This window comes from Borostomias antarcticus (assembly GCF_949987555.1).
Source record: "Borostomias antarcticus genome assembly, chromosome: 7".
Classification (NCBI taxonomy): Eukaryota; Metazoa; Chordata; class Actinopteri; order Stomiiformes; family Stomiidae; genus Borostomias; species Borostomias antarcticus.
Genome location: NC_140240.1, coordinates 16,864,580 through 16,936,668, shown reverse-complemented (window position 1 = coordinate 16,936,668; position 72,089 = coordinate 16,864,580). Strand labels below are relative to the sequence as shown.

Below are 72,089 nucleotides of genomic sequence, written 5' to 3'. Positions count from 1 at the left end.
TGCGTCATACTTATAGCGCCACCTATTGGTGAAACAGGAAGTCCTCATAACTCCTACATACATTATCCAATTTGTCCGATATATCTCACGCTTCATGATGGTTCTGTCCTGAACACATCTATGTTTCAGTATTGCGTCATACTTATAGCGCCACCTATTGGTGAAACAGGAAGTCCTCATAACTCCTCCATACATTATCCGATTTGCACCAAATTGCTGACGATTCATGAAGGTCGCATTCTGAACACGTCTATGTGTCCGTATTGAGTCACACTTACAGTGCCACCTACTGGTGAAACAGGAAGTACTCATAACTCCTACATACGTTATCCGATTTACTCCTAATTGTTCATGCTTGATGAAGGTCGCGTCCTGAACACATCTGTACGTCAGTATTGAGTCATACTTATAGCGCCGCCTACAGGTCAAGCAGGAAGTCATCATAACTCCTACATACATTGTCCAATTTACTCAACATGTCTCACGCTTCATCAAGGTACCGTCCTGTACACATCTATGCGTCGGTATTGAGTCACGCTTAGAGCGCCACCTACTGGTGACAGGAAGTTTATCTCAGTACTGGACACCGAAATAGCACACCCTTTAACGGCGCCGCACCCCGACACGCGTGGGGTGCGAGGGCCCGCTCACTGCTGCTCGCAGCCCTAGTTATTATTATTATTATTATTATTCTTCTTCCGAAACAAATGCCTTTTTGTTGGCCTAAACATCGATGAAAACGGATGAAACTTTGCAGATACGTCAGTCCCGGTGAAAAATTTGATAATTCATGGGTGCCGGAAATAGGCGTGGCAAAACGGCTCAAGAGCGCCCCCTGGAAAATTTAAAATGGCGAGCCCCACCTTTCAGTTTGATGTAGGCGAACGAAATTCGGAGGGCATATGTATTTCATCGAGCCACACTTAAATGTCTCTTGGAGCTATACCCAACATGCAACAGGAAGTCCGCCATTTTGCTCTTAATGTGCCATTTTGTCCTTGTTTTGACCATTTCCATGCCTCGTACTTCGACGAACTCCTCCTACAGATTTCATCCGATCAACTTCATATCGGGTCAGCTTCATCTTAAGACCTTTGTGATCAAAAGTTATCAAAAAAATTGAGTTTTCACCAAACACCCTTGCCGTGGCGCCCCGCCAAAGTTTGACATTTCGCCATAAAACACGATGTCCTCATAACTCCTCCATACATTATCGGATTTGTCCGATATATCTCACGCTTCATGACAGTTCTGTCCTGAACACATCTATGTGTCAGTATTGCGTCATACTTATTGCGCCACCTATTGGTGAAACAGGAAGTCCTCATAACTCCTACATACATTATCCAATTCGTCCGATATATCTCACGCTTCATGACGGTTCTGTCCTGAACACATCTATGTGTCAGTATTGCATCATACTTATAGCGCCACCTATTGGTGAAACAGGAAGTCCCCATAACTCCTCCATACATTATCCGATTTGTCCGATATATCTCACGCTTCATGACGGTTCTGTCCTGAACACATCTATGTGTCAGTATTGCATCATACTTATAGCGCCACCTATTGGTGAAACAGGAAGTCCTCATAACTCCTCCATACATTATCCAATTTGTCCGATATTTCTCACGCTTCATGACGGTTCTGTCCTGAACACATCTATGTGTCAGTATTGCGTCATACTTATAGCGCCACCTATTGGTGAAACAGGAAGTCCTCATAACTCCTCCATACATTATCCAATTTGTCCGATATATCTCACGCTTCATGACGGTTCTGTCCTGAACACATCTATGTGTCAGTATTGCGTCATACTTATAGCGCAACCTATTGGTGAAACAGGAAGTCCTCATAACTCCTCCATACATTATCCAATTTGTCCGATATATCTCACGCTTCATGACGGTTCTGTCCTGAACACATCTATGTGTCAGTATTGCGTCATACTTATAGCGCCACCTATTGGTGAAACAGGAAGTCCTCATAACTCCTCCATACATTATCCAATTTGTCCGATATATCTCACGCTTCATGACGGTTTTGTCCTGAACACATCTATGTGTCAGTATTGCGTCATACTTATAGCGCCACCTATTGGTGAAACAGGAAGTCCTCATAACTCCTCCATACATTATCCGATTTGTCCGATTTATCTCACGCTTCATGACGGTTCTGTCCTGAACACATCTATGTGTCAGTATTGCGTCATACTTATAGCGCCACCTATTGGTGAAACAGGAAGTCCTCATAACTCCTACATACATTATCCGATTTGTCCGATATATCTCACGCTTCATGACGGTTCTGTCCTGAACACATATATGTGTCAGTATTGCGTCATACGTATAGCGCCACCTATTGGTGAAACAGGAAGTCCTCATAACTCCTGCATACATCATCCGATTTGCACCAAATTACTGACGCTTCGTGAAGGTCACCTTCTGAACACATCTATGCGTCGGTATTGAGTCACACTTACAGCGCCACCTACTGGTGAAACAGGAAGTACTCATAACTCCTACATACGTTATCCGATTTACTCCAAATTGATCATGCTTGATGAAGGTCGCATCTTGAACACATCTGTAGGTCAGTATTGCTTCATACCTACAGCGCCACCTACTGCTTACAGGAAGTCCTCATAACTCCTACATACTTTGTCCGATTTACACAACATTTCTCACGCTTCATCAAGGTACCGTCCTGAACACATCTATGCGTCGGTATTGAGTCACGCTTAGAGCGCCACCTACTGGTGACAGGGAGTTTCTGTCAGTACTGGACACCGAAATAGCACACCCTTTAACGGCGCCACACCCCGACCCGCGTGGGGTGCGAGGGCCCGCTCACTGCTGCTCGCAGCACTAGTTATTATTATTATTCTCCTTCTCCTTCTTTACTCCAAACAAATGCCTTTTAGGCGGCCTGAACATCGATGAAAACGGATGAAACTTTGCAGATACGTCAGTCCCGGTGAAAAATTTGATAATTCATGGGTGACGGAAATGGGTGTGGCAAAACGGCTCAAGAGCGCCCCCTGGAAAGTTTAAAATGGCGAGCCCCACCTTTCAGTTTGATGTAGGCGAACGAAATTCGGTGGGCATATGTATTTCATCGAGCCACACTTAAATGTCTCTTGGAGCTATACCCAACATGCAACAGGAAGTCCGCCATTTTGCTCTTAATGTGCCATTTTGTCCTTGTTTTGACCATTTCCATGCCTCGTACTTCGACGAACTCCTCCTACAGATTTCATCCGATCAACTTCATATCGGGTCAGCTTCATCTTAAGACCTTTGTGATCAAAAGTTATCAAAAAAATTTAGTTTTCACCAAACACCCTTGCCGTGGCGCCCCGCCAAAGTTTGACATTTCGCCATAAAACACGAAGTCCTCATAACTCCTCCATACATTATCCAATTTGTCCGATATATCTCACGCTTCATGACGGTTCTGTCCTGAACACATCTATGTGTCAGTATTGCGTCATACTTATAGCGCCACCTATTGGTGAAACAGGAAGTCCTCATAACTCCTCCATACATTATCCCATTTGTCCGATATAGCTCACGCTTCATGACGGTTCTGTCCTGAACACATCTATGTGTCAGTATTGCGTCATACGTATAGCGCCACCTATTGGTGAAACAGGAAGTCCTCATAACTCCTGCATACATCATCCGATTTGCACCAAATTGCTGATGCTTCATGAAGGTGGCCTTCTGAACCCATCTATGTGTCGGTATTGAGTCACACTTACAGCGCCACCTACTGGTGAAACAGGAAGTCCTCATAACTCCTCCATACATTATCCAATTTGTCCGATATATCTCACGCTTCATGACGGTTCTGTCCTGAACACATCTATGTGTCAGTATTGCGTCATACTTATAGCGCCACCTATTGGTGAAACAGGAAGTCCTCATAACTCCTGCATACATCATCCGATTTGCACCAAATTACTGACGCTTCGTGAAGGTCACCTTCTGAACACATCTATGCGTCGATATTGAGTCACACTTACAGCGCCACCTACTGGTGAAACAGGAAGTACTCATAACTCCTCCATACATTATCCAATTTGTCCGATATATCTCACGCTTCATGACGGTTCTGTCCTGAACACATCTATGTGTCAGTATTGCGTCATACTTATAGCGCCACCTATTGGTGAAACAGGAAGTCCTCATAACTCCTCCATACATTATCCAATTTGTCCGATATATCTCACGCTTCATGACGGTTCTGTCCTGAACACATCTATGTGTCAGTATTGCGTCATACTTATAGCGCCACCTATTGGTGAAACAGTACGTCCTCATAACTCCTCCATACATTATCCCATTTGTCCGATATGTCTCACGCTTCATGACAGTTCTGTCCTGAACACATCTATGTGTCAGTATTGCGTCATACTAATAGCGCCACCTATTGGTGAAACAGGAAGTCCTCATAACTCCTGCATACATCATCCGATTTGCACCAAATTGCTGACGCTTCATGAAGGTGGCCTTCTGAACCCATCTATGTGTCGGTATTGAGTCATACTTATAGCGCCACCTATTGGTGAAACAGGAAGTCCCCATAACTCCTCCATACATTATCGGATTTGTCCGATATATCTCACGCTTCATGACGGTTCTGTCCTGAACACATCTATGTGTCAGTATTGCGTCATACTTATAGCGCCACCTATTGGTGAAACAGGAAGTCCTCATAACTCCTCCATACATTATCCAATTTGTCCGATATATCTCACGCTTCATGACGGTTCTGTCCTGAACACATCTATGTGTCAGTATTGCGTCATACGTATAGCGCCACCTATTGGTGAAACAGGAAGTCCTCATAACTCCTGCATACATCATCCGATTTGCACCAAATTGCTGATGCTTCATGAAGGTGGCCTTCTGAACCCATCTATGTGTCGGTATTGAGTCACACTTACAGCGCCACCTACTGGTGAAACAGGAAGTCCTCATAACTCCTCCATACATTATCCAATTTGTCCGATATATCTCACGCTTCATGACGGTTCTGTCCTGAACACATCTATGTGTCAGTATTGCGTCATACTTATAGCGCCACCTATTGGTGAAACAGGAAGTCCTCATAACTCCTGCATACATCATCCGATTTGCACCAAATTACTGACGCTTCGTGAAGGTCACCTTCTGAACACATCTATGCGTCGATATTGAGTCACACTTACAGCGCCACCTACTGGTGAAACAGGAAGTACTCATAACTCCTCCATACATTATCCAATTTGTCCGATATATCTCACGCTTCATGACGGTTCTGTCCTGAACACATCTATGTGTCAGTATTGCGTCATACTTATAGCGCCACCTATTGGTGAAACAGGAAGTCCTCATAACTCCTCCATACATTATCCAATTTGTCCGATATATCTCACGCTTCATGACGGTTCTGTCCTGAACACATCTATGTGTCAGTATTGCGTCATACTTATAGCGCCACCTATTGGTGAAACAGGAAGTCCTCATAACTCCTGCATACATCATCCGATTTGCACCAAATTGCTTACGCTTCATGAAGGTCACCTTCTGAACACATCTATGCGTCGGTATTGAGTTACACTTACAGCGCCACCTACTGGTGAAACAGGAAGTACTCATAACTCCTACATACATTATCCGATTTACTCCAAATTGCTCATGCTTGATGAAGGTCGCATCTTGAACACATCTGTAGGTCAGTATTGCGTCATACCTACAGCGCCACCTACTGCTTACAGGAAGTCCTCATAACTCCTACATACTTTGTCCGATTTACACAACATTTATCACGCTTCATCAAGGTACTGTCCTGAACACATCTATGCGTCGGTATTGAGTCACGCTTAGAGCGCCACCTACTGGTGACAGGAAGTTTCTGTCAGTACTGGACACCGAAATAGCACACCCTTTAACGGCGCCACACCCCGACCCGCGTGGGGTGCGAGGGCCCGCTCACTGCTGCTCGCAGCACTAGTTATTATTATTCTCCTACCTTCTTCTTCTTCTCCCCAAACAAATGCCTTTTAGGCGGCCTGAACATCGATGAAAACGGATGAAACTTTGCAGATACGTCAGTCCCGGTGAAAAATTTGATAATTCATGGGTGACGGAAATGGGCGTGGCAAAACGGCTCAAGAGCGCCCCCTGGAAAATCTAAAATGGCGAGCCCCACCTTTCAGTTTGATGTAGGCGAACGAAATTCGGTGGGCATATGTATGTCATCGAGCCACACTTAAATGTCTCTTGGAGCTATACCCAACATGCAACAGGAAGTCCGCCACTTTGCTTTTAATGTGCCATTTTGTCCTTGTTTTGACCATTTCCATGCCTTGTACTTCGACGAACTCCTCCTACAGATTTCATCCGATCAACTTAATATCGGGTCAGCTTCATCTTAAGACCTTTGTGATCAAAAGTTATCAAAAAAATTGAGTTTTCACCAAACACCCTTGCCGTGGCGCCCCGCCAAAGTTTGACAATTCGCCATAAAACACGAAGTCCTCATAACTCCTCCATACATTATTCAATTCGTCCGATATATCTCACGCTTCATGACGGTTCTGTCCTGAACACATCTATGTGTCAGTATTGCGTCATACTTATAGCGCCACCTATTGGTGAAACAGGAAGTCCTCATAACTCCTCCATACATTATCCAATTCGTCCGATATATCTCACGCTTCATGAAGGTTCTGTCCTGAACACATCTATGTGTCAGTATTGCGTCATACTTATAGCGCCACCTATTGGTAAAACAGGAAGTCCTTATAACTCCTCCATACATTATCCGATTTGTCCGATATATCTCACGCTTCATGACGGTTCTGTCCTGAACACATCTATGTGTCAGTATTGCGTCATACTTATAGCGCCACCTATTGGTGAAACAGGAAGTCCTCATACCTCCTGCATACATCATCCGATTTGCACCAAATTGCTGACGCTTCATGAAGGTCACCTTCTGAACACATCTATGCGTCGGTATTGAGTTACACTTACAGCGCCACCTACTGGTGAAACAGGAAGTACTCATAACTCCTACATACATTATCCGATTTACTCCAAATTGCTCATGCTTGATGAAGGTCGCATCTTGAACACATATGTAGGTCAGTATTGCGTCATACCTACAGCGCCACCTACTGCTTACAGGAAGTCCTCATAACTCCTACATACTTTGTCCGATTTACACAACATTTCTCACGCTTCATCAAGGTACCGTCCTGAACACATCTATGCGTCGGTATTGAGTCACGCTTAGAGCGCCACCTACTGGTGACAGGAAGTTTCTGTCAGTACTGGACACCGAAATAGCACAGCCTTTAACGGCGCCACACCCCGACCCGCGTGGGGTGCGAGGGCCCGCTCACTGCTGCTCGCAGCACTAGTTCTCCTTATTAGGGCCCGAGCACTGGCGGTGCGAGGCCCTATTGAAACTCGAAGGATTATTATTCTTCTCCTTCTTCTCCTTCTTCTTCTCCTTTACTCCAAACAAATGCCTTTTAGGCGGCCTGAACATCGATGAAAACGGATGAAACTTTGCAGATACGTCAGTCCCGGTGAAAAATTTGATAATTCATGGGTGACGGAAATGGGCGTGGCAAAACGGCTCAAGAGCGCCCCCTGGAAAGTTTAAAATGGCGAGCCCCACCTTTCAGTTTGATGTAGGCTAACGAAATTCGGTGGGCATATGTATTTCATCGAGCCACACTTAAATGTCTCTTGGAGCTATACCCAACATGCAACAGGAAGTCCGCCATTTTGCTCTTAATGTGCCATTTTGTCCTTGTTTTGACCATTTCCATGCCTCGTACTTCGACGAACTCCTCCTACAGATTTCATCCGATCAACTTCATATCGGGTCAGCTTCATCTTAAGACCTTTGTGATCAAAAGTTATCAAAAAAATTGAGTTTTCACCAAACACCCTTGCCGTGGCGCCCTGCCAAAGTTTGACATTTCGCCATAAAACACGAAGTCCTCATAACTCCTCCATACATTATCCAATTTGTCCGATATATCTCACGCTTCATGACGGTTCTGTCCTGAACACATCTATGTGTCAGTATTGCGTCATACTTATAGCGCCACCTATTGGTGAAACAGGAAGTCCTCATAACTCCTCCATACATTATCCAATTTGTCCGATATATCTCACGCTTCATGACGGTTCTGTCCTGAACACATCTATGTGTCAGTATTGCGTCATACTTATAGCGCCACCTATTGGTGAAACAGGAAGTCCTCATAACTCCTCCATACATTATCCAATTTGTCCGATATATCTCACGCTTCATGACGGTTCTGTCCTGAACACATCTATGTGTCAGTATTGCGTCATACTTATAGCGCCACCTATTGGTGAAACAGGAAGTACTCATAACTCCTCCATACATTATCCAATTTGTCCGATATATCTCACGCTTCATGACGGTTCTGTCCTGAACACATCTATGTGTCAGTATTGCGTCATACTTATAGCGCCACCTATTGGTGAAACAGGAAGTCCTCATAACTCCTCCATACATTATCCAATTTGTCCGATATATCTCACGCTTCATGACGGTTCTGTCCTGAACACATCTATGTGTCAGTATTGCGTCATACTTATAGCGCCACCTATTGGTGAAACAGGAAGTCCTCATAACTCCTCCATACATTATCCAATTTGTCCGATATATCTCACGCTTCATGACGGTTCTGTCCTGAACACATCTATGTGTCAGTATTGCGTCATACTTATAGCGCCACCTATTGGTGAAACAGGAAGTCCTCATAACTCCTCCATACATTATCCAATTTGTCCGATATATCTCACGCTTCATGACGGTTCTGTCCTGAACACATCTATGTGTCAGTATTGCGTCATACTTATAGCGCCACCTATTGGTGAAACAGGAAGTCCTCATAACTCCTCCATACATTATCCAATTTGTCCGATATATCTCACGCTTCATGACGGTTCTGTCCTGAACACATCTATGTGTCAGTATTGCGTCATACTTATAGCGCCACCTATTGGTGAAACAGGAAGTCCTCATAACTCCTCCATACATTATCCAATTTGTCCGATATATCTCACGCTTCATGACGGTTCTGTCCTGAACACATCTATGTGTCAGTATTGCGTCATACTTATAGCGCCACCTATTGGTGAAACAGGAAGTCCTCATAACTCCTCCATACATTATCCAATTTGTCCGATATATCTCACGCTTCATGACGGTTCTGTCCTGAACACATCTATGTGTCAGTATTGCGTCATACTTATAGCGCCACCTATTGGTGAAACAGGAAGTCCTCATAACTCCTCCATACATTATCCAATTTGTCCGATATATCTCACGCTTCATGACGGTTCTGTCCTGAACACATCTATGTGTCAGTATTGCGTCATACTTATAGCGCCACCTATTGGTGAAACAGGAAGTCCTCATAACTCCTCCATACATTATCCAATTTGTCCGATATATCTCACGCTTCATGACGGTTCTGTCCTGAACACATCTATGTGTCAGTATTGCGTCATACTTATAGCGCCACCTATTGGTGAAACAGGAAGTACTCATAACTCCTCCATACATTATCCAATTTGTCCGATATATCTCACGCTTCATGACGGTTCTGTCCTGAACACATCTATGTGTCAGTATTGCGTCATACTTATAGCGCCACCTATTGGTGAAACAGGAAGTCCTCATAACTCCTCCATACATTATCCAATTTGTCCGATATATCTCACGCTTCATGACGGTTCTGTCCTGAACACATCTATGTGTCAGTATTGCGTCATACTTATAGCGCCACCTATTGGTGAAACAGGAAGTCCTCATAACTCCTCCATACATTATCCAATTTGTCCGATATATCTCACGCTTCATGACGGTTCTGTCCTGAACACATCTATGTGTCAGTATTGCGTCATACGTATAGCGCCACCTATTGGTGAAACAGGAAGTCCTCATAACTCCTGCATACATCATCCGATTTGCACCAAATTGCTGATGCTTCATGAAGGTGGCCTTCTGAACCCATCTATGTGTCGGTATTGAGTCACACTTACAGCGCCACCTACTGGTGAAACAGGAAGTCCTCATAACTCCTACATACTTTGTCCGATTTACACAACATTTCTCACGCTTCATCAAGGTACTGTCCTGAACACATCTATGCGTCGGTATTGAGTCACGCTTAGAGCGCTACCTACTGGTGACAGGAAGTTTCTGTCAGTACTGGACACCGAAATAGCACACCCTTTAACGGCGCCACACCCCGACCCGCGTGGGGTGCGAGGGCCCGCTCACTGCTGCTCGCAGCACTAGTTAGGGCCCGAGCACACTGGCGGTGCGAGGCCCTATTGTATTTCGAAGGATTATTCTCCTCCTTCTCCTTCTTCCAAAACAAATGCCTTTTTGGCGGCCTAAACATCGATGAAAACGGATGAAACTTTGCAGATACGTCAGTCCCGGTGAAAAATTTGATAATTCATGGGTGACGGAAATGGGCGTGGCAAAACGGCTCAAGAGCGCCCCCTGGAAAGTTTCAAATGGCGAGCCCCACCTTTCAGTTTGATGTAGGCGAACGAAATTCGGAGGGCATATGTATTTCATCGAGCCACACTAAAATGTCTCTTAGAGCTGTACCCAACATGCAACAGGAAGGCCGCCATTTTGCTTTTAATGTGCCATTTTGTCCTTGTTTTGACCATTTCCATGCCTCGTATTTCAACGAACTCCTCCTACAGATTTCATCCGATCAACTTCATACTCGGTCAGCTTCATCTTAAGCCCTTTGTGATCAAAAGTTATCAAGAAAATTGAGTTTTCACCAAACACCCTTGCCGTGGCGCCCCGCCAAAGTTTGACATTTCGCCATAAAACACGATGTCCTCATAACTTCTCCAGACATTATCCGATTTGTCCGATATATCTCACGCTTCATGACGGTTCTGTCCTGAACACATCTATGTGTCAGTATTGCGTCATACTTATAGCGCCACCTATTGGTGAAACAGGAAGTCCTCATAACTCCTCCATACATTATCCAATTTGTCCGATATAGCTCACGCTTCATGACGGTTCTGTCCTGAACACATCTATGTGTCAGTATTGCGTCATACGTATAGCGCCACCTATTGGTGAAACAGGAAGTCCCCATAACTCCTCCATACATTATCGGATTTGTCCGATATATCTCACGCTTCATGACGGTTCTGTCCTGAACACATCTATGTGTCAGTATTGCATCATACTTATAGCGCCACCTATTGGTGAAACAGGAAGTCCTCATAACTCCTCCATACATTATCCGATTTGTCCGATTTATCTCACGCTTCATGACGGTTCTGTCCTGAACACATCTATGTGTCAGTATTGCGTCATACTTATAGCGCCACCTATTGGTGAAACAGGAAGTCCTCATAACTCCTGCATACATCATCCGATTTGCACCAAATTGCTGACGCTTCATGTAGGTCACCTTCTGAACACATCTATGCGTCGGTATTGAGTAACACTTACAGCGCCACCTACTGGTGAAACAGGAAGTACTCATAACTCCTACATACATTATCCGATTTACTCCAAATTGCTCATGCTTGATGAAGGTCGCATCTTGAACACATCTGTAGGTCAGTATTGCGTCATACTTACAGCGCCACCTACTGCTTACAGGAAGTCCTCATAACTCCTACATACTTTGTCCAATTTACACAACATTTCTCACGCTTCATCAAGGTACTGTCCTGAACACATCTATGCGTCGGTATTGAGTCACGCTTAGAGCGCCACCTACTGGTGACAGGAAGTTTCTGTCAGTACTGGACACCGAAATAGCACACCCTTTAACGGCGCCACACCCCGACCCGCGTGGGGTGCGAGGGCCCGCTCACTGCTGCTCGCAGCACTAGTTATTATTATTATTCTCCTTCTCCTTCTTTACTCCAAACAAATGCCTTTTAGGCGGCCTGAACATCGATGAAAACGGATGAAACTTTGCAGATACGTCAGTCCCGGTGAAAAATTTGATAATTCATGGGTGACGGAAATGGGTGTGGCAAAACGGCTCAAGAGCGCCCCCTGGAAAGTTTAAAATGGCGAGCCCCACCTTTCAGTTTGATGTAGGCGAACGAAATTCGGTGGGCATATGTATTTCATCGAGCCACACTTAAATGTCTCTTGGAGCTATACCCAACATGCAACAGGAAGTCCGCCATTTTGCTCTTAATGTGCCATTTTGTCCTTGTTTTGACCATTTCCATGCCTCGTACTTCGACGAACTCCTCCTACAGATTTCATCCGATCAACTTCATATCGGGTCAGCTTCATCTTAAGACCTTTGTGATCAAAAGTTATCAAAAAAATTTAGTTTTCACCAAACACCCTTGCCGTGGCGCCCCGCCAAAGTTTGACATTTCGCCATAAAACACGAAGTCCTCATAACTCCTCCATACATTATCCAATTTGTCCGATATATCTCACGCTTCATGACGGTTCTGTCCTGAACACATCTATGTGTCAGTATTGCGTCATACTTATAGCGCCACCTATTGGTGAAACAGGAAGTCCTCATAACTCCTCCATACATTATCCCATTTGTCCGATATAGCTCACGCTTCATGACGGTTCTGTCCTGAACACATCTATGTGTCAGTATTGCGTCATACGTATAGCGCCACCTATTGGTGAAACAGGAAGTCCTCATAACTCCTGCATACATCATCCGATTTGCACCAAATTGCTGATGCTTCATGAAGGTGGCCTTCTGAACCCATCTATGTGTCGGTATTGAGTCACACTTACAGCGCCACCTACTGGTGAAACAGGAAGTCCTCATAACTCCTCCATACATTATCCAATTTGTCCGATATATCTCACGCTTCATGACGGTTCTGTCCTGAACACATCTATGTGTCAGTATTGCGTCATACTTATAGCGCCACCTATTGGTGAAACAGGAAGTCCTCATAACTCCTGCATACATCATCCGATTTGCACCAAATTACTGACGCTTCGTGAAGGTCACCTTCTGAACACATCTATGCGTCGATATTGAGTCACACTTACAGCGCCACCTACTGGTGAAACAGGAAGTACTCATAACTCCTCCATACATTATCCAATTTGTCCGATATATCTCACGCTTCATGACGGTTCTGTCCTGAACACATCTATGTGTCAGTATTGCGTCATACTTATAGCGCCACCTATTGGTGAAACAGGAAGTCCTCATAACTCCTCCATACATTATCCAATTTGTCCGATATATCTCACGCTTCATGACGGTTCTGTCCTGAACACATCTATGTGTCAGTATTGCGTCATACTTATAGCGCCACCTATTGGTGAAACAGGAAGTCCTCATAACTCCTGCATACATCATCCGATTTGCACCAAATTGCTTACGCTTCATGAAGGTCACCTTCTGAACACATCTATGCGTCGGTATTGAGTTACACTTACAGCGCCACCTACTGGTGAAACAGGAAGTACTCATAACTCCTACATACATTATCCGATTTACTCCAAATTGCTCATGCTTGATGAAGGTCGCATCTTGAACACATCTGTAGGTCAGTATTGCGTCATACCTACAGCGCCACCTACTGCTTACAGGAAGTCCTCATAACTCCTACATACTTTGTCCGATTTACACAACATTTATCACGCTTCATCAAGGTACTGTCCTGAACACATCTATGCGTCGGTATTGAGTCACGCTTAGAGCGCCACCTACTGGTGACAGGAAGTTTCTGTCAGTACTGGACACCGAAATAGCACACCCTTTAACGGCGCCACACCCCGACCCGCGTGGGGTGCGAGGGCCCGCTCACTGCTGCTCGCAGCACTAGTTATTATTATTCTCCTACCTTCTTCTTCTTCTCCCCAAACAAATGCCTTTTAGGCGGCCTGAACATCGATGAAAACGGATGAAACTTTGCAGATACGTCAGTCCCGGTAAAAAATTTGATAATTCATGGGTGACGGAAATGGGCGTGGCAAAACGGCTCAAGAGCGCCCCCTGGAAAATCTAAAATGGCGAGCCCCACCTTTCAGTTTGATGTAGGCGAACGAAATTCGGTGGGCATATGTATGTCATCGAGCCACACTTAAATGTCTCTTGGAGCTATACCCAACATGCAACAGGAAGTCCGCCACTTTGCTTTTAATGTGCCATTTTGTCCTTGTTTTGACCATTTCCATGCCTTGTACTTCGACGAACTCCTCCTACAGATTTCATCCGATCAACTTAATATCGGGTCAGCTTCATCTTAAGACCTTTGTGATCAAAAGTTATCAAAAAAATTGAGTTTTCACCAAACACCCTTGCCGTGGCGCCCCGCCAAAGTTTGACAATTCGCCATAAAACACGAAGTCCTCATAACTCCTCCATACATTATTCAATTCGTCCGATATATCTCACGCTTCATGACGGTTCTGTCCTGAACACATCTATGTGTCAGTATTGCGTCATACTTATAGCGCCACCTATTGGTGAAACAGGAAGTCCTCATAACTCCTCCATACATTATCCAATTCGTCCGATATATCTCACGCTTCATGAAGGTTCTGTCCTGAACACATCTATGTGTCAGTATTGCGTCATACTTATAGCGCCACCTATTGGTAAAACAGGAAGTCCTTATAACTCCTCCATACATTATCCGATTTGTCCGATATATCTCACGCTTCATGACGGTTCTGTCCTGAACACATCTATGTGTCAGTATTGCGTCATACTTATAGCGCCACCTATTGGTGAAACAGGAAGTCCTCATACCTCCTGCATACATCATCCGATTTGCACCAAATTGCTGACGCTTCATGAAGGTCACCTTCTGAACACATCTATGCGTCGGTATTGAGTTACACTTACAGCGCCACCTACTGGTGAAACAGGAAGTACTCATAACTCCTACATACATTATCCGATTTACTCCAAATTGCTCATGCTTGATGAAGGTCGCATCTTGAACACATATGTAGGTCAGTATTGCGTCATACCTACAGCGCCACCTACTGCTTACAGGAAGTCCTCATAACTCCTACATACTTTGTCCGATTTACACAACATTTCTCACGCTTCATCAAGGTACCGTCCTGAACACATCTATGCGTCGGTATTGAGTCACGCTTAGAGCGCCACCTACTGGTGACAGGAAGTTTCTGTCAGTACTGGACACCGAAATAGCACAGCCTTTAACGGCGCCACACCCCGACCCGCGTGGGGTGCGAGGGCCCGCTCACTGCTGCTCGCAGCACTAGTTCTCCTTATTAGGGCCCGAGCACTGGCGGTGCGAGGCCCTATTGAAACTCGAAGGATTATTATTCTTCTCCTTCTTCTCCTTCTTCTTCTCCTTTACTCCAAACAAATGCCTTTTAGGCGGCCTGAACATCGATGAAAACGGATGAAACTTTGCAGATACGTCAGTCCCGGTGAAAAATTTGATAATTCATGGGTGACGGAAATGGGCGTGGCAAAACGGCTCAAGAGCGCCCCCTGGAAAGTTTAAAATGGCGAGCCCCACCTTTCAGTTTGATGTAGGCTAACGAAATTCGGTGGGCATATGTATTTCATCGAGCCACACTTAAATGTCTCTTGGAGCTATACCCAACATGCAACAGGAAGTCCGCCATTTTGCTCTTAATGTGCCATTTTGTCCTTGTTTTGACCATTTCCATGCCTCGTACTTCGACGAACTCCTCCTACAGATTTCATCCGATCAACTTCATATCGGGTCAGCTTCATCTTAAGACCTTTGTGATCAAAAGTTATCAAAAAAATTGAGTTTTCACCAAACACCCTTGCCGTGGCGCCCTGCCAAAGTTTGACATTTCGCCATAAAACACGAAGTCCTCATAACTCCTCCATACATTATCCAATTTGTCCGATATATCTCACGCTTCATGACGGTTCTGTCCTGAACACATCTATGTGTCAGTATTGCGTCATACTTATAGCGCCACCTATTGGTGAAACAGGAAGTCCTCATAACTCCTCCATACATTATCCAATTTGTCCGATATATCTCACGCTTCATGACGGTTCTGTCCTGAACACATCTATGTGTCAGTATTGCGTCATACTTATAGCGCCACCTATTGGTGAAACAGGAAGTCCTCATAACTCCTCCATACATTATCCAATTTGTCCGATATATCTCACGCTTCATGACGGTTCTGTCCTGAACACATCTATGTGTCAGTATTGCGTCATACTTATAGCGCCACCTATTGGTGAAACAGGAAGTACTCATAACTCCTCCATACATTATCCAATTTGTCCGATATATCTCACGCTTCATGACGGTTCTGTCCTGAACACATCTATGTGTCAGTATTGCGTCATACTTATAGCGCCACCTATTGGTGAAACAGGAAGTCCTCATAACTCCTCCATACATTATCCAATTTGTCCGATATATCTCACGCTTCATGACGGTTCTGTCCTGAACACATCTATGTGTCAGTATTGCGTCATACTTATAGCGCCACCTATTGGTGAAACAGGAAGTCCTCATAACTCCTCCATACATTATCCAATTTGTCCGATATATCTCACGCTTCATGACGGTTCTGTCCTGAACACATCTATGTGTCAGTATTGCGTCATACTTATAGCGCCACCTATTGGTGAAACAGGAAGTCCTCATAACTCCTCCATACATTATCCAATTTGTCCGATATATCTCACGCTTCATGACGGTTCTGTCCTGAACACATCTATGTGTCAGTATTGCGTCATACTTATAGCGCCACCTATTGGTGAAACAGGAAGTCCTCATAACTCCTCCATACATTATCCAATTTGTCCGATATATCTCACGCTTCATGACGGTTCTGTCCTGAACACATCTATGTGTCAGTATTGCGTCATACTTATAGCGCCACCTATTGGTGAAACAGGAAGTCCTCATAACTCCTCCATACATTATCCAATTTGTCCGATATATCTCACGCTTCATGACGGTTCTGTCCTGAACACATCTATGTGTCAGTATTGCGTCATACTTATAGCGCCACCTATTGGTGAAACAGGAAGTCCTCATAACTCCTCCATACATTATCCAATTTGTCCGATATATCTCACGCTTCATGACGGTTCTGTCCTGAACACATCTATGTGTCAGTATTGCGTCATACTTATAGCGCCACCTATTGGTGAAACAGGAAGTACTCATAACTCCTCCATACATTATCCAATTTGTCCGATATATCTCACGCTTCATGACGGTTCTGTCCTGAACACATCTATGTGTCAGTATTGCGTCATACTTATAGCGCCACCTATTGGTGAAACAGGAAGTCCTCATAACTACTACATACATTATCCAATTTGTCCGATATATCTCACGCTTCATGACGGTTCTGTCCTGAACACATCTATGTGTCAGTATTGCGTCATACTTATAGCGCCACCTATTGGTGAAACAGGAAGTCCTCATAACTCCTCCATACATTATCCAATTTGTCCGATATATCTCACGCTTCATGACGGTTCTGTCCTGAACACATCTATGTGTCAGTATTGCGTCATACTTATAGCGCCACCTATTGGTGAAACAGGAAGTCCTCATAACTCCTCCATACATTATCCAATTTGTCCGATATATCTCACGCTTCATGACGGTTCTGTCCTGAACACATCTATGTGTCAGTATTGCGTCATACTTATAGCGCCACCTATTGGTGAAACAGGAAGTCCCCATAACTCCTCCATACATTATCCGATTTGTCCGATATATCTCACGCTTCATGACGGTTCTGTCCTGAACACATCTATGTGTCAGTATTGCGTCATACTTATAGCGCCACCTATTGGTGAAACAGGAAGTCCTCATAACTCCTCCATACATTATCCAATTTGTCCGATATATCTCACGCTTCATGACGGTTCTGTCCTGAACACATCTATGTGTCAGTATTGCGTCATACTTATAGCGCCACCTATTGGTGAAACAGGAAGTCCTCATAACTCCTGCATACATCATACGATTTGCACCAAATTGCTGACGCTTCATGAAGGTCACCTTCTGAACACATCTATGCGTCGGTATTGAGTTACACTTACAGCGCCACCTACTGGTGAAACAGGAAGTACTCATAACTCCTACATACATTATCCGATTTACTCCAAATTGCTCATGCTTGATGAAGGTCGCATCTTGAACACATCTGTAGGTCAGTATTGCGTCATACCTACAGCGCCACCTACTGCTTACAGGAAGTCCTCATAACTCCTACATACTTTGTCCGATTTACACAACATTTCTCACGCTTCATCAAGGTACTGTCCTGAACACATCTATGCGTCGGTATTGAGTCACGCTTAGAGCGCCACCTACTGGTGACAGGAAGTTTCTGTCAGTACTGGACACCGAAATAGCACACCCTTTAAGGGCGCCACACCCCGACCCGCGTGGGGTGCGAGGGCCCGCTCACTGCTGCTCGCAGCACTAGTTCTCCTTCTTCTTCCGAAACAAATGCCTTTTTGGCGGCCTAAACATCAATGAAAACGGATGAAACTTTGCAGATACATCAGTCCCGGTGAAAATCGGATATATCATTGGTGACGGAAATGGGCGTGGCAAAACGGCTCAAGAGCGCCCCCTGGAAAGTTTAAAATGGCGAGCCCCACCTTTCAGTTTGATGTAGGCGAACGAAATTCGGTGGGCATATGTATTTCATCGAGCCACACTTAAATGTCTCTTGGAGCTATACCCAACATGCAACAGGAAGTCCGCCATTTTGCTCTTAATGTGCCATTTTGTCCTTGTTTTGACCATTTCCATGCCTCGTACTTCGACGAACTCCTCCTACAGATTTCATCCGATCAACTTCATATCGGGTCAGTTTCATCTTAAGACCTTTGTGATCAAAAGTTATCAAAAAAATTGAGTTTTCACCAAACACCCTTGCCGTGGCGCCCCGCCAAAGTTTGACATTTCGCCATAAAACACGAAGTCCTCATAACTCCTCCATACATTATCCAATTTGTCCGATATATCTCACGCTTCATGACGGTTCTGTCCTGAACACATCTATGTGTCAGTATTGCATCATACTTATAGCGCCACCTATTGGTGAAACAGGAAGTCCTCATAACTCCTCCATACATTATCCAATTCGTCCGATATATCTCACGCTTCATGAAGGTTCTGTCCTGAACACATCTATGTGTCAGTATTGCGTCATACTTATAGGGCCACCTATTGGTAAAACAGGAAGTCCTCATAACTCCTCCATACATTATCCGATTTGTCCGATATATCTCACGCTTCATGACAGTTCTGTCCTGAACACATCTATGTGTCAGTATTGCGTCATACTTATAGCGCCACCTATTGGTGAAACAGGAAGTCCTCATAACTCCTCCATACATTATCCGATTTGTCCGATTTATCTCACGCTTCATGACGGTTCTGTCCTGAACACATCTATGTGTCAGTATTGCTTCATACTTATAGCGCCACCTATTGGTGAAACAGGAAGTCCTCATAACTCCTGCATACATCATCCGATTTGCACCAAATTGCTGACGCTTCATGAAGGTCACCTTCTGAACACATCTATGCGTCGGTATTGAGTTACACTAACAGCGCCAACTACTGGTGAAACAGGAAGTACTCATAACTCCTACATACATTATCCGATTTACTCCAAATTGCTCATGCTTGATGAAGGTCGCATCTTGAACACATCTGTAGGTCAGTATTGTGTCATACCTACAGCGCCACCTACTGCTTACAGGAAGTCCTCATAACTCTTACATACTTTGTCCGATTTACACAACATTTCTCACGCTTCATCAAGGTACTGTCCTGAACACATCTATGCATCGGTATTGAATCACGCTTAGAGCGCCACCTACTGGTGACAGGAAGTTTCTGTCAGTACTGGACACCGAAATAGCACACCCTTTAACGGCGCCACACCCCGACCCGCGTGGGGTGCGAGGGCCCGCTCACTGCTGCTCGCAGCACTAGTTAGGGCCCGAGCACACTGGCGGTGCGAGGCCCTATTGTATTTCGAAGGATTATTCTCCTTCTCCTTCTTCTCCTCCTTCTTCTTCCAAAACAAATGCCTTTTTGGCGGCCTAAACATCGATGAAAACGGATGAAACTTTGCAGATACGTCAGTCCCGGTGAAAAATTTGATAATTCATGGGTGACGGAAATGGGCGTGGCAAAACGGCTCAAGAGCGCCCCCTGGAAAATTTAAAATGGCGAGCCCCACCTTTCAGTTTGATGTAGGGGAACGAAATTCGGAGGGCACATGTATTTCATCGAGACACACTAAAATGTCTCTTGGAGCTATACCCAACATGCAACAGGAAGTCCGCCATTTTGCTCTTAATGTGCCATTTTGTCCTTGTTTTGACCATTTCCATGCCTCGTACTTCGACGAACTCCTCCTACAGATTTCATCCGATCAACTTCATATCGGGTCAGCTTCATCTTAAGACCTTTGTGATCAAAAGTTATCAAGAAAATTGAGTTTTCACCAAACACCCTTGCCGTGGCGCCCCGCCAAATTTAGACATTTCGCCATAAAACACGATGTCCTCATAACTCCTCCATACATTATCGGATTTGTCCGATATATCTCACGCTTCATGACGGTTCTGTCCTGAACACATCTATGTGTCAGTATTGCGTCATACTTATAGCGCCACCTATTGGTGAAACAGGAAGGACTCATAACTCCTCCATACATTATCCGATTTGTCCGATTTATCTCACGCTTCATGACGGTTCTGTCCCGAACACATCTATGTGTCAGTATTGCGTCATACTTATAGCGCCACCTATTGGTGAAACAGGAAGTCCTCATAACTCCTCCATTTATTATCCAATTTGTCCGATATGGCTCACGCTTCATGACGGTTCTGTCCTGAACACATCTATGTGTCAGTATTGCGTCATACGTATAGCGCCACCTATTGGTGAAACAGGAAGTCCTCATAACTCCTGCATACATCATCCGATTTGCACCAAATTCCTGACGCTTCATGAAGGTGGCCTTCTGAACCCATCTGTGTCGGTATTGAGTCACACTTACAGCGCCACCTACTGGTGAAACAGGAAGTCCTCATAACTCCTACATACTTTGTCCGATTTACACAACATTTCTCACGCTTCATCAAGGTACTGTCCTGAACACATCTATGCGTCGGTATTGAGTCACGCTTAGAGCGCCACCTACTGGTGACAGGAAGTTTCTGTCAGTACTGGACACCGAAATAGCACACCCTTTAACGGCGCCACACCCCGACCCGCGTGGGGTGCGAGGGCCCGCTCACTGCTGCTCGCAGCACTAGTTATTATTATTCTCCTACCTTCTCCTTCTACCTTCTTCTTCCAAAACAAATGCCTTTTTGGCGGCCTAAACATCGATGAAAATGGATGAAACTTTGCAGATACGTCAGTTTCGGTAAAAAATTTGATAATTCATGGGTGACGGAAATGGGCGTGGCAAAACGGCTCAAGAGCGCCCCCTGGAAAATTTAAAATGGCGAGCCCCACCTTTCAGTTTGATGTAGGGGAACGAAATTCGGAGGGCACATGTATTTTATCGAGACACACTAAAATGTCTCTTGGAGCTATACCCAACATGCAACAGGAAGTCCGCCATTTTGCTCTTAATGTGCCATTTTGTCCTTGTTTTGTACATTTCCATGCCTCGTACTTCGACGAACTCCTCCTACAGATTTCATCTGATCAACTTCATATCGGGTCAGCTTCATCTTAAGACCTTTGTGATCAAAAGTTATCAAAAAAATTGAGTTTTCACCAAACACCCTTGCCGTGGCGCCCCGCCAAAGTTTGACATTTCGCCATAAAACACGAAGTCCTCTAAACTCCTCCATACATTATCTAATTTGTCCGATATATCTCACGCTTCATGACGGTTCTGTCCTGAACACATCTATGTGTCAGTATTGCGTCATACTTATAGCGCCACCTATTGGTGAAACAGGAAGTCCTCATAACTCCTCCATACATTATCCAATTTGTCCGATATATCTCACGCTTCATGACGGTTCGGTCCTGAACAGATCTATGTGTCCGTATTGCGTCATACTTATAGCGCCACCTATTGGTGAAACAGGAAGTCCTCATAACTCCTCCATACATTATCCGATTTGTCCGATTTATCTCACGCTTCATGACGGTTCTGTCATGAACACATCTATGTGTCAGTATTGCGTCATACTTATAGCGCCACCTATTGGTGAAACAGGAAGTCCTCATAACTCCTCCATACATTATCCGATTTGTCCGATATATCTCACGCTTCATGACGGTTCTGTCCTGAACACATCTATGTGTCAGTATTGCGTCATACTTATAGCGCCACCTATTGGTGAAACAGGAAGTCCTCATAACTCCTCCATACATTATCCAATTCGTCCGATATATCTCACGCTTCATGAAGGTTCAGTCCTGAACACATCTATGTGTCAGTATTGCGTCATACTTATAGCGCCACCTATTGGTAAAACAGGAAGTCCTCATAACTCCTGCATACATCATCCGATTTGCACCAAATTGCTGACGCTTCATGAAGGTCACCTTCTGAACACATCTATGCGTCGGTATTGAGTTACACTTACAGCGCCACCTACTGGTGAAACAGGAAGTACTCATAACTCCTGCATACATCATCCGATTTGCACCAAATTGCTGACGCTTCATGAAGGTCACCTTCTGAACACATCTATGCGTCGGTATTGAGTTACACTTACAGCGCCACCTACTGGTGAAACAGGAAGTACTCATAACTCCTACATACATTATCCGATTTACTCCAAATTGCTCATGCTTGATGAAGGTCGCATCTTGAACACATCTGTAGGTCAGTATTGCGTCATACCTACAGCGCCACCTACTGCTTACAGGAAGTCCTCATAACTCCTGCATACTTTGTCCGATTTACACAACATTTCTCACGCTTCATCAAGGTACTGTCCTGAACACATCTATGCGTCGGTATTGAGTCACGCTTAGAGCGCCACCTACTGGTGACAGGAAGTTTCTGTCAGTACTGGACACCGAAATAGCACACCCTTTAACGGCGCCACACCCCGACCCACGTGGGGTGCGAGGGCCCGCTCACTGCTGCTCGCAGCACTAGTGTTGAATTGTGTGTGTTCATATTATCCTGATAATTGATTAGTATACTTCAATAAATATTCCATGCTTTGATCACGTTGTAGCGTCATTAACAGATCTCTAGGTCACTTAATTGAGTTAAAGACTTCCTTTCAGACTGAGATTGATATTGCATTAGATTATTGATGGGCTATCTGTTTTCCCTCTCATGAGGGTGGTGCCCCATACGAGTTGACTTAGCGTAGTTAAGTCCATTATCCTTCATAGTGTGATAGCCGCGGTATAACCATAAGTTATACCAAGTCATAGTCTCCTTTGTTTTTGATACATTTAGGTCAACGTAGTTGTCGTCACACCATTTAACAAAGAATGGTAGCGCATGGCCATGATCGTACTCCTCGCCCTGGAGAAGAGACAGTAGGGCGGTGTCATCAGAAAACTTAACAAAAAAGCTGCCCTCCTGGGGGCTCCTGCAGCTATCTGTATACAGCAGGGGGGACAGGACACAACCCTGCGGCGAGCCTGTACTTGAGACCACACTGGTGGACATGTGTCCATTTACTGACACCTGCTGGATCCTATCAGTCAGGAAGTCTAAAAACAACCTTAAAAGCTGATCAGGTAACTTAAAATGAGAAGCAAGTCGGTCAATCAAAATGTGAGGCTGCATTTTGTTGAATGCTGAGGAGAAATCAGTGAATAGAAGTCTAGCATGGGACGCAGTCTAAGATGAAGAGTTTTGCATCCTCTACTCCTTTGCCAGCTTGATAAGCAAACTGCAGGGGGTCTAGCTTGCCATCAATCAAGCACAGGCTCATGTCTTTAAGAATCCTTTCAAAGATTTTCATAACCAAGGATATGAGCGCTACAGGACTAAATTCCTGAAGTCTCCTACAGATTTCATCCGATCGACTTCACACTCGGTCAGGTTCATCTTAAGACCGTTGTGATCAAAAGTTATCAAGAAAATCGTACGTTTACTAAATACTCTTGGAGTGGCGCCGTGGCGAATTTTGACGTTTCGCCATAAAACAGTAAGTCCTCATAACTCCTCCATACATTATCCAATTTTGATATTTCTCACGCTTCATGAAGGTTCTGTCCTGAACAGATCTGTGTCAGTATTGCGTCATACTTATAGCGCCACCTATTGGTGAAACAGGAAGTCCTCAAAACTCCTACATACATTATCCGATTTACACAACATTTCTCACGCTTCATCAAGGTACTGTCCTGAACACATCTATGTGACGGTATTGAGTCACGCTTAGAGTGCCACCTACTGGTGACAGGAAGTTTCTCTCTGTACTGGACACCGAAATAGTACACCCTTTAACGGTGCCGCACCCCGACATGCGTGCAGTGCGAGGGCCCGCTCACTGCTGCTTGCAGCCCTAGTTAGGGCCCGAGCACTGGCGGTGCGAGGCCCTATTGAAATTCAAAGGATTATTATTAGGGCCCGAGCACTGGCGGTGAGAGGCCCTATTGAAATTTTAAGGATTATTATTCTCCTACCTTCTCCTTCCAAAACAGATGCCTTTTTGGCGGCCTAAACATCGATGAAAACGGATTAAACTTTGCAGATACGTCAGTCCCGGTGAAAAATGTGATAATTCATTGTTGACAGATATAGGCGTGGCAAAACGGCTCAAGAGCGCCCCCTGGAAAATTTTAAATGGCGAGCCCCACCTTTCAGTTTGATGTAGGCAAACGAAATTCGGTGGGCATATGTAGTTCATTGAGACACACTAAAATGTCTCTTGGAGCTATACCCAATATCCAACAGGAAGTCAGCCATTTTGCTCTTAATGTGCCATTTTCCCCTTGTTTTTACCATTTTCATGCCTCATACTTTAACAAACTCCTCCTACAGATTTCATCCGATCAACTTCCTATTCGGTCAGCTTCATCTTAAGACCTTTGAGATCAAAAGTTATCAAAAAAAATTAGTTTTCACCAAACACCCTTGCCGTGGTGCTCCGCCAAAGTTGGACATTTCGCCATAAAACAAAAAGTCCTCATAACTCCTATATACATAATGCAATTTGTCCGATATATCTCACGCTTCATGAAGGTTCTGTCCTGAACATATCTATGTGTCCGCATTGCGTCATACTTATAGCGCCACCTATTGGTGAAACAGGAAGAACTCATAACTCCTACATACATTATCCGATTTGCACCAAATTGCTGACGATTCATGACGGTCGCATTCTGAACACATCTATGCATCGGTATTGAGTCACACTTACAGCGCCACCTACTGGTGAAACAGGAAATCCTCATAACTCCTACATACGTCACTCCACATTGCTCAGGGTTGATGAAGGTTGCATCCTGAACACATATGTAGGTCAGTATCGAGTCATACTTATAGCGCCACCTACTGCTTACAGGAAGTCCTCATAACTCCTACATACATTATCTGATTTACACCAAATTGCTCACGCTTGATGAAAGTCGCGTCCTTAACACATCTGTAGGTCAGTATTGAGTCATACTTATAGCGCCGCCTACAGGTCAAGCAGGAAGTCATTATAACTCCTACATACATTGTCCGACTACATTTCTCACGCTTCATCAAGGTACCGTCCTGAACACATCTATGCGTCGGTATTGAGTCACGCTTAGAGCGCCACCTACTGGTAACAGGACGTTTCTCTCAGTACTTGACACCGAAATAGCACAGCCTTTAACGGCACCGCACCCCGACACGCGTGGGGTGCGAGGGCCCGCTCAATGCTGCTCGCAGCCCTAGTATTAATCCTTCGAATTTCAATAGGGCCTCGCACCGCCAGTGCTCGGGCCCTAATAACGAGCACCACTGGAGGCAAACTCTGACCATCTCCTGTGGAAGATAACAAGACAGCCAATTGGACAATTAAATGCACACATCCTCCCTTGCAAATTAATCTTGGGCATATATGAGTCTAATATTATTATAAAAATAACAAAAATAGACCCAACTAATCTATTCTGTGAAAAACAAGGACTTTAACTACAGTAAGTGCACCCTTAATGCACCTAGCCTCTACACTAACCAATGAGCATCCTAACATTTCAAACCAGTATTAAACAAGCTAGGATGCACATACATGTCTAAACAAACAAGTATTAAATAAAACTAGGACGCACCTACAGTACATGTCTAAACAAACAAGTATTAAACAAGCTAGGACGCACCTACATGTCTAAACAAACAAGTATTAAACAAGTTAGGACGCACCTACATGTCTAAACAAACAAGTATGAAACAAGCTAGGACGCACCTACATGTCTAAAGTGGATGTGGTTAGTAGAAGGGCCCCTGGGTAGAACTACATCTGTACTGAGACACAAAGTATAGTTGTTTGTGTACCAAGCAATATGTATTGTCAATGGAAAAATTAACTAACTGTGGTTAGCACTCCTAGTGGTGGGATCTGGTGCATCTCCTAGGACAAACAACCCTAACACTCCCACCGCATATTGTTGTTTATTTATATATTAATATTAGGATGACAAGAGAAGACTTGAATTCATAATGGCATTTCAGAAACACTGGTCTGCTTCTGGCGCTGCATGCAGTTTAAACGCAGCCAGCCAGCCAAACAGCTAGCCAGCCAACCATCCAACCAGTCATTAAGCCAGCCAGCCAATCAGTCAGCCAGCCAACCAGCCAGTCAGTCAGCCAGCCAACCAGCCAGTCAGTCAGCCAGGCACCCAGCCAACCAGCCAGCCAACCAACCAACCAACCAACCAGCCAGGTGCCCACGGTGGCATCTGAAAAGAAGAGGGTAGCATCGGAGGGCGTTGCGTTGGCATCATCGCATTGGTTGTCCATACCCTGAGTGCAATACAGTTGACCAATCAGGATCAACGTCTGTGCCCACCGGTCTTCGCTGTGTGGAATTAAAACATACTCCGGTCATCTGTAAAAAGTCTCACTCATTCTAGAGCACTAATGTTCTTCATCGCCTGCTCTCTGGTGTGTCCTTCTGATTTCACATTAAACAGCAGTTTATAATCATTACACAGCAGTTTGTAGTCATTATAAAGCAGTTTTTAACCATTAAACAGCCGTTTATAATCATCCAGTTTGTCTGAAAGACAGGACTCCCATAAACACGATTATAGTGTCCCTCTTCTGCACGTTCATAACGATGATGTTTTGGTAGGAATCTTCCTCCATTAATGTCCATTAGCCAGCAGAATACAGTGAATAACATCCACATGTTTTAAATGGGCAACAGTTTCAAATGTCCACAGGTACAGTTTTAAAGGTCAACAAGAACAGTTTTAAATGTCCATAGAAAGAGAACAGGGCACATTGGCTGCTTTTTAAAAAGCTGGAAACCCTGTTGTCCTCCAACAGTATAGTTATCCACACGAAATACCATCAATATAACAGTCAACACACATATTCACGATTGTATACCTCTTCAGTGGAGAAGAGATTGGTAAGATTGACAGTAATCTATCTTCCACTAATCTCAAATTAGTATTCCTACACAATATCCATTTAATTCTGTGTTATCCAAAAAGAAAACAAAAATTAAACAAATATTTTCAACCAAACCTGTGATTCACCTGTGTGTTCTTACACCTTTTTGTTACTACAATAGAATGCGTTTGTGGTGTGTGTGTGTGTGTGTGTGTGTGTGTGTGTGTGTGTGTGTGTGTGTGTGTGTGTGTGTGTGTGTGCGTGTGTGTGTGTGTGTGTGTGAGTGTGTGAGCAAGCAAATATAGACTTAACAAATAAACTACACATCATACACACCACCACTTTGCATCACTCCTTAACAGGACCAAAATTCACTCCATGATAAAACATTCCCAAACTTCACAGCACACGTCATCATTGAGAGGGGCTGAACAAGGAAGTTAAAACAGACAATTTAGCGTTTAGTCATTCGAATAGACAACTAAGCGATTAGTCTTTCGAATAGACAACTCAGCGATTAGTCGTTCCAATTGTAACCGTAATAAATGTGTGCAGCTCCTCCTCCTCCAGAGCGACAGGGGGCACTCATACAGAGGACTCGCGGGCAGTTTTAGAGTGCAGGGCCCGGGCTCGGCTGAGGAAGGGATATGTGGTGCAGACGCAGCCGGAGGCCACGGTCAGGCCCAGGCTGACCCAGGCGCAGTAGATGGACCATCCGAAGCCATGATCCACGTCGCCCGGGAGCCCATAGATGAAGGGGGGGTTCCTGGAGAGGTCATAGGACACGCTGGCCGCGTAGGTGCACAGGGAGATGGTGCAGAAAATGCCTGGGGAGAAGAGGTACGTATGTATATGAGTTGTTGTTGTTGTTTATTTGTAAAGTTGTTGTTGTTGTTGTTTGTGAAGCTTAATGTGTGCTGTGTGAAATGTACTTCCGAGAACCACTGAACTGATAACAACTACACACACTCTCTCTCTCTCTCACACACACACACACACACACACACACACACACACACACACACACACAGTTAGACACACACACACAGTTAGACACACACACACCTGCCATGAGGAAGAGCAGTCCAGAGACGTGCTGGGTGAGGCTCTCCTCCCAGAAGAAGCCCACCGTGGCCACGATGCTCCCACACAGCAGCACGGCCGCCGCCATGCCCAGGAACCCCGCTGTGATCCTCCGCAGATCTGACACATGCAGCCACACACACACACACGTTAGCACGCACACACACACACGTTAGCATACACACACACACTTGTTAGCATGCACACACATACATTAGCACACACACACACGTTAGCACACACACACAGACACGCACACGTTACTACACACACAGACACACACACATACAGACCGTTTCCATGACAACCACCCCCCAGTAACCCACCCCTGCTGTTCTCCTCAATCACCAACCCTCCCAGAAATCTGAATACTGTAGTTCAAGTGTTGTGTTTGGACTAAGTCATGTCACATTGGGTAGAATACTGTAAGTAATATGTTGTGTTTTGTTGGATATTATGTATGTATGTACGTACTTGGCTCAATTTAGGCATAATTTGGTCATTGTAGATTGCAATAGGAAAAGTCATGGCTATCCAATTATGTGTTGTGAAATTTGCTTATTGGTGTTTGTTTGTTTTTCAGGGTTAACTGACATAAGTTTTGTGACGGTGCACCGGTTAAAGTAAAGCTAGGGTCCAATGCAAATGCTCGTACACCAGTCTTCACCTTTGAACCTTAACTGTGCACTTGTCTGTGTGTGTGTGTGTGTGTGTGTGTGTGTGTGTGTGTGTGTGTGTGTGTGTGTGTGTGTGTGTGTGTGTGTGTGTGTGCGTGCGTGCGTGCGTGTGTGTGCTAAGGCTAACAATGCTATCTCATTCTCTGACACGTCCACTGTGTCCACTGATGTTTACCTTAACTTAAACAATATATGATATAAGGCTGCACTATGCTAACCTAAGTTCAAACTTGAGCAGTTACCAAATGGGAAAGTATTACATCAACTCACAGCCAGGAACGCAACCCAGTTCTGACTTTGATTAATATTCTTCCTGGACTGCTTGTGTAGTAATAATGGACTCAGGGGAGTTAATATGTTTCTCTTTTTGTAAGATGGCATTTACTTTTTCGCCGTGAACATTTCCTGTGCTTGTGTTGTAATGCACCCTCCAAGGCTCAGGCTCTGGAAGGTTAGCTTTACATATTCATTGGACTGTGAGAGAGTAGAACCTTATTTCTGATCCTGTAAGACGAATGCTGAATGTGGCTTGCTTAAAGGGTATCTACACACATGAGGATGTTGTTTTAAAAGATTGAAGTGTAGTTGAGCTATTACATTGTAATCTAAAAACACATTAAGAATATGACAGATGGTTCAATTGGCAAAGTATATTTGTTGACATGCCAACCCTGCTTTTGGAAAGCTATAAATGTCTCCAACACTACCCACGACACAATTATTCTTTTGGTTTCTGAGAAGTACTAGTTCTCTAAAGCTATCTATGATCAAGTAACAAATGATAATGGCCGGGTTTCCCGATAAAGAACCTTCTTAAGGAACCCTTCTTAAGCCACCCTTTGCATGGGAGTTAAGAAGTACTTTGGAGTTAAGAAGCTTAAATGAGAATTTGTTCCTGAAATATATGTTTCTGATTGGCTTAGAGACCGTTTGTGAGTCGGTGAGTCAGTTTCAGATTGGCTTAGAGACCGAAGGCCAGTTTCTGAGACACAGAGTGATCCCCCATCTCAAGCTTTGTCATCGAGCAGCCAGAATCGTTGTTGCCACAACTCAACAAACGACAACTTGTGCCACAACTCGACAAACAACAGACCAACAATTGTCCAACAATTTCTTTCTATCGATCTATCTGTCTGTCTGTCTGTCTGTCTGTCTGTCTGTCTGTCTGAATCCTGACCGCATGACACAGATGTGACCATACCAGCCATTCAAGCAGTTCAAACACAGATGCTGTGGTTTGTGGAGAATACTGAGCTGGAGATACGTACGTAAGAGATGCCATTCGTCTTGCTGAATGGTCCTCGTCAGGTTGAGGGGGATGTTCCGCAGCCGAATGGGCTGAGAGAAATGGTACTTGACAGTTGAGCATCGATCTGCGATACCTGTCAAAACATCAGTTTAGGGCGATATGAGAAAGTTTGATCTGCGATACCTATTAAAATATCAGTTAGGGACGATATGAGACAGTTTGAAATGTGATACCTGTTAAAAGATCAGTTTGGGGCGATATGAGACTGTTTGAAATGACAAACAATGTCAGGCAGGCCCTGTATGTCTTTGGCTGTCGTTGGAGCTACCGTAGGGCTTCTCGGGGCATGTAGCAACTCATAATGTAATAGAGGCTCATAATGTAATAACAGCTCATAATGTAATAACTTATTACATTATAAACTAACTAAAAAATGTATAATGTCATAATCAGCTCATAATGTAATAAAACCATGCGCTCATAACGTAATAACTGATTTGTGCATAATGTAATAACTTATTACATTATGAGCCTTACTGGGGCCGCTCATAATGTAATAACAGCTCATAATGTAATAATGGCTCATATAGTTAGAAAAGTGTTAATTATCATCATGTTTACCTCTGCCATTCCTGTGGGGGAGAAAGGTAATGCTTTCACCTCTCTGTCTGTCTGTTTGTCTGTCTGTGTGTGTGTCTGTGTGTCAGCATGTAGAAGTCAGTAACACAATAACTTACACTCTATGATCACACAATAAGACCAATTTCTACAAAACATGGTGGAGGATTGACCACGGGGCTGACCAAGGCCATAGCATAAAGGCCATAACGGGTCCTACTAATCACCATAAAGAACCACAAAGTACCATAAACTACCCCAAAGTATACCCCAAAATACCACAAAGTACCCCAAAATACCCTACAGTACACCAAAATACCCCAAAGAGCCCCATAATACCCCAAAGTGCCCCAAAGTATACCCTCAAATACCACAAAGTACCACAAGGTACCTCAAAGTATAGTGGTACTTTGTGGTATTTGAGGGTATACTTAGGGGCACTTTGGGGTATATTTCCCAGCACTTTAGGGTATTTTATGATATTTTGTGGTATACTTTGAGGTACTTTGTGGTACTTTGTGGTATTTGAGGGTATACTTTGGGGCACTTTGGGGTATTAGAAATTAGAAATTGGTCTTATTGTGTGATCATAGAGTGTAGAAGTTATTATGTTATTGGCTTCCACATGCTGACAGACAGACAAACAGACAGACTAGACAGACAGACAGAAAGACAAGACAGAAAGAAAGACAGACAGACAGACAGACAGACAGACAGACAGACAGACAGACAGAGAGGTGAAAGCATTACCTTTCTCCCCCACAGGAATGGCAGAGGTAAACATGATGATAATTAACACTTTTCTAACTATATGAGCCATTATTACATTATGAGCTGTTATTACATTATGAGCGGCCCCAGTAAGGCTCATAATGTAATAAGTTATTACATTATTACATTATGTGCAAATCAGTTATTATGCTATGAGCGCATGGTTTTATTACATTATGAGCTGATTATTACAATATTAACTTTTTAGTTAGTTTATAATGTAATAAGTTATTACATTATAAGCCTTTATTACATTATGAGTTGCTACAGGGCATCGTCAGAAGCAGGTAATAAAAGCATGTTCCCATCCATGATGTGGTAGATTTGTCACATGTACTTAATTAGGTCAGCTGTCAATTGAAAAGCTGAATGTCATATCTGTATCATCTACGGTATGTTACAGCAGTGAGTGTGATATATCCACCAGCATCAAGTTGAGAGACATTCCAACATTTAGCTCTTTCTGAACTCACTTATTGTTCCATTTGTGGCATTTAAGAGACCATGTGCTTCTAGAGAGGCTAAATTGACATGAAGAGGGTAAAAATGTGGCATTTACTCGGCTTTCAAGCACCAAAGGCTTTTTCTGCATCAAAACACTGCTGGTTTCCTATCATGTCTTTCACCCGATCTATGAAGCAATGATCGATCAAGAGATTGAGATTACAATAATCTCCTCCAATGAAATGTAGGCCTACTATTCTATATCAATATTTTGTGATCTGAACTGCAGCCTTGCATTATACACAAAACACTTGACATAGCCTGCCTGCTTGCCATACTGTACTTTATGTTGTAATAATTTTTGTAAGCATCCCTTCATAATGTTGATGGATTTAAGTAAAGAACATGTTGATGGGTTTCATCTCATTAGCAGTATAGTCAGTATGTGCATGTGTGTCAATGTCATCAGATGTTTTTGGTCCATTGATTACATTTAGTGTTGTAGCTGCTTCATCGGCTGTTCTCTGCTGAATCAGCACTTAAGCTCTAATCTATCACCGCTACGTGAAAGACACATCCAAAGCCTCTATGCTATACTTTGCAGTTTCCTGGGCCTCTATGAGACAGACAGATGGATGACCTTGCTTGCCTATAGCGTGATTGTCATTTTAAGTCCTATGAGATTGTTTGTAAAGCCCTCTCTTTCCTCGTTCACATACATGAAAACACAGACAGCAGGAGTTCCGTGCTGCTGTTTCTAGAGAGTTCCAGCGATGACGTGTTCACACCTGCTCCCAGAGAAGGCCCACATGGGACATAGCCTTACTGGCTGCATCTGTGTACTGTATGTTATTATGTAGTCTATCAATTCAAAATTAGAACTATTTTGCGTCAAGACGGTGTCTATCCGTTGTGGGACCTTGTGAAATGACTAATGTCAAGTAGTTCTTGTCCTAAAGATAGCCTACACTCTAAAGTAAGCGTGCGGCGTGCGTAGGGTTGCCGCGTCGTATTTACTGTCGCTCTTCTGCATGTCTTCGCGTGAATGTCAGCGGTGTCTCTAATCATGAAGCCGAGAGTGCTTCTGTGTATGCATGCTGCCTCGACAACTAGGCTACGTTGTCTGTGTCCAAAGATCAGTCTGTCAGGTGTTGAGAAATTGAGGTAGAGCCTTGATATCAAATTAAATCAACGTTGGCAGAAACCAAAGGGCGTTGAAGGTCGAGGTAGACACATTTTAGTTGTTTAAAATTCAAGATGGCAGGTGTTACCTTGCCGTCAGCCCCAAGCCCCCAGGATTCGAAATCTAAAGTGAAGGCCTATTGAACCGCGCCATCTTGGCTAGATTTGTAGTCATTTGGCTATTTCCGGTGACTTTTGACTTGCGCAGTTGAGCTTTTCTGTCCGACGCGCGTCCACAAAAAAGTTCACCTTTATGTGAAATGTAGACGCACGTTCCCGGCTCTCTCGGCTCTCCCCGCTTTGATTTAGCAATGAAAACCGGCTTGCATATTAACCTGTTTTTGTAAAATATATCCATTGGAGAAATTATTTTTTCATCCAGGCATCTTAGTTTTAACAGGTTAAATATAACGGAACATGTTTTGTTTGCTAGTAGATGGTATTCATTCCGTTCGCGATAACGTTATTGCAGCCAGGCTAAATTCCTCCAGGGAGCCAGTGACCGGCGAGTTGAAGAGCTTCACTCCCCGCCAGCAGGAGCTTTGGCCGCGGCTACCGCATCTCGGATAACCCGCTGAGTTCCTGGCTGCTATTTCACATTCGCCCTTGATCAATCGAATCTTATCTCCGTATAAATACACATTAAGCCTATATCGCCTCATTCACCACAAAATATGTTTCAATCTGAGGTTATTTTCATAGATAGATTTTGCCTAATTTTTGATAATTTACTGCCATGCAGGCCGTCTGCGCTGTCCCCAGCACCACCTTAACAGAGGAAGTTTGAAATGTCTAAATATTCCCAAGCATGTATTTCCATTCGTAAATCACATTAGCTGACCTGCCCGGACAACTGCATCTCATCCGATAAACATAGCCTATGAACAATACATCCATGATGGCAAGCCAGAAACGCAGACACAAGTTCAAGTACCACAAATAAAGGTAGCCTATTAATTCTAACATCAACGGGGTCCCGGCTAAAGTCTTTTAATACCATCCATCGTCATCCGCTTATCCGGGGTCGGGTCGCGGAGGCAGCAGTTCCAGCAGGGAGCCCCAGACATCCCTTTCCCTAGCAGCATCAACCAGCTCTGCCTGGGGAATCTTTAGCCGTTCATAGGCCAGTGCGGATGTTTAATCAAATGTGTTAATGAAAATGACCACAAAAAAGGAGAGTAGTCAAAGCACACCGCTCAAAAAGGGCTTAATACATACAACAAACTGATCAGGCTAATCATTTTTTAATGAAAATGACCACAAGACAACCTCTTGTGCATAGTTGAAATGGTAGTGGGATACGGTGATAAACTGGAGTGATCATTTGACAGCAATTATTAGCCTTTTCCAGGAATGGACAGAAATGGGATATTTTTAGAATAACAGTGTGTATTTATACGGAGATAAGATTCGATTGATCAAGGGCGAATGTGAAATAGCAGCCAGGAACTCAGCGGGTTATCCGAGATGCGGTAGCCGCGGCCAAAGCTCCTGCTGGCGGGGAGTGAAGCTCTTCAACTCGCCGGTCACTGGCTCCCTGGAGGAATTTAGCCTGGCTGCAAGAACGTTATCGCGAACGGAATGAATACCATCTACTAGCAAACAAAACATGTTCAGTTATATTTAACCTGTTAAAACTAAGATGCCTGGATGAAAAAATAATTTCTCCAATGGATATATTTGACAAAAACAGGTTAATATGCAAGCCGGTTTTCATTGCTAAATCAAAGCGGGGAGAGCCGAGAGAGCCGGGAACGTGCGTCTACATTTCACATAAAGGTGAACTTTTTCGTGGACGCGCGTCGGACAGAAAAGCTCAACTGCGCAAGTCAAAAGTCACCGGAAATAGCCAAATGACTACAAATTTGCCAAGATGGCGCGGTTCAATAGGGCTTCATTGTTGTTAGCGGTCAGTGAATGGAGTGGCTGTATCCAGTTCTATTAATACATCCATGGTCAGCCCTGACTTAATCCTGTCGACATAAATCTTGATGGACTGGTGTGTCCACTACTGGATCCTGAACTCCTTCAATCCCCATCGACTTTCGTGTTTCAACCTTGAAAAAGACCTCACATGAGGCGCATCTTCATACACATGAGATACTGTAGCTGCATTTACACATCCAACAAGCAAGCCGTGAGGGCTTGACTGGACAGCGTGCGCGTGGCCTATTCAACAGGAATATTTAGGCTACGTGCGCCTATTATTGAAATATCGTAGGCTACTGTCAAACACAGGTCTTTCGATCCTGTGTTACATCCACGTTCACATCAAAAACAGCAACTGAGGAATTTGTTTTTGAACACGTTGCATAATTAGGCTACCAGATTATTTTGACGCAATGCACGGATAACAGCATCGCGTAGGCCTATTAACAGGGTTAGCCGATGATATGCAGAGCAATTCTTGCCCAGTCACAGGGGAGGGGGGGGGTTGACTATAAAACTGTCTTACCCTTTGATATGAGTTTATCAATATCCCGGTCCATGCCTTCAAAGTAACATTTTCTCCAGAGCCCAGAGTATGTGGAGAACAGGGGACGCCCGCACTCCGTCTCCAGGATCCCCATCCCCAGAATTGCCCTCCAGTTCTCAAGCAGCTCCTCCTCTCGGCTCCCGACATGAATGGGTTTCATGAGCGCTAGGTTCCGCTTGGAGTTGCCGTTCTCCACCAGTGGCAGGTGGTATATCGGCATGTCCCGGTTTTTCTGGTCGTTTGAATCCGACCCATACCGATCGCAGTTTTCCTTGTGCTTCCTGGTATCCGTTTCGTACCAGTGGTCAGTGAAGATAGCGGTGACCAGCAACAGTAACGACACAACACTCATAGACAAGCTCATCGCCGTTACAAAGGACTGTTTCTCCATGTTTCGGCCCTAGACCTCGGTTCTATGCATTAGTCTAGTCGTCTCGACGCCCTTTCCAGGACCCGCTTTTCCAGTTACTAAGCATTTTCATCTATCCTTAATCCCGCAAAAAATAGCCCGCCGTCGAGAGGACATTGCCATGCCTGGTCCAGAGCGCACTTCGGAGGTGTTGAGATCGAAGCGACAGAAACACGAAGGCGCGATGGGTGTGGACTCCCAACCCGCCGCTCTGCTCGGTCGGTGTTTACCTGAAGATGCTCCGCTTTCTCTCGCGCATCCCCACCTCTCTCATCCGCATCTTCACTCCAGTGTAGCTCTATACACCCTCAGTCTGCATCCTTTTCGCTCAGGCTGTCCCGTAAGATAAAAACCCAGAGAGAGGACCATCTCATGGCAGCATCACAGCGTGTCTGAGGAGGGTATGGAGCGGATGCCCTACAGTGTAGGCTACCATAATAGATGGGTGTGCCTACAGCAGACAGATGTTTTCCTGTGTGACACTCTCAACCTGGCTTTGATTGCAGGTGGACCAACCTGACGATTTAGAAAAACACTTAAGCCTTGAGAATATGTAACCCCTCTCCTTTTCATTTTGGTACGGCTGGGCGTCGTCTGTCATTATTCCCAATATACACTTTATGAATAATTTAACAGTTATCGTTCCACCATTTGCATGAGAAGTATCCTCTCTCTCTCCTTCCTCTCACTCTGCTCCCTACCCCCACCAACACACACACACACAGTCACGCACACACATGCACCCACGCACACAAACACATACACACACACACACACACACACACACACAGACACACACAGGATCAAATCATATCCTGGAGTAATTTTTAAGTGAATTTTTTTTAAATGATTTTTTAAATCCTTCTCCTTCCAGACCAAATAATTAACAGGTCTAAAAGTGAGTCTGGGCTGGGCTTGTCGTGACATAATTGCTACCAAGCAGTGTTGAACTGGATTTGTGGGTGTTTATAGGGTTTGTCTGTCACCTGTGCCTTTGCCAGCTTTAATACTGTCCCATTAAATCCACAAATGGAAATGAGAACTTAAGCGGTGATTACAATGACTGCAATATGACCCACAGCCTGGTGGGAACGTATTAACAACGCAGAGCAATCCAATTGGCATATTTTTGGTTTTCAGAATTGGTGCCATTTATTAATAAGATTATGTAATTTGACCAACTGGAGTGTCACACCCTGACCTGCTGCCTATTGACTTCACTAGCCAGACCTCCTGCAGCCTGCCTCCTGCTCGGAGGCCTGGTCTATGTTAAATGCAATTATTGTTAGTCGCTTTGGATAAAAGTGTCTGCTAAATGACTGTAATGTAATGTCTGTCTGTCCTCCACCCTGTCTGTCTGTCTGTCCTTCACCCTGTCTGTCTGCCCTCCACCCTGTCTGTCTGTCCTCCACCCTGCCTGTCTGTCTGTCTGCCCTCCACCCTGTCTGTCTGTCCTCCACCCTGCCTGTCTGTCTGTCTGTCCTTCACCCTGTCTGTCTGTCCTCCGTCCTGCCTGTCTGTCTGTCTGTCCTTCACCCTGTCTTTCTGTCCTCCACCCTGTCTGTCTGTCTGTCCTCCATCCTGTTAGTGCTCCATCCTGCCAGTCTATTCTGCACCCTGTCTGTCTGTCTGTCTGCCCTCCACCCTGTCTGTCTGTCCTCCACCCTGTCTGTCTGTCCTTCACCCTGTCTGTCTGTCCTCCACCCTGTCTGTCTGTCCTTCACCCTGTCTGTCTGCCCTCCACCCTGTCTGTGTGTCTGTCCTCCACCCTGTCTGTCTGTCTGTCCTCCACCCTGTCTGTCTGTCCTCCACCCTGCCTGTCTGTCTGTCCATCACCCTGCCTGTCTGTCCTCCGTCCTGTCTGTCTTCCACCCTGTCTGTCTTTCCACCACCCTGCCTATCTGTCCTCCACCCTGTCTGTCTGTCTGTCCTCCATCCTGTTTGTGCTCCATCCTGCCAGTCTATTCTGCACCCTGTCTGTCTGTCTTCCACCCTGTCTGTCTGTCCTTCACCCTGCCTGTCTGTTTTTCACCCTGTCTGTCCCCCACACTGCCAGTCTGTCCTCCACGCTGCCTGTCTCTGTCCTCCACCCTGCCTGTCTCTGTCCTCCACCCTGCCTGTCTGTCTGTCCTCCACCCTGCCTGTCTGTCCTCCACCCTGTCTGTCTGTCTGTCCTTCACCCTGTCTGTCTGCCCTCCACCCTGTCTGTCTGTCTGTCCTTCACCCTGTCTGTCTGTCCTCCACCCTGTCTGTCTGTCTGCCCTCCACCCTGCCTGTCTGTCTGTCTGCCCTCCACCCTGTCTGTCTGTCCTCCACCCTGCCTGTCTGTCTGTCTGTCTGTCCTTCACCCTGTCTGCCCTCCACCCTGTCTGTCTGTCTGTCCTCCACCCTGTCTGTCTGTCCTTCACCCTGTCTGTCTGTCCTCCACCCTGTCTGTCTGTCCTTCACCCTGTCTGTCTGCCCTCCACCCTGTCTGTGTGTCTGTCCTCCACCCTGTCTGTCTGTCTGTCCTCCACCCTGTCTGTCTGTCCTCCACCCTGCCTGTCTGTCTGTCCATCACCCTGCCTGTCTGTCCTCCGTCCTGTCTGTCTTCCACCCTGTCTGTCTTTCCACCACCCTGCCTATCTGTCCTCCACCCTGTCTGTCTGTCTGTCCTCCATCCTGTTTGTGCTCCATCCTGCCAGTCTATTCTGCACCCTGTCTGTCTGTCTTCCACCCTGTCTGTCTGTCCTTCACCCTGCCTGTCTGTTTTTCACCCTGTCTGTCCCCCACACTGCCAGTCTGTCCTCCACGCTGCCTGTCTCTGTCCTCCACCCTGCCTGTCTCTGTCCTCCACCCTGCCTGTCTGTCTGTCCTCCACCCTGCCTGTCTGTCCTTCACCCTGTCTATCCCCCAACCTGCCTACCTGTCCTCCACCCTGCCTGTCTGTCCTTCACCCTGCTGCCTGCCTGTCCTCCACCCTGTCTGTTTGTCTTTCTGTCCTCCATCCTGCCTGTCTATCCTCCACCCTGTCTGTCTGTCCTCCACCCTGTCTGTCTGTTTGTCCTCCACCCTGCCTGTCTGTCCTCCACCCTGCCTGTCCTCCACCCTGTCTGTCTGTCTTCCACCCTGTCTGTCTGTCCTCCACCCTGCCTGTCTGTCCTCCACCCTGTCTGTCTGTCCTCCACCCTGTCTGTCTGTTTGTCCTCCACCCTGCCTGTCTGTCTGTCCTCCACCCTGCCTGTCTGTCCTCCACCCTGTCTGTCTGTTTGTCCTCCACCCTGCCTGTCTGTCTGTCCTCCACCCTGCCTGTCTGTCCTCCACCCTGTCTGTCTGTCCTCCACCCTGCCTGTCTTTCCTCCACCCTGCCCGTTTGTCCTCCACCCTGCTTGTCTGTCCTCCATCCAGAGCTGCCCCCAGGCATTCCGCCCCAGCTCTGTGTTCTTGAGGTCCTTTTTCATTTGTATCCTGATCTCTGGACATTTCTCTGCAAGCCTCTCTCATCTGCGTTTGGGGCCTCTACCCCTGCTGCTATATCCAGCCCTACTTGACATGAAGGGGATGATTTCATTCATTCATAGTGTGTGGATGATAGTTGATCAGAAGGCCTGTATTCAGTAGGATGATGGTTTATCAGTAGGCCTGTATTCAGAGGGCTTTGTTTTTCATCTTCTCTGTGGACAATGAACATACAAAAAATGAAATGGTTAGATGTACTTTATCCGTCCCAAAATATTGGAATACATTTGTCAAATAGCTTTAGTGTTTTGGGGAGAGTTAGGGAACTCTTATAACAACTCCTGTGACAGCAAGTCAGAGGTAATTATGTTTGGACATCATGACTCAGTTGGTGTTCTGGGCCCCCTAGCCTCCAAAATGCTTCTGCTGTAAAAAGCCTTGGTTTTACTTTTGACAGTGCTTTCAAATCTGAGAAACAAATTAGCTCTGTAGTCAAAGCCGCCTTTTTTCAGTTAAGGCTTGTAGCACCCGATAATGTAATAATTAAGTGATAATGTAATAACGCCTGATAATGTAATAAAAGTTTGACTTAACTCAATCGAAAATGTAATAAAACCTGATAATGTAATAACTTAACCAATAATTTAATAAAATTTCCTGACTGATAATGTAATACCATTTTTCTGATAATGTAATACCTTATTACAATATTGGTCAAGTTATTACATTATCAGGTGGGTCTTTTTTTTTCAAAACTGGTAACGTAATACTTGACTGATAATGTAATAATCTCAAAAAGCGAATGAATAATACTGTTAGGGTCCTTTGTGGTATACGTTGGCGTACTTTGTGGTACTTGTGTATACTTTAGTGTGTCTTATGATACTTTGCAGTATACTTCGGGGTGCTTTGAGGTACTTTGTGGTATACTTTGGCCTACTCTGGTATACTTTGCAGTACTTTGTGGTATACTTTGGGGTACACAGCAATACTCTGTTTTTAAAGTATACTTTAGGGTACTTTGAGGTACTTTGATATTTTGCGGTAGTTTGCAGTAAACGTTGGGGTACTTTGCAGTACTTTGTGGAATACTTTGAGGTACTTTGTGGTGTGCTTTGGAGTACTTTGCGGTCCTTAGTGGTATACTTTGGGGTACTTTTTGGTACTCTGCAGTTCTTTGCAGTATACTTTGGGTACATTCCGTTATACTTTGGGGTACTTTGTAGTACTTTGTGGTATACATTGAGGTACTTACCCATACTTTGCAGTAATGTGTGGTAATTTGTGGTACTTTGTGGTATACAGAGATACTTTGCAGTATGCTTTGGAGTACTTTGCAGTACTTTGTGGTATACTTTGGGGTCCTTTGCAGTACTACATGGTATACTTTGGGATACTTTGTGGTATTTTGCAATACTTTGCGCTATTCTTGGAGTACTTTGTGGTATACTTTGGAGTATATTGAGGTACTTTGTGGTATACTTTAGAGTGAGGTACTAAGTGATTAGTAAGGCCCTTCAAAAAGGGGTTCAGTATTTTATCTTAGCCTGTATAGTAGGAGACAGGAACTGATTTAATTCTATGAAGTGTATGAGGCAAATTATGTGAGGCTGCTGTTCATCAACTATAGTTAAGAGCTGCTATCCATCGACTATATTTCAGATTGCAATACCATAACTCTGCCATATCCATCCATCATCCATCCATCCATCTTCATCCGCTTATCTGGGGTCAGGGTCGCGGAGGCAGCAGTTCCAGCAGGGGGCCCCAGACATCCCTTTCCCTAGCAGCATCAACCAGCTCTGCCTGGGGAATCTTTAGCCGCTCACAGGCCAGTGCGGAGATGTAGTCCCGCCACCTAGTCCTGGGTCTACCCCGTGCAGACCTGCAAACTTGTCACCTTTTGGCTACAACCACCTTTTTTATGTTAACCATGGTAGCGTCAGTGAATCTAGAGGGTTTTAGTTTTGTATGTCGTCACCTTTTTCACTACTCCAGAGTTTGCAGGTCTGCCCGTGGCCTCCTCCCAGCCGGACACGCCTGGAACACCTCCCAGGAGGCATCCAAACTAGGTGCCCGAACCACCTCAACTGGCTCCTTTCAACGCAAAGGAACAGTCGCTCTACTCTGAGTCTCTCCTGGATGACTGAACTTCTCACCCAATCTCTCAGGGAGACCCCAGCCACCCTCTGGAGAAAACTAATTTCGGTCACTTGTATCCGTGATCTCATTCTTTCGGTCATGACCCATCCTTCATGACCATAGGTGAGGGTGGGGACGAAGATAGACCAGTAGATCGAGAGCTTTGCCTTTTGGTTCAGCTCTCTTTTCGTCACAACAGTGCGGTAAAGCGACTGCAGAACCGCACCAGCTGCCCCGATTCTCCAGCCAAACTCCCTCTCCATGGTTCCCTCACTCGTGAACAAGACCCCCAGATACTTGAACTCCTTCACTTGGGGTAAGGACTCATTTCCTACTCGAAACGGACAGACCACCGGTTTCCTGCTGAGAACCATGGCCTCAGATTTAGAAGTGCTGATTCTCATCCCAGCCGCTTCACACTCAGTTGCGAACCTATCCAGAGAGTGCTGGAGGTCGCAGGCCAATGATGCCATCAGGACCACATCATCTGCAAACAGCAGCGACGCGATCCCCAGCTCACCAAACTGCAAACCCACCTCCCCACGGCTACGCCTCAATATCCTGTCCATGAAAATCTTGACTTACTGCCAAGAACACGGACACAGCTCTTGCTCTGGGTGTACAGGGATTGGATGGCTGGTGGTTCCGCGACCAGGATGAAATCCACATTGTTCCTCTTCAATCTGAGGTTTGATTATCGGCCGGACCCTCCTTTCCAGCACCTTGGAGTACACTTTCCCTGGGAGGCTGAGTAATGTGATGCCTCTGTAATTGGCACACACCCTCTGGTCCCCTTTTTTGAATATTGGGACCACCACCCCAGTCTGCCACTCCTTTGGCACTGACCCAGACTTCCACGCAATGTTAAAGAGGCGTGTCAACCAAGACAGCCCCTCAACACCCAGTGCCTTCAGCATTTCTGGACGGATCTCATCAGTCCCTGGGGCTTTGCCACTGTGGAGTTGTTTGACTACGTCAGTGACCTCCTCCAGGGAAATTGACGATGACACCCATCATCTTGCGGCTCTGCCTCAATCGTAGAGAGTGGATTAGTCGGGTTCAGGAGTTCCTCAAATTGCTCCTTCCAACGCTCAACAACCTCCTCAGTTGAGGTTAGCAGTGTCCCATCCTTGCTGTATACAGCTTGGATGGTCCCCCACTCTACCTTACTGAGGTGTCTGATGGTCTTCCAGAAACACCTTGGTGCCAACAGAAAGTCCTTCTCCATGGTTCCTCCGAACTGCTCCCACACCCGCTGCTTTGCCTTGGTCACGGCTGAAGCTGCAGCCCTCCGGGCCAGTCGATACCCTGCAACTGCTTTTGGGGTCCTCCGGGCTAACATATCCCAGAAGGCCTCCTCCTTCAGTCGGACGGCTTCCCTGACCCCCCGTGTCCACCACGGTGTCTGGGGGTTACCGCCCCTTGAAGTACCTATGGCCCTCAGGCCACAGCTCCCAGCCGCAGCTTCAGCAATGAAGGCTTTGAAAACTGACCACTCATGTTCGATGTCCCCAACCTCCACAGGGATGCCTGAGAAGCTCCGCTGGAGGTGGCAATTGAAATCTCTCCGGACATGCTTTTCCTCCAGACATTCCCAGTTAACCCTCACTACACACTTGGGTTTTCCAGGTCTGTCCAGAGGCTTCCTCTGCCATCGAAACCAGCTCACCACCAGATGGTGATCAGTGGACAGCTCTGCCCCTCTCTTCACCTGAGTGTCCAAAACACATGGCCTCAGATCAGATGATACAATAACGAAAACGATCATCGACCTTCGGCCTAAGGTTTTCTGATGCCAGGTGTTCTTGTGGGCATCCTTGTGTTCAAACATGGTGTTTGTTATGGAGAAACCGTGACTAGCACAGAAGTCCAACAACAAAACACCACTCGGGTTCAGATCGTGGTGGCCATGCCTCCCAATCACACCCCTTCAAGTTTCTTCATCATTGCCCATATGTGCATTGAAATCCCCCAATAGGACAGTGGAGTCCCCTGCAGGAGTCCCAAATAGGACTCCACTTAGGGTCTGCAGGAAGGCCGAGCACTCCGAACTGCTGTTCGGTGCATAAGCACAAACCACAGTCAGAGTCCCCTCCCCCCACAGTCTTAAGGCGCAGGGAGGCGACCCTCTCATCCACTGGGGTGAAATCCAGCACAGAGGCGCTCAGCTGGGGGCTAGCTAGTATAGCCACACCTGCCTTACGCCTCATACCGTGAGCAACTCCGGAGAAGAACAGGGTCCAACCCCTATCCAGGAGTTTGGTTCCGGCGCCGGTGCTGTGCGTGGAGGTTAGCCCCACCAGGTGTAATTGGTATCGCTCCACCTCCCTCACAAGCTCTGGCTCCTTCCCCCCCAGTGAGGTCACGTTCCATGTCCCCAGAGCCAGCCTTTGCCGCCTGGGTCCGGTCCGTCAGTGCCCTCCGCCTTCACTGCCACCTAGTTGGCAGCGCACCCGACCCCGACAGTTCCTCCCACGGGTGGTGGGTCCACGGGACGGATGAGACGGAGATGTTGTTTCCACGTTGCTCTTTCGGGCTGGGCCAGGCCGGGCTCCATGAAAAGCCCAGCCACCAGGCGCTCGCAGACGGGCCCTCCGTCCGGGCCTGGCTCCAGACGGGGGCCCCGGGCTTCCTCCGGGCTGGGTATCTCTTCAGTGTTCTTCCATCAGGGCTTTTTGCTGGTTAAGGACTGTGGGGCGCAACTCCTCACAGCCCTACTCTTGCCGTTTTGGGCTTAAAACCCTCATCCGCCCTTGCTCCACACCTCCAGATGGTATACGGTGCGGAGCCAGGCACAAGCAGCACCTGTGGTTTTTGTTCGGAGTGACCTTCTCCTAGATGGGTTGCCTACTATGGATGTGAGCCACATCTGCCCATGCTATTTGCCCATAGCTGGGACAGTGGTTGGCAGGAGCCAGTGCGTGTCCACACACCGAAATCCCCTACAGTTTAGCCTGGGACCGCGAGTTACACATTTACCATGTGTGGCCGCGGGGAGGCACTGTAGGAGTCTTGGCGGTGGATTGGCTTTGTACTGGCAGAAGACTTACGCACTCGGCTCCTCTTTTCACCCTCCATAAGGAGGGCTATCTGGCGGCGGTAGCTGAAAGCAGAGTGGCAAGCAGAAGCGGCATGCAGCATGCACTAACTACAAGCACTACTACCACAGATCTACTGCACTACACATCACACAACCCTGCACAGTAATGCCCACACAACTCCCCCATACTCATCTCCAAATGCAGGATGGAGATTGGAGATTAAACCCTTCCTGCACAGGTGGATCCTGGACTTCCTGACGGGCAGACCTCAGGTGGTGAGAGTGGGCAGCCACACCTCATCTTCTCTCACCCTAAACACTGGAGAAAGTCACCCTCTCACCCTCAACACTGGGCTGTTTCATATCCTCTGTACAAACACGACTGTATAGTTACTGTACCTACAATTCTAGCTCAATTATCAATTCACTGATGACACAGCTGCGGTAGGCCTGATCTCCAACAATAATGAGAAGGCCTTCGTGGAGGGGGTGGAGTGCCAAACTAAATGTTGTCAGGGCAACAACCTCCACCTGAACGTCAGTTAGATAATGAAGATGCTAGTGGACTACAGCAGGAAGCAGGAAGATGAAAGTGATTCTAGTGGACTAGCAGGAAGCAGGAGCGGCCAATTGCCTGAACAGCAGTGGGACCCCTGTGAAAACAGTGTATTTACAAGTACAGTATGTTGATGTACAGATCACCAAGGACCAGACATGGACAACAAACATCCCTGTATATGCATGATTCAGAGGGAGTCTGACTGAGAACATCAACACTACCAACATGCTATGGAAGCAACACCATGCAGGACAAGTCACTGTAGAGAGTGTTGGAGCCGCAGCTGTCATCAGTGAATTGATAATTGAGCTGGAATTGTAGGTAACTATGCAGTCGTGTTTGTACAGAGGATATGAAACAGCCCAGTGTTGAGGGTGAGAGGTTGACTGTCTCCAGTGTTGAGACATTTGCTGAGTTTGAAGATGAGTATCGGGGGAGTTATGGTATTGCAATCTGAAATATAGTCAATGGATAGCAGCTCTTAACTATAGTTTATGAACAGCAGCCTCACATAATTTGCCTCATACATTTTGCTTTCAATTCATATAGTTAAAACTATGTCTTTAATTAAATCCTGTCTCCTACTATATAGGCTAAGATAAAATACTGAACCCCTTTTTGAAGGGCCCTACTAATCACTATGTATCTCAAAGTACTCCAAAGTATACCACAAAGTACCTCAAAGTACTCCAAAGTATACCACAAAGTACTGCAAAGTACTCCAAAGTATAATGCAAAGTACTGCAAAATACTGCAAAATACCACAAAGTACCCCGAAGTATACAGCAAAGTACCCCAAAGTATACGGCAAAGTATACCCCAAATTATACCACAAAGTACCGCAAAGTACCCCAAAGCATACTGCAAAGTACCTCCGTATACCACAAAGTACCACAAATTACCACACATTACTGCAAAGTATGGGTAAGTACCTCAATGTATACCACAAAGTACTACAAAGTACCCCAAAGTATAACGCAAAGTACCCAAAGTATACTGCAAAGTACTGCAGAGTACCACAAAGTACCCCAAAGTATACCACTAAGTACCGCAAAGTACTCCAAAGCACACCACAAAGTACCTCAAAGTATTCTGCAAAGTACTGCAATGTTTACTGCAAACTATCGCAAAATATCAAAGTACCCCAAAATACCCCAAAGTATACTGCAGAGTACTGCAAAGTATTGCTGTGTACCCCAAAGTATACCACAAAGTACTGCACAAAGTATACCACAAAGTACAGCAAAGTACCCCAAAGCATAGTGCAAAGTACCTCCGTATACCACAAAGTACCACAAATGACCACACATTACTGCAAAGTATGGGTAAGTACCTCAATGTATATCACAAAGTACTACAAAGTACCCCAAAGTATAATGCAAAGTAGCCAAAGTATACTGCAAAGTACTGCAGAGTACCACAAAGTACCCCAAAGTATACCACTAAGGACCGCAAAGTACTCCAAAGCACACGACAAAGTACCTCAAAGTATTCCGCAAAGTACCGCAAAGTACTGCAAAGTACCCCAACGTTTACTGCAAACTACCGCAAAATATCAAAGTACCTCAAAGTACCCCAAAGTATACTGCAGAGTACTGCAAAGTATTGCTGTGTACCCCAAAGTATACCACAAAGTACTGCAAAGTATACCACAGAGTACCCCAAAGTATATCACAAAAGTACCTCAAAGCACCCAAAAGTATACTGCAAAGTATCATAAGACACATATATGTATACCACAAGTACCACAAAGTACGCCAAAGTATACCACAAAGTACCCTAACAGCAGTATTCATTCGCTTTTTTAGATTATTACATTATCAGTCAAGTATTACGTTACCAGTTTTGAAAAAAAATGACCCAACTGATAATGTAATAACTTGACCAATAATGTAATAAGGTATTACATTATCAGATAAATGGTATTACATTATCAGTCAGGAAATTGTATTACATTATTGGTTAAGTTACTACATTATCAGGTTTTATTACATTTTCGATTGAGTTAAGTCAAACTTTTATTACATTATCAGGCGTTATTACATTATCGGGTGCTACAAGGCTCATGGCCAAGGTCAAGGCCTATCTTCCTCCTAAAGACCTGGAGAGGGTTGTACATGCTTTTATACGCTTTAGGCTTGACTATTGCAACTCTGCATGTAGGTCTAGACCAGTCCTCACTCTGGCGTTTGCAGCTACAGTAGTGCAGAATGCTGCTGCTTGTTACTTGTTTATAAGGTTTTGAACGGCCTGGCCCCTCTGTATCTAGCTGAACTCCTTCATGTCCATACTTTGTATAGTTATATTGCTAGTAGCCCAGCTAGAACACTCCGGTCAAGCAATCAGCTGCTCCTGGATGTCCTTAAATCCAGGCTCAAAACCAGAGGTGACCGAGCTTTTGAGGTGGCTGGCCCCAAGCTGTGGAATAGCCTACCGCTGCATATTAGAACTGCCCAGATTTTGGATGCCTTTAAGTCTCTCATGAAAACTCACCTTTTCTCAGTGGCCTTCATTACACGATGAGCTTAGCACCCCAGTAATTTATGTATGTATTTTCTGTTCTTGTCTTATTTGCTATTTGTTATTGTATTTTTGTTATTGTTTTTTAGCCCAATGTACTGTACAGCACTTTGGTCAACCACGGTTGTTTTTAAATGTGCTTTTTTAATAAAGTTTGGCTTGACTTGATAACACATCTTATTTATATAGCAATACATGCAGTATGCCTAAGCACCCTTGCTTTACCGACTTTGCAGTGTGCTACTCTAGGCCTTTGTTATATTCTACATCAGGGGTGTCAAACTCTGGCCCGCGGGCCAAATTTGGCCCGCAGTGTAATTATATTTGGCCCGCGAGGCAATACCAAATGACTACTAGAGCTGGCCCGACAGTATTATACAGCGCATTCACCGCTAATACTACAAATTCCATAATGCTCTGCTGTTGTTTTTGCGCGTCAATCAAGACAGGACCCAGAAACAGACTCTCTTCTGTGACAGTAGTCATAGCAATCTCATACTACAACTGTAACGTGTTACCCCTTCTTAAAAATGGCGAAAAGAAAGGCAGAAAACAGAAGCTTTACGTTATGTAACGTCTCACTGTGATAGAGACACCTGTGTTGACCTAGCCGGCCGCTGTGTTTGCTCTGTTCCTGTTCATTCAATCCTGCCGGCCTGTCTGCCGGCCTGTCTGCCTGCCTGTCCGCCTGGCTGTCTGTCTGCATGCCGGCTGTCTGTCTGCCTGGCTGCAGGACAGTTCAGGGTTTTACAAGCTTCTCTACTGAGCAGATGGAGCACCAACACTTGTGTCTGAGGGCGTATTCACATATGTTAGTGCACACCATTGATGCGCACCAAAAGCGAAAGTGATGTGCATATTCAATGTTAAAGCAAAACTTGTTTGGGTCCATATTAAAATTTTCATTAGTTCAATGTTGGCCCGCGACTTTGTTCAAGTTTTAAATTTTGGCCCACTGTGTATTTGAGTTTGACACCCCTGTTCTACATGGAAAACTATGGAAAAGGGGCGCCTACAGTGTTTGCTTCTGAGGAAATGGTTTTATGCAGTTTCACAGGTGTTGCCAGGGATTTTGTAACCTGAGGCACCAGATAGTTTGTTTCACACAACCATCTGGGGAAGCTCAGTTGAACAATCTACCATCTATCACATACTAACAGTCCTGTCGCAAGCTGTCATCAGACCTAAACCACGCCAGTATACTAGACTAGTTGCCAGTAGTTCCTCATCATAGGATGCTGACTGGCTCGACCAAATTCTGTTCGGGCCCAAACGGATCTCTATGGAGCTTGTCCAGGATGATCTTTGGAGAGAAACAGAATGTGGGTCATGAGATCAGGCTGGCTGAAGAATATTACAGTTTTGAACACTGAGACGAGAGGGTCGCCTCCCTGCGCCTTAGGACTGTGGGGGGGGGGGGGGGGGGGGAGATTCTGACTGTGGTTTGTGCTTATGCACCGAACAGCAGTTCAGAGTACTCGGCCTTCCTGCAGACCCTAAGTGGAGTCCTATTTGGGGCTCCTGCAGGGGACTCCACTGTCCTACTGGGGGACTTAAATGCACACGTAGGCAATGATGGAGAAACTTGGAGGGGCGTGATTGGGAGGCATGGCCACCACGATCTGAACCCGAATGGTGTTTTGTTGTTGGACTTCTGTGCTAGTCACGGTTTGTCCATAACAAACACCATGTTCGAACACAAGGATGCCCACAAGTACACCTGGCATCAGAACACCTTAGGCCGAAGGTCGATGATCGATTTCGTTATTGTATCATCTGATCTGAGGCCATGTGTTTTGGACACTCGGGTAAAGAGAAGGGCAGAGCTGTCCACTGATCACCATCTGGTGGTGAGCTGGTTTCGATGGCGGGGGAAGCTTCTGGACAGACCTGGAAAACCCAAGCGTGTAGTGAGGGTGAACTGGGAACGTCTGGAGGAAGAGCCTGTCTGGAGAGATTTCAATTGCCACCTCCGGCGGAGCTTCTCAGGCATCCCTGTGGAGGTTGGGGACATCGAGCATGAGTGGTCGGTGTTCAGAGCCTCCATTGCTGAAGCTGCGGCTGGGAGCTGTGGCCTGAAGGCCATAGGTACCTCAAGGGGCGGTAACCCTCGGACACCGTGGTGGACAGCGGTGGTCAGGGAAGCCGTCCGACTGAAGAAGGTGGCCTTCCGGGATATGTTAGCCCGGGAGACCCCAGAAGCAGGTGCAGGGTATCGACTGGCCCGGAAGGCTGTGGCTTTGGCCGTGACCAAGGCAAAGCAGCGGGTGTGGGAGGAGTTAGGAGAAACCATGGAGAAGGACTTTCGGTCGGCACCAAAGTGTTTCTGGAAGACCATCAGACACCTCAGGAAGGGAAAGCGGGGGACCATCCAAGCTGTATACAGCAAGGAGGGGACACTGCTGACCTCAACTGAGGAGGTTGTTGAGCGTTGGAAGGAGCACTTTGAGGAACTCCTGAACCCGACTAATCCACCCTCTACGATCGAGGCAGGGCCGGAAGATGATGGGGGGTCGTCAATGTCCTTGGAGGAGGTCACTGAGGTAGTCAAACAACTCGTGAGCTGGGGATCACGTCGCTGCTATTTGCAGATGATGTGGTCCTGATGGCATCAACTGCCTGCGACCTCCAGCACTCTCTGGATAGGTTTCGCAACTGAGTGTGAAGCGGCTGGGATGAGAATCAGCACTTCTAAATCTGAGGCCATGGTTCTCAGCAGGAAACCGGTAGCCTGTCCGCTCCGAGTAGGAAATGAGTCCTTACCCCAAGTGAAGGAGTTCAAGTATCTCGGGGTCTTGTTCACGAGTGAGGGAACCATGGAGAGGGAGTTTGGCAGGAGAATCGGAGCAGTTGGTGCGGTTCTGCAGTCGCTTTACCGAACTGTTGTGACGAAAAGAGAGCTGAGCCAAAAGGCAAAGCTCTCGATTTACCGGTCTATCTTCGTCCCCACCCTCACCTATGGTCATGAATGATGGGTCATGACCGAAAGAACGAGATCACGGATACAAGCGGCCGAAATGAGTTTTCTCCGGAGGGTGGCTGGGGTTTCCCTGAGAGATCGGGTGAGAAGTTCAGTCATCCGGGAGAGACTCGGAGTAGAGCCGCTGCTCCTCTGCGTCGAAAGGAGCCAGTTGAGGTGGTTCGGGCATCTAGTGAGGATGCCTCCTGGGCGCCTCCCTAGGGAGGTGTTCCAGGCGTGTCCGGCTGGGAGGAGGCCGCGGGGTAGACCCAGGACTAGGTGGCTCTGCACTGGCCTGTGAGCGGCTAAAGATTCCCCAGGCAGAGGTGGTTGATGCTGCTAGGCAAAGGGATGTCTGGGGCCCCCTGCTGGAGCTGCTGCCTCCGCGACCCGACCCCGGATAAGCGGATGAAGATGGATGGATGAACACTGAGAAAATACTAACGTTTTTAGCACTTGAGGGTGTTAGATTACGGTGGCAGCTATAGATGTATGTTTAAATATAAAAATAACATCACTGTTGGAACAGGCGGTCACCAGGTACAGCCTGAAGATAATTGATATTTGAGTTAATTTTATTGATATTCGAGTTAAGAGAGAGGATACCGATATATTATCATTGACCTAGCTTGTCTATTAGTGTTGAGTGAAGTATTTTTCAGGCTTTTTGAGAAAAAAAAAAGTTTTGCTGGGTCTTTAAGATCACAGATTGATCACCATAGGCTATAATAGATCAAAGGATCAAGGATCAAGGATTGCATTTATTACTTGATTGATTGAATCATTTCATTTATTAAACGTGGCCTAATTATTTTGATTTGTTGAATCCATCATGAAGCAATAGATTAGCTGTCTATTAGCTTTATGTTCATATTGAGGGTTTTATAAGCTATAGCCTTGGGTCTATCTGGACAAGAATGTTGTGTTATAAATGTCTAATCTAGACTAGAGAATTAAACATGAGTAAACGTCGAGTGTTTTTGAATACTATAACCCTAACAGCAGGGCTGGACTGGGACAAAAAATAGGCCCTGGCATTTTTGGCCCAGACCGGCCCACCACAATCGGCCGGACACCACCCACCAGTACGAAATCCTTGCGACCCTTTTAAATATGCAATACCACCGTACTATTTCCCCAAACCACTACAAAGATGAGTAAGTTCCGTGGACAAGTGTACCAGTGCAAATGGACGAGTGTACTCACTCACTCTTGACTCCCTGGTGGTCAGACGTGGCCGTGGAGTACACAATCTCCATACTCAAGTAACAGTTACAGTACAAGAAATTGTCAAAGAAAAAGCTCTGATAGAAGTCAAAGTATAATTTCAAATTATTTATTAAATTATTATTATTATTATTCAAATGTAAGTATAGAAATATATGTACAAAGTATACAAGTAACTCAAAATGTTGCCTGTGAACTCCACTGGGCTGAAAAGATCTCCTCAAACAAGGCAACCTTTAAAAGAGTGAGAGGGAGAGACAAAGAGAGAAAGGTGAGAATGATAATTGATGGAGTTAAATGATCACAGTACTGGTCCAGTATCTTCAATTGAGAACAATGTAGAGAGATAGTTGCATGTATTTGATACTTACTTAGTAATAAAGGCTGCATGGCCCTCTGGATACCCTCAACAATAATGGCATCTCCTGAGAGAGAGAGAGAGAGAGAGAGAGAGAGAGAGAGAGAGAAAGAGAGAGATAGAGAGAGAGGGGGGGGGAGAGAGAGAGAGGGAGAGATGAGACATGATCAATGATAAGTCATACATGATTAAATGACAGATTCAGATGATCAGAGTTGCATGAATTGTATACTTACTTACTGGAAAAAGGCTGCATGGACCTCTGAATACCCTCATCAACAATTGCATCCTGAGTGAGAAAGAGGGAGGAAGAGAGATGAGGCACGATAAGTGAGATAAACTATAGATTCAGATAGTAACAATATCTTCTAGAAAATGTAAGCAGTTGCATAGATTGTAAACTCACTACTTACATAAAAAAGGATGCCTGTGAAGTCCACTCCAGTTAAAAGCAAAGTGCTTATTTTCAAACAAATGAGGGCAACCTTTGATAGAGAGAGAGGGAGAAAAGGGGAGACAGAGAGAAGGTGAGACTGAGACATTATAATTGATTGAGTTGATCACAGTACTGGTAATTACATGATCATAATACCTTTATTTTTACTGGAAAAGGCTGCATGACCCTCTGGATACCCTCAACAATAATATCCTGACAGAGAGAGAGGGGGGGGAGTGAGAGAGAGATGAGACATGATCAATGATCATTTTTAAATTATAAATGATTAAATGACAGATTCTAGAAAATATAAAAACATAGTTGCATGTATTGTATACTTACTTAGTGGAAAAGGCTGCATGGCCCTCTGAATACCCTCATCAACAATGGACAATGAACCACACAAGTTAGGGCCGGGCATCCTATGAGAGACAGGGGAGGGGGGGTAATAATGAGTCACATGATCACACTATCTTCAGTCTAAAAAGCTGCTACATTATTATGAATAATTTTATAATAATAACAACAATTTCATATCAACTTACTATAAGTTTCCTCAGTAGCTCACTCTTCTCTGACACTTTGTCAATGACAGTGTCTGTGTCCAAAGCAACAAGAACGTCTTTTTCAGTGGCCATCAACATGAAGGCTTCCAATTTGCTGGCAGACAGGCTGCTCCTCAGTCTGCTTTTGATATATTTCAGTGTTGAGAATGACTTTTTTAACCTAGCCCCTTAGTAACAGTCCTGAAAGGAGCTAGGCTTACCAGTCAACTGGCTGGTAAATTATCCATTACCAATATATTTTTAGCAGCTAGCCATTGGCTAGTAAATGGCTAGGGTTAATTTTGGACCATGGCCACACACAGCTAACGTTAGCCTGCTCCTCTTTTTCTTCGAAGATATAACGTTAAGTAGCCCAGCAGCAGCAACACTGCTAGGCTAGGCCAGAATAGATAACGTTAGTAATAGCGCTAGTGCTAATTGCCAAGCTAACGTGCTAATGTTAGCACTACTAGTACTGACGTTATCTGGCTGGCCTAGACAAATAGTGTTAACGCTAGCTAGCTCAAACGTAGCTAGCTACGACCCGGTTTGCTTGGCAGGGAGGTGGGTAGCTAGATAATGCTAGCTAGCTGTACCTAGCTAATGCTAGCTGGCGCTAGCCAGCAGATAGCCGTCACCCATATTCATATTTAGCTATAGCTTTTTTAGCTTTCAGCTATATTTCCTTACCGTTTCAACTACACACTCCTCCTGCTCACTCTGTCCTTCCTCGGCCCTGTCATGTCTCTGTCCCTCCTCGGCCCTGTCATGTCTCTGTCCCTCCTCGGCCCTGTCATGTCTCTGTCCCTCCAGGGCCCTGTCATGTCTCTGTCCCTCCTCTGCCCTGTCATGTCTCTGTCCCTCCTCGGCCCTGTCATGTCTCTGTCCCTCCTCGGCCCTGTCATGTCTCTGTCCCTCCTCGGCCCTGTCATGTCTCTGTCCCTCCTCGGCCCTGTCATGTCTCTGTCCCTCCTCGGCTTCCCTGTCCTGCTCTCGGCCACCATGGCTACCAGCCACCTCTCCTTCAAGTTCGTGTTCAACATGGTGTTGCTGCACAACGTCGGCTGAGGCTGTAGACGCTGAAGCAGCCCCTGGCGCAAACATATCAGTAATTTTTGCACATGTTGCAGCATCCGCCTCAATACTTTTAATCTTTTAAACTCGTAATTTCTCTGCGCCCCCCTTGCGCTTTGGTTTACTACACTTGTCCTTATCCATCTTTCTCCATCCACTGACTTTTGGCTCTCTAACGGCCCACGCAAATGACACCTGAAACTAACAGAGGGAGGGGTGGGGCCTACATATGATTGGGCCAGCCCAGTGTCAGTATAGAAAATGGACCAATGGGCCGCTGTCCCTGCTCTATGGGCCGTTCGTTAGCCCCCAAAGAAAAAAAAAGAAATTTTTTTTTAGATCGGCCCACAAGTAGGTCCGGCCCCGCCACATGGCCAGTCCAGCCCTGCCTTGCCTAACAGTGTAACAAAGTAGGCTACTCGCTGTGTGAATGATTCGAAACCACCTCCGTTTCCAGCATAGTCACTGTACCCAGTCTCTACTAAATCCTGGTCTCAGGTCAGTGTGGTGCCCCCTTCTTTCTGATACACTCCTAATTGAGCTGAATGTAATATCTGACCCTGGGTCTGTGCCATGGATGTATTAATTAAACTGGATACAGCCACTCCATTCACTGGCCGCTATCAACAATGAAGCCCTATTGAACCGCGCCATCTTGGCAAATTTGTAGTCATTTGACTATTTCCGGTGACTTTTGACTTGCGCAGTTGTGCTTTTCTGGCCTTCCGGTGACTTTTGACTTGCGCAGTTGAGCTTCTCTGGCCGACGCGCGTCCACGAAAAAGTTCACATTTATCTGAAATGTAGACGCACGTTCCCGGCTCTCTCGGCTCTCCCCGCTTTGATTTAGCAATGAAAACCGGCTTGCATATTAACCTGTTTTTGTCAAATATATCAATTGGAGAAATTATTTTTTCATCCAGGCATCTTAGTTTTAACAGGTTAAATATAATTGAACATGTTTTGTTTGCTAGTAGATGGTATTCATTCCGTTCGCGATAACGTTATTGCAGCCAGGCTAAATTCCTCCAGGGAGCCAGTGACCGGCGAGTTGAAGAGCTTCACTCCCCGCCAGCAGGAGCTCTGGCCGCGGCTACCGCATCTCGGATAACCCGCTGAGTTCCTGGCTGCTATTTCACACTCGCCCTTGATCAATCCCAATACCGATCCATGGTAATAATGAATCAATCGTTCAGATCAGATCGGAAGTGCTGCATGCATGTTACAACATCATTGTTAGCTTTATTAACATAACCATAGCCTACATTTATCTCTCTAACGTTAGGCTATCCATCTTACACCAGTCGGCCATTCGATAGCTGGAAGCGGTCAACGCCAACGTTGACTGAAAACACCCAAACTCAGTGTATCGTTTCATCTTCATGCTACACATCAACTCCTTTACATTGTATGTGAATAAATTCCTGTTATTCTAAAAATATCCCATTTCTGTCCATTCCTGGAAAAGGCTAATAATTGCTGTCAAATGATCACTCCAGTTTATCAACGTATCCCACTACCATTTCAACTATGCACAGGAGATTGTCTTATATATATATGTGTGTGTATGGAGCAATTGTTTTTAATGTCCGACTTTTGTCTGTGCTGTTCAGTAAATGTGCATCTGTCCTAATTTATTGTAGCCTATCTACTACACAACATGCATTCATACATTTATGAATCTTCCGCGGCGTGATCATTTCCAAACCAAATTGCGGGGGGGGGGGGGCATTAAAAGCATTACAAATTAGACATTAAAAGCATTAAAACGAAATGTGAAACAGCATGACAACATACATATTCCTTGATTATTTGTATGCTGTGTTGTCCCGTCTGAGTTTGTCCTGTTCGTGATTGGTCTCGTGTTCCCACTCGATAGGCTTGCACCTTGACGTTGGTGATTGGGCTTTAAACCAAGACGGGCTGTATGTGTATGTGTGTATGTATGTGGTTTGTGTGTCATATTCTATTATTGAAATGTAATAACAGAAACAGTGTGCCTCCTCTTATCCTCACAGCTCAAGCCATTTTTAGGAGACCAGTTCACACCTCAACCAGACCTGCTGCTGTTTAGGACCTGCTTTAAGCCCTTTTTTGTGGTGTCCGTTTTCTGTGTTCTGTGTCAAGTAAGCCAACCCACCTTCAATGCAGTGTAGCCTCCACATTTGAATGGTTACAGCAGTCTTGTCGTCTACAAGCAACAGTCTCTGGCTTTGCATGGCAATTTATGTAGTATCATCCGAGTTCTACAAATGCTGTACTTTTTTGTACTGTAAGTAACCCCTCAATTATTCAATTTTACTGGGGAGCAGTGACCATAGCCTACTTGCCAACCCTCCTGACTTCCGCGGGAGATTCATAAATTTGAACTAGGTTGTGTAGTAGATAGGCTACAATAAATTAGGACAGATGCACATTTACTGAACAGCACAGACAAAAGTCGGACATTAAAAACAATTGCTCCATACACACATATATATATATATATAATGTTTCACATTTCGTTTTAATGCTTTTAATGTCTAATTTGTAATGCTTTTAATGCCCCCCCCCCGCAATTTGGTTTGGAAATGCTCCCTATTTCTGAGGTCCCAAGGTTGGTGAGTATGGCAAGCTATAAGCTATTAATACAAGCATACCGCTCAAAAAGGGCTTAATACATACAACAAACTGATCAGGCTAATCATTTTTTAATGAAAATGACCACAAGACAACCTCTTGTGCATAGTTGAAATGGTAGTGGGATACGGTGATAAACTGGAGTGATCATTTGACAGCAATTATTAGCCTTTTCCAGGAATGGACAGAAATGGGATATTTTTAGAATAACAGGAATTTATTCACATACAATGTAAAGGAGTTGATGTGTAGCATGAAGATGAAACGATACACTGAGTTTGGGTGTTTTCAGTCAACGTTGGCGTTGACCGCTTCCAGCTATCGAATGGCCGACTGGTGTAAGATGGATAGCCTAACGTTAGAGAGATAAATGTAGGCTATGGTTATGTTAATAAAGCTAACAATGATGTTGTAACATGCATGCAGCACTGCCGATCTGATCTGAACGATTGATTCATTATTACCATGGATCGGTATTGGGATTGATCAAGGGCGAATGTGAAATAGCAGCCACGAACTCAGCGGGTTTTCCGAGATGCGGTAGCCGCGGCCAGAGCTCCTGCTGGCGGGGAGTGAAGCACTTCAACTCGCCGGTCACTGGCTCCCTGGAGGAATTTAGCCTGGCTGCAATAACGTTATCGCGAACGGAATGAATACCATCTACTAGCAAACAAAACATGTTCAATTATATTTAACCTGTTAAAACTAAGATGCCAGGATCAAAAAATAATTTCTCCAATTGATATATTTGACAAAAACAGGTTAATATGCAAGCCGGTTTTCATTGCTAAATCAAAGCGGGGAGAGCCGAGAGAGCCGGGAACGCACGTCTACATTTCAGATAAATGTGAACTTTTTCGTGGACGCGCGTCGGCCAGAGAAGCTCAACTGCGCAAGTCAAAAGTCACCGGAAATAGCCAAGTGACTACAAATCTAGCCAAGATGGCGCGGTTCAATAGGCCTTCACTTTAGATTTCGAATCCTGGGGGCTTGGTCTGTGCTCAGAGCGTCCAAGCCCAGCATTCCCCTCTGGACGATCCAGCTGGATACGGCGCAGGCGCAGTGCGCAGGGGAGGCCATGTTAAAGTTACAGTGAAGTCAGCCCTGGGATTGTTTTTCTGACGACGTATGTTTATATTGTTTGTTTTATCGTTGTTTGTCGAGACAGTGTCCCAACAAACACAACGCTTGGATACGGAAACTGGAGTTCTAAAAATGAATTCCAGTTTCGACCTTTCAAGGCGAAATCCGCAGGAGGATTTCGAGCTCATCCAGAGGATTGGGAGCGGGACATACGGAGATGTATACAAGGTAATAATGTAGGGGTTTCAGCTAGACGCCGAATATGTTTTGGTAAAAGGTCAATATGTTGTCATTCTGTCCGTATGTAGCTAACTTATAACAGTCCATTATAAAGTGGAATAGGCCCACGGCTGCAGTACCCCAAGTACCAAGTAGCTACCTCTAGTACAGACAGGCAACGAACTTGTCAACAGCGGTTCAACTGGTATGGGAAGCTAGCTGGCTGGTTAGCTAGCTGGCTGGTTAGCTTAATATCACCACACATAACATAGGCCTACTCGCCAAGCAATAATGTAACAGCTGTACCGCAACACGATGTTTACAATGGTTCAGACTGTTGCAGCCACTGTAGGCTATAGCTCCCGATCATCATGTTGCTAACCTCAACCCCACACAGAGCTGGAAAAGAGAGGGCTTCTGAGAAAGTCTGTAGGCCTACTGTAGATGAGCCTGCAAGTTGCCCCCCACCCATCATCCTTCATCTATAACACTGCAGTTCCAAGCCCACTCAGAAGGGATGAAAAGCGAAGGTGAACGATAGCCTTCACTCCCCAACAAAGCTGTGTCAGGCCATCATTTTCTGCTTGGTGGTTTTGTTACAATAATACGACTTGGCTACTTATAGTCAGGAGGAACAGCTAGCCCTAACCTCCAGCCTTCTCAAAACTACTTTAACTTACCATGTAAAATCCACCTTGATAAATTCTAAATTGTGCCAGGGATTGATAGTCTGGCTTTTCCAGACCCAGTTTGCAAAACTGCAAAGGGGCTAGAGCTGCAGAATTTGTTTTTGATTTACAAGGGGCATTATCAACGGTCACATGCCAAAGTACCTCTGGATGCAATTGGATAGACCTATAACCAATCAGATCACCAAACGTGGGTTAGACATCGTGTCAATGTATCAAGTGGGTGCAGTCATTGTATTAAACCCGCCCCAAATTAGATAAATGGATGTGATTGGAACAGTCTGGGTGGAAATCTGTCTGAATGGGAGCATTACCAGACTGATCTGTGGATAGAAACAGAACGTGAAGATTCCAATACTAGGGTTGGTGGGTTCAAGAAAGCTGTGTTAGTTCAGTGAAATAGAACACAGTGACTGTAATCGAGGAATGCAGGCGTAATACGCTCCATAATAGTTCCATTCATCTGTGCTGTGCTTTCCCACCATTCAATTCGAGCCATCATACCTTTAACAAAGATAACCTTTGCTCTTAGGGGGAATGCTACCCCTATCTCTGCCTTCCTACAAATATTTGCATTCCAAGACTGCTAGGCTCATTACGAGTTTGTACAATGGATGTCGTTATCCAAGGATTCCAGTTGTTTTGAAGTATATTTAGTGTCTGGTAGCATGTTTGAACAGAATAACAGAATTTGCATATGAAAGAATGCCAGGTAACATCGGCGGACCCAGAAAGGAGCTGAGATGACTAATGTGTTGACAATGTGTAATGTCAGTTCTATATCATGGTACCTAAAGTGTGTAATTTGCTAGCAAATAGCCAGTAGTTGCTGTGACTGGATGGCTTGTTTGGACAGTACGTCAGGCTTAGCTTGGCTTGTTTTGATAGTTCTGCGGCTTCCATCCAGAAAGTGGTTTTGTATTGATTTCAACAATCTGAGGAAACCCTATTACACAGGAGGGAGTGTATTAGTGTGGTAGGGGACAGAGAGAAGGACAAATGGAAGGGTAGAGAGAGGATGGAGGAGTGGCAGAGAGAGAGAGGCAGAGCGACAGTGAGAGAGAAAAACTGACAGTGAGGGAGAGAGAGAGAAGGACAGAGCAATGGTAAGAGAGAAGAACTGACAGAGAGAGAGATGCTGAGAGTGAGAAGTAGAGAAAGACAGAGATGGAGAGGAAGAAATGGAGAGATGGAGATGAAGACAGATGGAGAGAGATGGAGAGGAAGACAGATGGAGAGAGATGGAGAGGAAGACAGAGATAGAGATGGAGAGGAAGACAGATGGAGAGAGATGGAGAGGAAGACAGAGATAGAGATGGAGAGGAAGACAGATGGAGAGAGATGGAGAGGAAGACAGATAGAGATGGAAAGGAAGACAGATGGAGAGGAAAACAGGATGGAGAGGAAGACGGAAAAGTTGAAAAACAAGGATGAAGGCTGAGAGTGGTGGAGACCGGGTGATGAGTGGAAAGAAATATGTTGATCCAGCATATTTGACTCACAACCCTGGTTTGAGTGGAATGTGTCCACCCTCTCTTTCTCCAGGCTGGAAATCAATTGGATTGTGAAAGCGGATCTCTTGGTTCTGTCAGGGCGTTCTGTCGGCTTCTTTTTTGCCTGTCACTGTCCCCAGCTCTGGGAAGCACCACATTTCCATACTTGTGGGCTAGGGTATAGGCTAGGCTACACGGGCCCCTCCAACCTCCAGGTTTGACTCAGACCTGGTTGGGGGGGGGTAGAACTCTGAGAGGAAGTTGGACCACGTCCTGTGACCATAGTTCTGAGTAAGACGACTTGGCCTGCCTGTTGTTGTCCTATGTGGTCCGTTTGAACCATCCAAACGCATGGCTCTGAGGAGATGAGTTTAATTTAATTAAGATATGAGTTTAATTTAATTAATTAAGTTAAGATGCTTAGCACTTTATCTTGGTAATCCTCTTGAGTCGGGGTTGAGCCCTCCTCTCTCTTCCTCTGCCTCTAGTCTGTCTGTATCCCTCTCTCTTTTTCTAACTAAACTACAGCTCACAATCACTTTTCAGTTTTTTATCTTTCTCCAGACATGTGGACAGTCGTAGGGAAGGTAACTCCAGAATAAATCACAACTCCACACGTACGGTGTGAGAGACTCCTATTATTATTATTGGGCATTGCATTTGTTTTGTTGATTTGCTTTGTGTCTCTTGTGTAAACGCATCATCACTGTAAATGAGGGAAACCTCAGTGCTTTACAAGTAAATAGAGGTTTGAAACGAAATTAAATTATTTATACCAAATCTCGATTAACTGTTCAGAAAATTCTGATGTTGGAAATGTTAAGATGGAATCAAATATGTATCTGTCCCCATCTCTGTCCGTCTGTCTGTCTGTCTGTCTGTCTCTCTCTCTCTCTCTCTCTCTCTCTCTCTCTCTCTCTCTCTCTCTCTCTCTCGCTGTGCCAGAAACCCTACTGACCTTATGGAGTGGAAAACAAACAAGGTTTCTGTTCTGTGTTGGTGGGACACAGGCCGTCCTTTTCATTTGTTACAATAAAGCATGCGTTTCATCCCCAGCATTCTTCTAGTCTAAAATGGCCTATTGGGAAATATTAGATGGCATCGAGCACTCTGGTGGTGACCCCTCATAAATCTCGTCACCCAATCCCTTTACACGTGGAATTTTAAAGTGAATTTGCCGAGGGAGAAAAATAAATGTGCTCCATTAATTCATCAATTATTTACCCAAGTCCCTCTGCTCTGCATGGTGCCTTCCTGTAACGCTATCACAGCGCTGAGATTGGAATCTCCCAGAGCACTCCAGAGCCCACAACCCCGACTCTCAACACTTCTGCTTCATCTGTTTGGATTAGATTTACGTGTTGTCAGTGTTGTAATGGGCACATAAGGTTTTCATATTGCGTGACTTGAGTTTAGGGTTAGGGGTTTCAGGAAGTGTCGTGGCACCATATTTCTGGGCAGTCTTAGGTATTTGGGGTTGTTTTGATGTTAAGTTACCAGAGATGTAGGCCTGTTCTAGAATGACGGGACTTGTTTTGAAGCATCGTGTAGGCCTGTTCTAGAATGAGGGGACTTGGTTTGAAGTTGATTTGCCAGAAATGTAGGCTCCATGATCAGTTTGGGTTGCCAATATGAAAAAACACCAATGCACTACCCTGCCTGTACGCCCCTGACAGACAGCCTCCCACACTTCCTCACAGATGGGCACGGACTGGCTGTCTTAATTACTACCTCAAAGTCATGTTTATATGAAGTGTTTATCAGAAGTAAAAGAGCATTCAAGTAAGAAGAAAGAAAAGAGACTGCACACTCAAAACAATGAAAGTGCTCAAGGCTGCCAAACATAGGCACTTTTTTAGAGGCTGACCCGAGCCAAACTTACAGAATCCCACTCCCATCCCTTTTTACTCCCACCCAATCCTGCTCTGTTTTTCTTTGCACGCTGCTTGCTGGATGCAGTACTAGACTTCCGGAGTAGTTTGTTTCGCATGTGATGCAGTGTTGGGTGACTGAATTAAAACTACAAAAAGTGATCAATGCAATGTTTAACTCAGGGCTGGACTGGGACAAAAATTAGGCCCTGCCATGTGGCTCAGACCGGCCCACCACAATTGGTCGGACACCGCCCATCAACATCCTGGCAGTCTGTTCAATATGCATATGATGCAAATCTACCATTCATGAAAACCCCTATATAGTACAGGTAAAATTAACACCCGCCACCCGCCAATGGCGGGTAAATGTTTGTACCAATAGAGTCATGTAATAAATTATGCGTGCAATGTCGCCACAAACATCCATGCGCCACATCCATGCCATAGGCGTTCTGTTTGTTGTTTGTTGCACTTAAATAGCTCCCCCGCTTAACCAAATAAAGTTTTCAGTCACATGACTGTTGCGAGCCTCGCGCACCATAGTCGCGCACTAGGATAGACTGGTGACGCGAGGCTACTCGCGCACAGAAAATCTTTCCCATTTACCTCAGAGGACGCGCGCTACTACATTCAACACCTACAGTAGATGTGTACCATCCTGTCTCTGTCCATGTCCATACCAAAGCCACAGAAACACGAATTGTCCCTACCAAAAATAATACAGAGTGAAAACTGTAGTTTTTAATTACCATTCACAACTTGCGGAAGCAAAACGTTTGGGAATTAAGGCCTGGTTGACAGCTGCGTTCAGCAAGCTATCCAATCAACAACGTACAGTAGCCTACTTTTCCCCCCTCGCCTGCGACCCAGTGGGTGCCTGCCTCGCGAGCTCAGCGCGCAGCTCACAGCACATCGAGCATCGACTGTCGGCAACAGCGGTAATTTTGATTAGGCAGCAAGTAAGATTGAAGTTATTGAACAATAGGGAATACAATATGTTGACCGACAATTATTTTTCTGTACAGAGTTGTATCAATGATAATAGTTTAGTTTGCGTTCTACTAAATGCCTATGTAAACTGTAATGTTAGTGCTAGCTGGTGGTGAAGTCAGAGCTGTACCTATTAGCTATACCGTTAGGTCTCGTAAACGTTTGCTGAGGCAGAGATAAGGTGCTTTAATGTTGTCATAACAGTTGTCTTTAGTTAGTTTAGTTTAGTTTTAGTTTTGGTATAACCGTTGCAAACTCGTAGGTTTGAGCAATGACTAGCGGTTCACTCGCCCACCTAATTGCATAACAGGCTAAATGAACGAGACGTCTGGTTTGTTTATGCAATTCAGTTCAATAGTCCAAGTCCATCGTAATTATGTTCATATTTCATATGCTACACAGAATAGGCTGTAGGCTACACGGAAAAGAGTGTTTCATGTCTGCAAGTAGTTTGATATTGTCAATCATTTCCCTTTTATGACCAGAAAAAAGAAGACAAAAATGGAAATTATAATTTTTTTGGTCAAAGCAGCAGAAAGGCAGGACCAGGAGAGGCAGGCAGGAGATGCATCAGGGTTACAGGTGAGATTATAGTCTGACTCAACAGATGTAGGTTTTGTGGATAAACCTTGTCCTTCGTTGTCACATTCATGACTGCCCATTCAGTGGCAACAGAAATTAATCTTGATTCGGCCACCACCCAGATTCAATCCAGACTACGTGAAACAACAACAACCCATTGTTTCCCTACCAAAGCTCAAATCAAACCTATGCCCCTGCATCCAGCTCAGGTTTAACTTTACACGATGACAGGCTGTGAATATGTTACAGTATATGTATTTTGTTCATAAACACATAAAGACCATAAGGTTAAGGCTTGGATCATTTATATCTCATATTTGTGTAGGGTTAGGTAGTTATGGATAATTCTACACTGTGGAAGTGAATGGAAATGAATAATTGAATTTCTAGGCATCGAATTAAACTAATTTATTGGAAATTTTACTTTGGCCTCTTCCTTAAGCATGTATTCAACATAATACTATTATCTGAATGAAAAGTACTGAAACAGATGTATAATGTGACAAAAAAGACAATTTATTATTTTGGCCGGTAAAAAATATACTTGGCCGGTGGATTTTTTCATCTACCAGTCCCCTTGGCAGGTAAGCCAAAAAAAAAAAAGTTCAGCCCTGGTTGCACATCTATCTAGTCCACCTGTGCAAATTATGTCATTAGTGTAGACCTACAATAAACTTTATGAAAATGAATGATGAAGACAATGTTTTTGTAGCCTACATAACACATCACGGGAATGTTGTGTTTTAAAATTGTATTGAGCCAAATAAAACATAGGGACTATCCATATCTTAATATAAATCCAATCTGTGAACAAAAACAACATGTAAAGGGGCAATTTGATGACAGTGGTGGGGTACAGCCAGAAAACCATGTCACCCAATTGCCCCTTGGGGCTATGGATAGTGACCCGACAGTGAGTACGGGTCAGTAGCCTACAATTTTATTCACTTTCTTCACGTCGTAGGTAGCACTACTTGTTTACCTTAGGTTTTGTTTGCCTCCACTACTTTCTGCCACCACACTGCTCACGCAACTGCAGTGATGCAACTGAAGTCGACTCCAAATTGATCTATAGGCTATAGCATTTAAGTTTCACTTTCCCTTTTGTATTGAAAGAGAGGCATAGCCTACTGTCAATGGCGAGAAGTGTGTGTGCTTGTGTGTGAGAGTGAGTGATGACTTTTAATGATGAAGTAAAAACACCAATAATAATGATAATAATAATAATAATAATAAATATAGCTGCAAGAAGCAATGAACGGGTCCAAGCCATTACGCATCAAAGCCAACAAGCGAAACGCGCCATAGCCACATTTGAACTACCATTGAGCTACCACTAGCCATTGATGTCAATGAAAATACAATGAAAGCGCAAGGGGGTGTTGTTGCACAAAAACACTTATATCACCATTATAATTTAATCTGACAATTTCGCATCCGATACGTAAGTTATAGAGCATGGGTTCCCAAACTCCATCAATGTGGGCCTCCCCTCTGAAAACAGTGACACACCCGCGCCCCCCCCCCAACCCCCCAAATTTGTCCATAAAAAAAAGACCTTTAAAATCATGTTTCATTCATAAAAACCATAGAACATTCTAAAATAAAAAACATATTTTTCTTTCTTTTTTTCTAACCATCCCTCTGCGCCTCCCCTGAATTTATTTGGGCCCCCCCAGGGGAGGCCCGCCTCACAGTTTGGGAATGCCTGTTATAGAGCATGCCATGGCCTACCGATACAAGCAAGATGAGCCCCATCTGGTCACAGGGGGCGCTACAGCAATCAATTGTGTTTTAGCCATTTTTAAGCATTTTGGCTTGTTATAGCACCACCATGTGGCCAAATCTGCTTCATATTTCTCAACCTACCTGAACATATGCTCTGGTACTATTGTCCCAAGTTTCGGAAAAATCGGCCTGGCCTAGGCCCAGGCCTAAACAGGAAATGAGCTCTCTAGTGCCCCCATTGGTTTTGATCGGGTCAATAATGCAGGGCTAGCCTTGGGTTATAAGTGTGGACATGCTTGCAAAGATTTGTGGTGTTCTGTACAACCCTTCAGAAATTATACGCCTTTATTTTAAAAGCCATGCAAAGCCACGCCCTTTGCTATCTTCATTGGCTCATAGTTTCTGTTTTATTCAACCTTTTAAAAATGTGCCAAGATGGAACTTTAGATATTGTTCCCTTGATTCTGTCTACTGAGCGTGATGTGAATCGGTCAAACTTTCTAGGAGGAGATAGATTTTAAGCGTTTTTCAAAAAATGCCAAATAGAAGAAATTTTATGTAACCGGAAGTTATAGGTTCTTGAGGCAAATCTGTTCATTGTGAGGAGAGACATATGTGGGCAAAGTCTCATGACTCTAGTTCAAACAGAGCATGAGATATGTCTGTCATATACTTTTGAAAGCGTGATGGTTGGCCTTTCACAAAAATGCTTATCGATATCAAATTTTAATCTGGTAATTTCGAGTCCAATGAGTAAATTGTAGAACATGAGATGACCTACCAATACAACCAATAGGAAACCCATTTGGCCACAGGAGGCGCCTGGAGCGTCCGAGACACCAAATCGCTGATCTTCGATTATATCACACTACAAGGCCTTTCCCAACATTCAAAATCAGACCCAACACTGGACACTTTGTCTACGGCAAAAAATCGGCCCAAAATCGGCCTGAATTTGTGTAGTCTGCACAGGCCCTCACTCTAATCTTAACCTAACCCTAGCATTACCCTATGGAGGACCAAACCTGTCAAAATTAATGACTAATGACTCAACAAATGACCATTAATAAATATGCACAAAAATAAATAAATGAATGAATAAATGAATGCAGTAATGTGTAAATAAATACATTAAATTTGATATAAATGTATACAATTATATATTTATTTATTGTTTGATTCATTATTTCTTGCATTTGTTTCCATATTCATTTATTTATTCGTTTGTGTATTTATTTCCACATTCTTTTACACATTTATTTCCATATTTATTTATTCTTTGTTTGCTCGCTCCTTATATGCTAATTAGGGGGGCGTGGTTTTCATATCCAGGCATTAGTAGCTAGGGATGCAACGATGCATCGGCCAAACATCGGCATCAGCCGATGTTGGCCTTGTTGACTGCCATCGGCCCATCGGCAAACAAAATGACATTCACCGATAGTAGTGGCCGATGTTATGTCGCAACAATTACGTCTTTTTTTGTTGCAAAACGTAGCCTACCCAGCTGCAGATTCAGAGAAGATCCGTGACGTAACGCCGCAAATGCACGTGTAGTTTGCTTTCAAATTAAAGTGAAATAAAAATCGGCGTTTTGGAACCAAACACTTCATTTCTTTGTTTCTCTGGCACAAAAGGGGGAATAAAAATTTGATAAAATAAACATCGGCCATCGGCATTGGCCATCGCCTGGATTGTTATTTTAAACATCGGCATCGGCCCAGAATTTTGCAATCAGTGCATCCCTATTAGTAGCCAAACCCAGGTATGGTAGATTAAGTCAGTCCTACCCGACCAGAGTTAAGATCCTTGCCTAACCTTGGCCCTGTACTACGAAACAGGATTACGGGGTTAGTGTGATAACTTCAGGTTCAAGCCTGGTTTATCCGTACTACGAAGGTGGTTCACTTTTTTTGCTATTTGCTATATGCTATTTATGCTATTTGCTATATCGCCGTCGTAATTTATGCTGCCGAGCTAATCTGCTCCGGGGCAGGTTAAATCACAGATTATGGATCAAAACGTAGGCTATGAAGCACTGCCCGCTCACCGATAATTCACTTGGAAAAAGGCGTTAAGATTCTGTATGGAACTTCATTGTGCGAATTAAACAATAATCTGCTGTGCGCGAACAGTGAGAGGTTCTTAAGAAGACTTTTTACAAACCGACAAAACCCCCTTTGGCTTTCCACGATATCATGAAAAATTGCAGAATGACAGCTGCTTGTGCTTGAGCAATATTTTGCCTTGAGCATTTACAGTCGTAGACTGTAGGCTATGCACTGGCTTGCGTTTTATTAGTCTACCTGCAGTTTCGTGTAGGCTGTGGGTGATGCGGAGAACCATTTTTTATCCAATTGTCAAGTCTTTAATGTTGATTTATTAGACTAGCCTCCCGTTCCTAGGAACAAAGAAAAGTTGGCTACATTTTAATTGAATTGTGATAGCACCAATGCCTGACAATCAATGACGTTATACGATATGACGATGAAATAGGCTACTTTTTCCCCGTAGGCTTAGAGCCTACTTCTCAACCTCTGTTTTTATGCTACTAATCAACCCATCACATATCTCCCCATAGAAAGGACAGTAAAAAACAAAATGATATTCATTTTCAACCACCTGAAGGTCACACAATGGGCAAGTTCGATCTTCCTCTCCCCGCCCTACGTACCTTCCTGTTTCAATGTGGAGTGGCAGTATACCTCCTCTGATCTGGGCACCGGGGGTATCTCTTTTTCTTTGTCAGATTGAAATTTTCGGAAAAGTAATCATACTTTATCTCACGATAGGTATGTAGCTTGTAGCTGGTTTCCTCCATATCTCTGCTGCCCATTTGTGCTTGGCATTTTCAAGCAAAACCCCCTTTACTGTTCCAATATCATTTTTTTTTCGAAATTATAGAGTACTTATTCAAAACCATTACTACACAACAAGTCACACATTTCTGCTGCCCAAGATCCTTTTTGTTGTATGTCCCAATTAAATATTATTTTAGTTAATCTACTGGTATTCATATCTAGTAATCTGTTCCATAACATGACTGTACTAACTTTCCATCTAACCTCACAGGGCACCCACCCTGCGTCTCCCACAACAGATAGAATTGGGGCATATTTATGTACACCAAGAAAATATCGAAGGGCCCTATTGTAAACCGATACACTTTTTAAACAATTTCTATGACCCCACACCACGGCCCGGTTAATATAAGAGTGTCAGCAGGACTGGGGTTGTTGATGATATGGTTACGAGTTTAACCTCAATACACAAATGTAATTCTCCCACATACACAAACACAGAGGACACTGATGCAATGCGATACAATGGGATCAAATGTATCATGACTGAATGTCTATAGTTCAGGCTAGCTATTTCGGCCATGCTCATTAACTAGCAAGCTACTGTAGTCTAATATTAACCATTAAAGCCAAAATGGCAAGCTAGTTATATAACTTACCTAAAAACGTATCTAGCTAGCTAGCTAACGCTACTAGCTGGCTAGCGTAAGCTAACGTTAACAAACGTAGCTAGGTAGTGCTAGCTAAAACGGCCAGACACCTGTTTAATTGTTTTCTGATGAAAATGCAGGCTATTTAAAATAATTGATTTTATAGCGTTTTAATGTATAACGTCACCTTAACGTTACCATCAGTTCGGAAGATTGGCAAACTCGTCGGCAGCTTCAAGTTGCGTTGTAGTTGCTATGCAACCGATCCACGGCAGGAATACACAGTCGATCTATGCACTCTGATACTGATTAACCAATGGGAGTAAGGGATCACCATGATGGACAGCCCCCTAATTAGCATATAATGAGCGAGCAAACAAAGAATAAATAAATGTGGAAATAAATGTGGAAAAGAATGTGGAAATAAATACATAAATAAATAAATGAATGTACCTTGCTAACGCTGTTGGCATTCATAACATGATTATACGTAATACACCAATCACTGATATGATTTCCTCATTCACTGTGATATGATATATTGACCCTGTGACACTGTTATTCTACCGGTGGGCTGATTGTCCTATTGATCCCAAAGTGGACTGCTTGTCCATATGAGGTGGGTGCTAGTTACCTTTTGGAGGCATTGATAAAGCACATTCAAGACATTGGAAAGGTGCTGCGTTACATTTCCATAGAGGGTTAATTAACACTTCCTCACAAGGGACCGGGGGGGGGGGGGGTTATTAATTTCACTGTCTTCCAGTGGGAAAAATCAATGTGTTGTTGGCAATATGTTGTTTGCATCGCTTGAAAAGAGGCTTGAAGTGACATTTATGCTGTGACATACACCAATACGATGAGTGTATAGCTATATAAGCATGGCATTGATTTTTTATGTGCTCCCTCCACCCTCACCTGCTGTTCTTGTCCCCTCGGCCTACAGGAACTGGGGTATCTTGTGACGGGGACGGTGCTGATAAGAATTTAACGTGTTCCTTGTTTGACTCCTTCATGTCCTTTGTGTGTGAAATGTTTACTGAGAGCTTGCTGCACGGGAGTCGTTTTTTGGGTGAAAGGTAATGGTTTTCCTGACTTATCGCGTTACACCGAGACTCTCTGCATCGTCAGATAGGTTAAGAAGATTAAAAAAAAGCGTGGAGAAAATAGCTTGAGCTCATTGATCCCGCGTCTGGTTTCCCTCCCACACTGTCCACGCCAGCTCCTTTGTGAGGGAATACCAATTTTTTTTCGGGCCTTTATTTATCCAGGTGACTTTCTCTGAGGTATCTAGACACCTTCAAAAGATAGTCCTGGCTCTGTAGTCAGTTTCTGTCCTGTGTTTCCACGTTGAAGCACCTCATATCAAAGATCAGACTTCATCTTCTCTAAAAGTAGTTTTGCTTCCTGTTTTGAGTCAAGGTCATATGGTTCCAGTCCTGGAGGACTGCATGCTAGCTGTCCATCCATGTTAACAGGCTTTTCTTGTCTTTTCAACACTATTGTTAAGTTTTTGCAACTGGAACTCCTCAATCAAAGACAATTCCTCACCAGACAGATTTAAATGCAAACCCAATCTCTTAGTTAGTCCTCCAAGACCTGAACTCTGGAAACATAGCGCTAATTAAATCGCCTATCTTTTAGTCATGATTGAAATTTTATCCTGGGGTATTTCGAGTTCTTGTCTGGACCCTGCTCCCAAGGTGCCCCTTGAGGGTTGTACTTGGTGGAGCCATCCATGGCTATTGTTTCCCTTTGTGTTTTCTGGAGGCCGGTCGATGCTCAGACCGCTTCTGTTTGTTTTTCAGGCTCGTAACGTCACCACAGGGGAGCTGGCCGCCATCAAGGTCATCAAACTGGAGCCTGGTAAGAATTTGAGTAACTGTCTTCAGTAGTTTTGTTCTCAAGTTTGGGTTTGTGTTGACAAGGACTGGGTATTGGCAAGGACCTCACGATGTGATGCGTATCACGATACATGGGTCACCATACGATCCGTATCACGATACATGGGTCACGATTAAGGATGTCACGATACCAAAAATGTAGTAATCAATACCAGTACCAGTGAAATTCCACAATTCTCAATACCCAATTCGATACCACGGTAAAAAAACAAAAAACATGTAGCCTACTTCAACATACTGCCTACTTTATTAAAAACATAATCTTCTGATACTGTAGGCCTACTGTGAAAGGAAGATTGAGACCTCAGTTATCTCTATCCCCTATCTCTATATTCTCTTCACCCTCAGGATCACCTCCAGGGAGTGGGGGATAGAGAGCGGGGGATTTTCAGCAGTATTTTAAAGTTTTCAGCAAATTTTTAAGAGTATCACAATGTATCGCAATATGTACTGTATTGTATCGTATCGCATAGCCATGGGATACGCATCGTATTGTGACCCATGTATCGTGATACTGTACTGTATTGATACTGTACTGTGGAAAATCGATATAGTATCGCAGAAAAAAATATTGCGATGTATTGCTGTATGGATTTTATTGGACCGTGGTTCATGTGGTTACTTTTGGTTGGATTGTGGTTCAGGTGGTTCATGTTGGTTGGAGCGTGGTTCAGGTGGTTCATGTTGCTT

General features: G+C 44.8%; 2 protein-coding genes across 3 annotated transcripts in view; one reads left to right on the top strand and one right to left on the bottom strand.

Moving 5' to 3' along the window:
- Positions 1-28,019: 28,019 nt before the first annotated feature.
- tmem178a (transmembrane protein 178a) lies at positions 28,020-36,452 on the bottom strand (the record flags this gene model as incomplete). The annotated part of the gene is made up of 4 exons (XM_084441230.1): positions 28,020-28,388; positions 28,627-28,764; positions 30,590-30,703; positions 36,041-36,452. 4 exons carry the CDS (start codon positions 36,450-36,452, stop codon positions 28,147-28,149), a joined length of 906 nt encoding a protein of 301 aa, XP_084297356.1. The 3' UTR covers positions 28,020-28,146.
- Positions 36,453-58,496: 22,044 nt separating this feature from the next.
- map4k3a (mitogen-activated protein kinase kinase kinase kinase 3a) overlaps positions 58,497-72,089 on the top strand; it is a 205,930-nt gene continuing 192,337 nt past the window's right edge. For both annotated transcript variants that reach the window (XM_084441509.1, XM_084441508.1), the window contains exons 1-2: positions 58,497-58,697; positions 71,304-71,361. In XM_084441509.1, coding sequence (XP_084297635.1) covers positions 58,515-58,697; positions 71,304-71,361 — 241 coding nt within the window. In that variant the 5' untranslated portion in view covers positions 58,497-58,514. The remainder of the gene's footprint in view (positions 58,698-71,303; positions 71,362-72,089) is intronic.